We start from the raw sequence: 72,089 nt of genomic DNA, 5'->3' as shown, positions 1-72,089 counted from the left end.
AAACAAACAAACCAAAAATCCCTTCAGATTCCTTATCCCCAAATTTAAATATTAGCCTGAATGGCTAAAAAGGAGGTTGTATATATGAGTATTTTCAAAGTACCATTTGTAGCCATTCTAATTTTTAGGTGTGCTTTTAGCAGACAACCATCATTCAAATATATGATCAAATGAAGGCTGTTTTTGAGAACTTATTTTAAGTCTATTAATGGACTAATTAAAGGAAAAGTTAAATTTGAGGTTTTGTAAAAAGGGCTTGAAAATATCTTTAAGACATAATTGTAAGTTATTACACCTTAATTTAGTAATAAGTGTTACATATCCATAATTATATGGATCATTTTTACAGGGTATCTTTGTTATCTCATACTGCTATAACAGAAATACCACAATGGACGGCTTTAAGGTAATGTATTTTCTTTCCGTTTAGGAGACTAGAAGTCTGAATTCAGAGTGGAACTTTGGAGGAAGGCTTTTTCTCTAAGTGTTTTTTGGGACCTATTAAGTTCCCAGTACAGGAACTCCAGGTCCAAAGGATGTACTCCATTGTGAATTATCTGTGCTAAGAGAGCCCTCAGATATTTTCTCACTTGATAAAGCACTTTTGTTATCTCAATATAAATTGATCTAAGATATAAAGTCTAATTTACAGCTTGTATCCTACCTCATTAACATAATTGAATTTCGGGTTCACAGCACATAATATAATTACATCAGATCATGAAATGAAGTATAGCTACATTGTATTAAGAATCAGATCATGAAATGAAGTATAGTTACATTGTATTAAGAATCATAGCCTAGCCAGATTGACATATGTTTGGGGAGGACACAATTACATTTACAACACATTTTAAACTCATATGAAAATATGAAATGGTACAACAGTTTAGATCTGAAAAACAGAACAAATTATAACATTAGCAAATTCAAATTAATCTGTTGATGCAATTGAAGGTGGGGCAAAGAAAAAAGTTATAAAATATGAAAGGAAGAATAGGAATTTTCAATAAGTAATATAATCATGTTTTTCCCAAAAAAGAAACCCCCATATTGTTAGGAATCAAAGTGAAAAATATTCATGAATACCACAGTTGATGGAGGGTAGAATTAATTAAAAGTACAAAACACTGTGAGTTCAGTTAGTAAAGGGAGTCTATGTACATAGAGAAGAACGGAAAATAGAAGGTTAATGACTTATTGTAGATAAGATCAGTTTCAGCTTGAAGCCTTTGAATTGTACAGTTCAGTCATTTGGTTAAAGACATTAAAGTACTAATTAAGTAAATTGTGCCAACTGGTTCACATATACATCCTAGAGTCAGGAACACGTCAATGCATTGCTTACATCTTGACTTTCTTCATAAGAACAGCTGGTTGGTATCCTGATCTCTTGTTTCCTTGGAATGCAAGGAGGTCCTATTCCTAAATTTTGACAGAAGTACCTTCAGTTTGTAACATTTTACTTATTTTTAATTCCCCCATCAAGTCTCTGCTAGAGAACAGGGATGACTCACAATAGAGTAATCTTTCTTGTAAAATAATTTTGCATGTTTTTATTATTAAAACAAGTATTCCCTTCTCCTGTCAAGCATTTAAAGAATTGTTATAGGGAACATTTTAAGAAGGGTGCTGTGGTAGCTACATAATCTGTTGTCATTTTGACACTGAAGACTGAAGGGGTGGAGTTTAGCCCGTCAATCAGGTTGCAGCTTGTGATCTCATTTGGAAGCACTGAGGAGATAAATAGCTCACTGGAGGCTGTACACACACTTACTCCCTGGGAGACATGATTGCTGACAAGACACATGGAGCTACACTAGAGCCCTGGAGCTGAAGGAGGCACGTGAAGACACCTGCCAGCAGTGAGATGCCTCTACCACCCCTGGATCCACAAGATTTTCCACACACTGACCTGTGATCTTCCTGCATTTGGTGTCATTGCAGGTTTTTTTGTGTGAGTCTCAAGAGGAATTTCTAGATTGGCATCGGACATATGGGCTAATGTCAGACTTACAGACTTGATCTGGACTGGGCTGGTATCTTTTCTCAATATTCAGTTGCTGTTAAATACAAAGCTCTTTTTATACACATATGAGCCTCCCTGAATTAATTTCTCTAGTCTACCCAGACTAACACAATTACTATTTAATCACATTTCTCAGTTAGTTAAGAATGATCGTGGTCCAGATTAAACCTACGCAGGGAGGTAAAGGTATGCTGATTAAACTTCCACTGCTGAAAGACTGGGGAACCAGCATCATTTTATGGGAAGTGTAAAATAAATTTGAAGTAAAGCATTTCATGAGTAAGAATATTCAATTAAAGCAAATCAGTTGTCTATAGTTAAAATAGTGGAAACAATGAAAAGTATAAATCTTCCCCAAAAGGATCATTTTTTTTCTCAGCACTCATCCCAAGAGGAAAATCAAACATATATTATATGAATGAGAGAAGGAACAGCATCTTTAAAACTAAAGACTATACATAGCCGATGATTAACTAGAGGTAATGTGATCACTCTCCTCAGGAATATAGACACAGCAATAAGATTGCATATGTAGCTCCTTAGGATACCATGAGCGTATCAAGCCTAATTCTATTGTTAAATATTTTTCTCAAGATTGCTATTTTGCTATCAGACTCTTGAAGCTCTATCATTTGGCACTATCATTTAGAGCTATTGAGTCATCAAATCAGTTCTTAGTCATAGCAATACTACATTTAATAGAATGAAATACCTCCTGGTCCCATATGTTTCGGTTAATATTCCCACATATGTCATAACCTCTTCATGTCTTACCAGAGTTGAGAGTACCATTGATAAATGATCAATATAATGAAATACTAATTAAAACAATTGGATTCTTACTATCATTCCTTGGTAGGGGTGATGGTTAGGTTTTATGACAGCTTGGGAAGGCATGGGTGGAGTCCAGCTCATACATCAGGACACAGATGAATGTCTCTTTGAGGTGTAGCCTACTTACAAGGGATGCCATGGAAAATGGGAAGAAACCTGAGTGGCCTCGTGGATTGTCTGTTGGGCTGTTAAGCACAAAGTCTGTGGTTTAAAACTACCAGCTATTCCTTGAGAAATAAGTAGATTTCTACTCTGTGGGAATGTTAATCTTGGGATGTTTACCTTGCCCTATAGAGTTGCTATGGGTCAGAATTGCCTTTATGTCGGTGAATTTTGTTTGGAGAAAAACTGATCTCCCTCTTGATCTTTTTGTCCTGCTTGCTTCACTCTTGCGTCTGCCTTCAGCAGATAATGGCCCATGTGACCTGCTGACCCTAGGTTGATGTCAGCACTATGCCATGTGCTTGCTGACCTTGGGTCCATGTGACTCTGCATGGATCTGGCGATCTCCCAACTTTCCATTTTGCCTTCCTGCTCCATTGGCCAGCAGCTGTCTGAGACTTGAAAGGCCTCCAACTAGCATCTGACTCATGGACTCGAGTTGGCCTGGCCTTGGCTCCTTCCTTGATATACATTTTTTCTTAATATGTATGTGTGACAGTCACTGTTTTGCTTTTCTCTAGAAAATCAAGGTTAACATGGCTGGAAAAGGGAATTCAGCTAAATTATGTCCCTGAGTCCAGTTCAAGGTCAAAGTGCTTCTTCCACTAGAACTTGGCAGAAGCAAGGCTAATCACAGAGCAAGTTTGCACCTAGACAAAAGTTGTGAGGAACTACTAAATATACATCAAGGGTCATATCGAGCTAGTAGTGAACAACAATATTTTTTATGATAACTGAACAGTGGGCTCAAGCATAGGAACAATTGTGAGGATGGTAGGGGACAGGTGTGTTCTGTTCTGCTGTGCTTGGGGTTTGCTGTGGGTCAGAATGGACTCTCATTGTGGTAATGGTTGGGTATTCATGTGGACATGATTAGTGGGTTCATAGCAAAGGGAAGAAACCTGGCTTTGCTTCCCTGCCTGGGGAGTTGTCTAAAAGAATTGTCAATATTTTCCTGCAATAAGAAAAATAAGATTTGCAGGTATATAATATTATTAAGGTAATCTTTCTTGGGAAATTGTATTTAGTAAAGTATAGGATAAGGGTAAGTAAATGATAAGTTATGACCTGAGTTTTGTTTACATCTAAGAATAGGTCATTAATCAATGTAAAAATTAGGTATAGTGATTTCCTGTAATTATGGATTATGAGGGGGTACCCCGAGAACCTGGATTATTTTCAAAGCTATATTTTTTTTTTTTACAAAACATCCTTATCATCTCCAAAGTGTTCTCTATTACATTTTATATATTTGTCAAGTCTGCAATTTCATTCTTGGAAACATTTTTCAAACTCATCTGTTTGGATTGGTAGCACCTCCTTTGTGTTTTTCTTTACGTCTTCTACATCATCAAATCATTGTCCTTTCATGGACCTCTTCTTTTGTGAAAACAAAACAAAGTCTTATGGAGTGAGGTCATGTGAGTAAGGTGGGTGGGGCAAGAGAGGCACGTTGCTTTTTGCCAAAAGCTGGCACACTGAGATGACTACATTAGCAGGTGTGTTGTTGTGGTAGCAAAACGAGTGTCTGGTCTGCAACAAATCAAAATCATTTTGTCATACACTCTTATGCAACCTTTTTAGAATCTCTAGATAGAAAGCTTGATGAACAGTCTGACCTGGTGGAACACACTCCAAATGCTCTGAGTTGACGTTTTCAACTGTTTGGGAAGTTGACAGACTGTCATCAATCGACATTTTACCTTTTCTGAAATGAGAACACCACTGTACACTTGTTTTCCCCATAGCACTGTCTTTGTAAGCTGTGTTCAACATCACAACAGTTTCTGCAACATTTTCCCTGAGCAGGAAACAAAATTTCACAGCCGTATGCTGTTCTCTTAAATTGGCCATCACAAAATTGCTTTTACGGAAAAATTCACTGTAACCAGAGAGAACATTCCCAGGTGACACCACTGCGTGCACTAATTCAGAACAGGAGCAAGTTACAGGATGCTTACCTAACTAGAAAATGTATAGTACAAAAGCTCCACTCTTCCCAATGCAATTAGGTTTTCTGGGGGAGGGTACCCCTCAGATTTTCCTAGTGTATAAAAAATTATCCCCAACATTAAAACTACAGTATTTTTTAAAGTGGATTCTTGAGTTAGAAATTTGAGGGCAGTTTATGGGAATCTTTCAACTACTGCAAATCTCTCACAAGATGTTAGTCAATGTGATGCTTGGTTAGAGCAATAAATCAGTACATGATAGGGAGTGATCATGTTTTTAAGCTTCTTGTGGTTGTGATGATACAATTCCTCTTGCAATGTTGGCTAAAGGTCACTCTCAATTACTTGCCACCTAGTAGTGAACAGAATATACCTATTTTCTCCATCAGATAAAGGAAACAAAGGGACAAGGGAGAGCATGAACAAAATGGAAGTTACACTCTTTTATAAGTTAATCTTAGAGATCTCATCCCATCACTCCAGTCAGGTTTTATTCATGAGGACCAAGTCACATAGCACACACTCAAGGTGAGAACCAAGTCACATAGTATACACTCAAGGTGAGAACCAAGTCACATAGCACACACTCAAGGTGTCTGACTTCAAAAGAATGTCAACACTAGGAGGCATAATTAAGCATTTAACAAGTTGAATACTAAACTTGAATCTACCAGTAGATCACATTTCCCTGTTTTCTTTTTATATTAATTGTACCATATGACTGGGAGATTCCTAACGGAGAGTTGACTATTATTGACAAGAAGAATTTGGGAAACAAGCAGGAAATTTTCCATCTATATTTTCCCTCAATATACCTGGATGCTAATATTTTAGTCCTGTAGGTAAAAGATCTTGCCACAGTATTATCTTTGAATGTTTGAATTGTCACAAGTCAGAGGGGAGCCTGAAAAGAAGTTTGGAATGTTGAATTACCACTTGCAGGAGGATTACCTGCCTTAAATTAGCATATGATTAAAACCGACTAATAAAAAATCCCTCACTGACATCCCCACAGTGCTGACTCATAGTGACCCACTGTGGTTTCCAAGCCTGTCACTGTTTATGAGAGTAGAAAGCCTAACCTTTCACTCATGGAGGTGCTGATGGTTCTGAATTGCTGACCAAGAGGATCACAGCCCAAGCAGACTCACTACACCACCAGGACTCCTTTAGGCCCCAGTCATCAGCCACATAGTAAGTCATTTACTTACTACAGTTAAGGCTATTCTTAGTAACAAAGAAAGGAAATCTGCTGGTGTACAAAGTTATATGGCGACTGTTCACCCCACGATCAGTACTTCTCTGCAGGAGAGAGATGAGGTTTCCTGTTCCACTAAAGATGGACAGCTGCCCCAACCAACAGAGGCAGTTACTTCTACCATGCCCTAGGGGCCACTGTGGATCAGAATTGACTTGTGGTGGTGAGCGTTCGAGGGTTTTTTTTTTTCCAACACTGGATCTTTTATCGCTGAATCACATGTTTTACTTCCCCGTAACTCCATTTTATAACATGTTTAATTTTCTTAGTCAATCTTTGTTGCTAAACTGTTCAAGCAATGTTATGTATTTTATGTTAATGCTACTGCACTGGTTCACTTCAAACTATGTGACAACATGTTTGACAGGGATCATTCGGAAGGCTGGATAAATGCTTATTTCCCTATAATCCCGTAAGAAATTGGACAGGACCAGAATATTTGTGTGTCCTAATCACCACGAGATTTGGGGAAGTCATATAAGAGATGACTAATGAAAAACTGTAGACAGTGTAAAGTGAGATTCTAGATTTCTGGCCCTCCAGGTTTTAAAAGTTAAATGTTTCTGAACGGATCCCAAAGAGAACTTAATAAAACTTGGAAGCAATAAATAAATAAACAAATAAAAATCCATTGTTTACAGATATTTCAATGAAAGGAAGACTTTACACATAGGAGAAATTATTAGACTGATGTAGTATCTTGCCATGATCCATTCTATCTCATGTCTGCAAGGTATGCATATTTATACTAAGGAGGAGATAAGGACAGTAAAGTAAACTACAGCCATAGATAGGAAAGTGTTTTGATTGTGATTACAGATAAATGAACCAAGTAGAATTGAATGAAAGTAACTGGGAGAACTTTATTTACAATTTGAGTTGTTTTTTCATAAAATAACATTGCCAAGGAAACCATGTGCAGTGCCTAAAATCATTCCGAGATCCTTTAAGTCTTTATATGTACAAATAGAGTACATACCAGGTTAAAGGTTGTGAACATTTTTGTGTGTGCGGTTTTTATTCATTATTTTTTTAAGTCCCAGCTTTACCGTACACCCCATATTCTCACTTCCTCAGTCACAGAGAAAGGTCTGCAGTGCTGCCCCCGCAGGATGAGCACATGTGTTCCCAAGAACTCGACCAGCAGGACAAGGAGGCCCCGGAGCATGTGTGTTCCCAAGAACTAGACCAGCCAGGACAAGGAGGTCCCGAAGTTTGATTCAGAGGGCGCATGGCAGGCTGATGTCCCCTGGTGGTCCCTAGGTCTTGTGATGGATTTCACAGGTGCCCACCAAGCTTTTTGCTGAATCTCAGCACCCCACCCAGGTGCACACACCTTCCCTCCACATGCCCCCTTGCTTCTAAAAGAACACGGTGAGCTCAGAATGGCGGGGCTGGGGCACCTGGGCGGCCAGCCTTTGAAGCCACACCTTTGTCCAGCGCTGACTAAAGGGGTGGCAGTCGGGGGAACCCCCACAGGCAGAAGACAGGCATCCTTAGATAGAGCTCTCATCCAAGAGGGATGTCTGCCAGGCGCTGCGATTGTGAACATTTTATAGACAACAAAGAAAGGATACGCTGACATTTTTATATGCCCATTTTATATGAATGCATGAAGTTCACTTAATGATAACAGCCCCCCACCCCCACCCCAAGAGATTCCACTCAGTGTTATCCAGTATTCTCACTCACAGTGACCAGAGAGGACAGAACACAGCCTCTGGATAAACTTTCCCAGCAACTAAGTCTTTATTGGAACAGAGAGCACAGTCGTAGTTAATCAAGAAAATGGACAAAGAACCCCTTCCATAGAGGAGATGTAAGATCTAATAAAATACTTCCCTCCATTATTGCTTATGAGTGAATTCAGCCTTTGACATACTTCAAAATATGCTAATAATGTGACAGAAGTAATAAGTCTCATTTTTGGTTGAAAATTGTATTCTCCTACATATTGTCTTTCATTTCCAGGGGCTAGATGTGAAGCATTTAAAATTAAGCACTGTGGAAGATATACACTTTTGTATAAGGAGGAAGCTTTTGTTCCTGAATAAATACATTCTAGAGAATAGTTATCTGATTATTTATATCTTCCTGTATGATATATGAACAGGAGATAAACTTTTGTTTTTTATCAAGCCATTGCATATCTGGAAGCTTATTAAATGATACTATCTTAGATTAACTAATAGCATACTCAGATTCCTTATTAGATTTTTTGGCAAGGATTGTGTTAGTGGTGTCAGTGGTGGTAGGTTTGTGGTAGTGGTGTGTGTGTTTGTGTGTTGGGGATGACATACATATCTTGGGTACTTGAGATTAGCAATTGTCTTTCTCTGTACTACACGGCATGAATGAACACATAAAAGATGTTTCCAGGCTTTTCGTCCCAGGGCATGACATAGAGTGATCCAAACCAAACCCACTACCTTCATATTGATTCTGACTCATGAAAGACCCTATAGAAGCAGAGCAGAACTGCCTCTTGGGGTTTCTGAGCCTGTTCATCTTTACTGATGCAGAAGGGCTTATCTTTGTCTCAGAGAGTGGCTCATTGGTTTGAACTGCTAATCTTGCAGTTACCAAAATTGAAACCCATCAAGTTCCTTGGCAGAGTGATAAACTTGGGGATATTTCAGAATGCTTACTGTTTGAATGGTAAATTTTTATTGACACAAATTAACCAAAATGAGAGCAGGGGATCAAGTTCTTAAAATACCTAAACGGTGCCCCAAAATGGCAACAATCCAACAATCAATGCCTTGAACTGTCTGGGAATTACAGAGCCTAAGTCATCCTTGAGAAACCTCCACTGCCATAGTAAATGTTTGGTGCATCGTCCATATTTTAATTTACACCAGGATGTAAAGATTGCTGTATGGTATATGATTCATTGGAATTGCTGCATGTTTGAATATCATTTGTAAGTACAGAACAGGAAGATACAGGACTTACGTGCTGATTCACTGGTTGGACACAGGTTGAGCTCCTTCTCTGGTGCTCTTATTTTCTGGGAATTTCATGTTGAGAGCACGAAGATTAGACATTGTGCCCAGCGTGCATAGAGTTCATTGCAGTTTCTGACAAATATTGCAATGTTGCACTCAGTGGAAACAGAAAAGGTTGCCTTCCTATACTTATTAAAATAGGTCACCACTGTGTAGAGTAAGTATGGAAGGTAAAGACAAAAGAAAATGTTAAAGGCAATAAGGAGGTGTTTGTGTGTTTTGATAGTCATAGCAGGTTTGTTATTGTTGTTGTTTTATTATATTTTACTAAACTAACTGAAATAGCATCCTGTACTATTTTAAATAAAATGATGAGGAAATTAAACCTTCCTATTCCTTTGTTAGGTAAATAATTTTGTGTCAAGATTAAAAATGTGTTCCTTTATTAAATAAAGCAGAGGCTGTCTACTAATAGTTTAGTCCTTTGAAACAGAAATTACTTGCATTTGGAAGATAAATTTATGAACTAAACAGTGTAACTGCAGGTTGCTAACCAAGACTTTCAATCAGACTCACGGCTCTTGCTGTGCAGTGGTCTAGTAGCTCAACTTATGTTGTAAGCAGCCTAGTACATAAGCCCTTTATATTGCTACCGCAATCCATCATTTTGCGACACTAGAAAGAAGTGGTAAGGGTTTGTTCTTGATTTAAGTCAAATACAACTAGCTTTTCTTGATAAAGAGGTTTTCTTGATGATATTCTGTGATGCTTATGGCCAGATATTTATAAATGATTGTTAGAATAAGAACTCATGTTATGTAATGTTCATTTATTAAGGCCATTATAAGCACACATATGCTGTTATGATACACACACACAAACACACAAATGCTACCAGAGCTGCCTGGGCTTTCCAGAAGAATTGTCTTCCAAAGCATTAGCTTTCCTCACCAATTCCCCTTTCTCAAAATATTATATTCTGAAAATTAATACTCATTACCACAACACTGATTTCAAAATATGTTACTATAAATCACCAAACTGATGTGATCCTTTTCAGAATAAACAAACATTGAATATTAAGTTGTTAAAGATAAAAGCAAACAGAGTCAGGGCAATCACTGGTCCTAGGTTGTTATTAGGTTTCATCAAGATGACCTGACTTTATAATGACCCTATACACAAAAAACAAAACACTGCCTTGTCCTGTGCTATCTTCACAATTATTGTTGTGGTGGAGCCTATTGCTGTATCCATTGTGTCAATCTAGAAAGTCTTGCTCTGATGTATTATAGGTCTTATAATCTCTAGGGAAAATAATTACAGTTGGTTGCTTAATTATCTGTTTTGATATTATGAACTTCAACTATTTTTCACCTGTCATTTTTGCTTTACGATAATTAAAGTGTTTGAGGAGAGCTCTCTTATTTATTGGTGAATTACAGAGAGAGGAGAATTAATAAATATTGATTAGGTCCTATAACAATTTTCAGTAACCTTGAAATACAAAAATCTATTTTAACATGACTGCATATTTTACAACTTATTTCCCTTTCTCCTTACGAAAGGGACAATAGGCCATAATATGAAACAAAACATTGTTTTTAGTCCAAAAAAATCCCTGCTGTGTAAATTGATCTTCAAAAGAGCTGGCAGTACAATTATAAGCCACTTTCCTACTAGTGTCAGAGGGAGAGACACAACAGTGGTAGCAACCTAGAGAAAACTGGCAGCAACATGAAAACAAACTATAGTAAGAATAAATAAATAGTAATTATTACTAAAGGCACAGATATTCTTTAAAGCAGTGGGCACAAGAACAGCGCTCTTGCAATGCTGCAGGCAAGCTATCTGTTTGTAACGGTGTATCTGTTTATGAAGAACAGTGTAAAGGGAATAGCGTCAGAGCAGCAAGGATGTTTTGTTCTCTTTTTCAATATATTAATAACTCACTTCTGATTCCTATTACAACTCGAGATATGGTTATTTCCCCCAATATTTCAGGGCACTAATTATTTATGAAGTTCTCAGTGAAAAACCACAAATAAAATTTATATGTGGTGCTCATTAAACATACTTAAATAGATTCTCTAGAATCTACAATAGACAAAGATAAATAGTACACTGGCTAATTAACTCTAATATACAATGGGTGAGTTCCATAGAACTTTGTAATATAATCTGCCTGGACCTTGTTTGTTGAAAGAACAAAAATCAAATAAAGGAATAAATACACAGTCTATAAAACAAAGAAAATATACTCAATTCTCACTTCATGACATGATGTAGCTCTGAAAAACAGATCATTATGAAAAGGATGGATAGGCACATCAGATCACAAAATGATATATATATACAGGATTACACAATTGCCAAATTATATCTAGAAATACGTTCCAAAGTGCTAGAAATCATGGAGCACCCAAGCTGACACTTAATCTTAGTCTTCACAGACAACATCAATCTTTTTTTAATACATCAATATTTGTTACTGCCAAATGCACAAAGTAGGCAGAGAATGGAATATTTACTATTATAGTCAATGCAAGATGAGGAAGAATCAGTGTAGTGCAGTGACTTACCTGCTGTGGTTCCCCCAGTTATAATCTTTGCAGCTCCCACCAAGTGACTGAGTGGGGCCATACAAACAAGGTGTATGGAGCTTTAGTGTACAAATTTGTCATTTTTGATTATTTGGATTTAAAACAAGCCATGGCATACCAGGTGGGAGGATCTCACTACTACCTTCGGAAAGAAGAAGGGTCAGAAGTGGGCGTGCCCTTTTGACTCCAAGATTATGCACTGAACCTCCTCAAACCAAACCCAAAGCAAACAAATCACTGCTGCTGAGTCAATTCAGATGGACAGTGACCCGATATGACAGAATAAAGAGCTTCCTAGGGTTTCCAAGGCTTTCCATCTTTGCCAGAGCAGATAGTCTAATCTTCATCCTATGGAGCCACTGGTGGGTTTCAACTGGTAACCTAGCAGTCGGCACACCCGTGCACAATCCACTATGTTCCCAGAACTCCTCTCCTTGAGCCAGAAGGCAGAGAGCAGAGACATCAGAGGAGTGACAGAGAATCTTCAGTAGCAGCACCAAGAGTCAGATCATGAGACACAGCAGGAACTTTCTAGCCCCTAGAGAAAGAAAGTTAAGTACCATGGTAATGACATAATCTAGTGTCAATTTGGGACTTGAGTGGATTAAGAGTGAAGGCATTGAGTTTAGTCTATCAAGAGGAGAGATTATTTCGCTCTCTCCCTGTTGACTCCCTGGAGAGGCGCTCAATTGACAAGACACATGGCACTTCCCTGATAGACCCAGTGCTCTGGGAATTGGATGAGCCACGTGGAGACCCCTACCAGCGCTGAGATGCTTCTACTTCCACTGGATCCACAAAACTTTGCACCCCCTGGCCTGTGATCTTCCTGTATGTGGCATCATTGCATGTGTTTCATGAGTCTGAAGAGGACTTTATAAATTGGTATCAGGCATATGGGCTAATATCGGACTTATGGACTTGATCTGGCCTGGGCTGGGATGTTTTCTCAATATTCACCTGCTCTTGTATATAAAATTCTTTCTTATACACATACGCGTGTTTATGAATTTCTTTCTCTAGTCTACCTGGACTAACACAAGCACCTATGGACAAACTGCTCACTTTATGAGGGGGGTGCGGTTAAGTACTTAATTCGAGAAGGTACTTTTGCTGACCTACAGATCCAGTGCTGTCCTCCTTTGTGCTGGGGTTTACAGCTGAGTGAAGGAACCTTTGGACGATTATCCCGGGAGCTAAAAGAGCTCTGCAATATTGTCCAAACAAAATTTAATCCAAAGGGCTGCCTGGCTGAGAGGCTGTGCACCAGAGAAAGGCATGCCTCTGCATAATGTTGAGAAGAATTATATCCTTGAAATCACTGATGCCTAATGAAATTTAATTCTGAATTATAGCCCGTTAACTTCCCTAATAAATCCTATAAACATGAGTATGTCCTGTGAATTAGGTGTGGCCACTGAAACTAATGGTCATGCCTAGCAGAGCAATAAAGAGGTCTGTAGAAGAGGTTGTTGGTACTAGGAGTGGTAAAGATGGGTAAAGGTATGTCTGTCCAACTCATAGAAATCATCCTTGGGCCAATAGGGAGCTTTGTTGTCTTCCCCCTTTGCAAAATCAGAGGAGATCAGATACCATCCCTACACCCTTCTAACACAAGATCATGGATAAATGAGATATTGGTGCAATACTCTCCCTCTGAAATATATCCCCATAACTATAAAAGTATGTTAATACACTTATCATTAAACCTGTTGCATTTGATAGCCCACTATGCTTAAAAATAGGCAAGTTTAATATTGAAACATTTTCATTAATTTTGTTTAAATAATATTAAAATATATATCAGATATCTTCAAAGGTTTACTGAAAATTTATATTTAAAAAACTATGTATGGATTTCAAACCCACTTGCCACCAGAATAAATTAATAGGAATTTTTTATAAGAAGAATGAACAGGATTTAGTTTGAGGCCCTAAAAAGAATAAGACATCAGTTGTAAAAGAGCCTCTATGGAACAGCAGAATTTCTGCTAAAATTGAAGCAAGAACAAACACTAAATGTATGGTGAAGCTTAGGCGAGAAAATGATGAAATCATTGAAGCTAATGAAAAGATTATGCAAGAAAAGCTCCAAAGAAATCAGCAGTACGTAAATGGATTCCTGCTTTAATATGGGATGAGATGATGCAGGCCATGTGGTTGTCAGGTGGCGGCAAGTCAACAAAGAAGGATAGGGTTTTATAGAAGAAGCAGTGGCACCATACTTGGCAAGGAGGGGCAGAAGTCTATCTCATCCAACTGCACAGGAATCAATCTTGGCCTAACATCACGATTGTACACGAGAATGAAACATTGTCCAAATTGAAGACTCCCTCGCACTTTTGGCTATGTTTAAGTCCCTTGTGGCAGCCGCTGTGTAAGTCTATCTGTGGTAGGTGCAGAATCTCATGTCAATTTGAGGGCATTAAAAATGACGGGGTGGAGTTTAGCCTGTCAATCAGGATGCAGCTGGACTGGAGGGAGACTGGGATAAATAGCTTCCTGGAAACCGACACCCCCCGGCCCTGCTTCACTTTCCTGTTCACCTGTGCGAACCCTGAAGATGCTTCCACTGCCACTGGATCCGCAAGAATCTTTACCCACTGCCCAGTGACCTTCCTGAACTGTGGATGATTGCATGTGCTGAGGGAGTTTGAAGAATTTATCGACTATTATTGTACTTCCGGGCTAATATCAGGCTTTTAGATTTGAGCTGGACGGGGCTGGGATATTTTACCTATCTAAAATTGCTGTTTGATAAAAAGCTCTCTCTTACATATGAGTGTCTCTGGATTTGTTTCTCTAGTTAATCCATTCTAACACATGATTTCATCAGAGGTTTTCCTGTTCTATACTGGCGATTGTAGTTAGATAATTTCATGTCAACTTGAAGATGCCGTATATACTCATGTATAAGCCGAGTTTTTCAACTAAAAAATGTGCTTATACACTGGTCAGTGTAACATCTCGCTGCCCCCCCCCCCCCAGGTAACTGGAAGAGCACCCGTTATCTCGCAGGTGATTGCCATTTCGCCACTGTTCTAGTAAAGTTACTTTTAGTCGTTATTCCAGGTGGGCTTACATCTGTATTGCAGCCTCTGGATGTATCTTTGAATAAGCCTTTTAAAGACCGTGTGTGAAGGATGTGGCATGAATGGATGTCATTTGGTCAAGCCCGACTAACAATAGGAGGACATCTCATGAAGCCTGACATAGAGTTAATAGCAAAGTGGGTCAGAGATGCATGGGAAGACATTCCAGAAGACATGGTGCGATGTGCCTTACAGAAATGTAGTATTAGTAATGCTATGGATGGCAGTGAAGACTGCGCTTTGTATGAAAATGACAGCAGTGATGGTGATGACGGCGATCTCAGTGAGGACAGCGTCTATGATGACCTCACACCAGCTGAAGCTCTGCATTGGGATATGGATGATGATGAGGAAATCCAGTTTTGAAGGATATTAACTCTTTACATTTTAGCTTGGTTGCTGATTGAGCTCAGGGAATAGTACTCTTAAGGTATCATTGTTGATACCTTATTGTTTTTGTTGATTCTATTTTCTACTTACTGTGCTGGTTTACTAACGTTGAATGACTTGTCCTTTTATTTATGTTTTTAATTTAAAATAAATATTTAAACACATTACCCCACTGATGTCTCAATTTTTAGTAATTTTATTTTCATTTGTTTTGATTATTGAAACTCACCGATAGCTTCTGCATTTTCCACCCTAGGCTTGTACTTGAGTCAATCAGTTTTTCTGGTTTCCCAGGTAATAATTAGGTACCTCAGCTTATACCACGGCCGGCTTATATTTGAGTATATATGGTAAATAAAAATGTAGGGGTGGAGTTTAGCCTGTCAATCAGGTCACAGCCTGGTGGTGACTCCATGGGGCTTGGCCTTCTCATAAGGAGGGCATTGCGAATCTCCCCTTCTCTCTCTACCTTAACCTTCCTGCTGGCCAGTCACTCTGGGACCCTGCAGAAGCCAGTGATGCTTCCACGACCATTAGATCCACAAGAGTGCCTCCACTGGCCTGTGATCTTCCTGAATTCTATCATTGAATGCGGTTACATGAGTCTGAAGAGGGACTTATGGACTAATACCAGACTTACAGACTCGAGTGGACTGGGCTGTGATGTTTTGCTAATATATAACTACTTCTTGATATAAAACTCTTTCTTATATATATGAGTGTCACTGAATTTGTTTTCTGTCAATCCGACCTAACACACTGCTCTTCTACATTACCAAACCTGTTGTTCTTTTCCAAGGCTCTTCTGTTTTTTTTTAAACAATTTATTAGGGGCTCATACAACACTTATCACAGTCCATACATATACATACATCAATTGTATAAAGCACATCCATACATTCCCTGCCCCAATCATTCTCAAAGCATTTGCTCTCCACTTAAGCCCTTTGCATCAGGTCCTCTTTTATTTTTCCCTCCCTCCCCTCTCCCCCCTCCCTCATGTGCCCTTGGTAATTTATACATTGTTATTTTGTCATATCTTGCCCTATCCGGAGTCTCCCCTCCCCCCCTTCTCTGCTGTCCCTCTCCCAGGGAAGAGGTCACATGTGGATCCTTGTAATCAGTTCCCCCTTTCCAACCCACTCACCCTCCACTCTCCCAGCATCGCCCCTCACACCCTTGGTCCTGAAGGTATCATCCACCCTAGATTCCCTGTGTCTCCCGCCCTCATATGTACCAGTTTACAGCCTCTGCCCTATCCAGCCCTGCAAGGTAGAATTCGGATCATGGTAGTTTGGGGGAGGAAGCATCCAGGATCTGGGGGAAAGCTGTGTTCTTCATCAGTACTACCTCGCACCCTAATTAACCCATCTCCTCTCCTAAACCCCTCTATAAGGGGATCTCCATTGGCCGACACTTGGGCCTTGGGTCTCCACTCTGCACTTCCCCCTTCATTTAATATGGTATATATATATATACATATATACATACATATATATACATATACACATACATACACACACACACATATATCTTTTTTTTTTTGCATGATGCCTTATACCTGGTCCCTTGGCACCTCGTGATCACACTGGCCGGTGTGCTTCTTCCATGTGGGCTTCTTTGCTTCTGAGCTAGATGGCCGCTTGTTCACCTTCAAGCCTTTAAGACCCCAGACACTATCTCTTTTGATAGCCAGGCACCATCAGCTTTCTTCACCACATTTGCTTATGCACCCATTTGTCTTCAGCGATCCTATCATGGAGGTGTGCAGTCAATGATATGATTTTTTGTTCTTTGATGCCTGGTAACTGATCCCTTCGGGACCACTCGATCACACAGGCTGGTGTGTTCTTCCATGTGGACTTTGTTGCTTCTGAGCTAGATGGCCGCTTGTTTATCTTCAAGCCTTTAAGACCCCAGTCACTATCTCTTTTGATAGCTGGGCACCATCAGCTTTCTTCACCACACTTACTTGTTCACCCACTTTGGCTCCAGCAGTTGTGTTGGGAGAATGAGCATCATAGAGTTCCAATTTAATAAAAGAAAGTATTCATGCATTGAGGGAGTGTTTGAGTAGAGGCCCAAGGTCCTTCCACCACCTTAATGCTTAACCTATAAATATAGACAAATAGATCTATTTCCCCATCCTCCTATATATATTTGCATGTACATGTCTTTGTCTAGACCTTCATAAATGCCCTTTGACTCCTAACTCTTTCCTCCATCTCCCTTGACTTTCCTCCTGCCCTACTACCATGCTTCATCGCCACCTGGGCTAGAGTATACCTCTTCTCTACGCAACCTTACCCTTGATCATTCCCCACCGGGCCTGCCACTCTCCCCTCTCTACCATTTTGGGTCCCGTGTTTTTCCCTTGTCCCTGTGTTTGTTAACACCATTTCCTTACCCCCCCTACACCCCCACCCCATGTCCCCCCTGAACTGTCCGGCCCGTTGTTTTTCCTCCAGATAGTTCATCCAGCCTGTCCTATTCAGACAGACCTGTGGAGACACTAACATGCACGAAAACAAGACAGAGGAAAACAAAGCAACAGTATACAACCAGACAATAAAACAACAAAAACAAACCACTGACAAAGAACAGAACAAAACAGTTCACAAGAGAAAAGCTTGTAGTTAGTTCAGGGATTGTTTGCTAGCCCTTAGGAGCGTTTTCCAGTCCAGTTTGTTGGGACATCACATCCTGGCCCCAAAGTCCACTTTCAGCATTCCCTGGGGACCTTGCCACTCCATTCCCTTGCTGTTCCGCTGCACTCCCCCAGTGATTTGCCTCGGTGTGGTGGGATCAGGTCAGGTGCCATTCCCACACGGTGTCTCCTCCAAGGCTCTTCTAAAAACGTCCAAACTATGTGAGATGGAGCATTGTCATTTTCACTTCTTTTTTTTTTTTTCTCTGTCATTTTCACTTCTAAGGAATATTCTTGCTATACTTCTTCTTAAATGTGCCTGTTTGTTCTTTTGGCACTCCATGTGTATTAGGCTGGGCTGACTAGAGAAACAAATAGACACTCGTATATGTATAAGAAAGTACTTCATATCAAAGAGTAATTGTATAATGAGAAAATATCACAGCCCATTCCAGATCAAGTCCATAAGTCCAATATTAGCACATGAGTCCGATACTAGCTCATAGGTCCCTCTTCAGACTCACACAGCACATACAATGATGCAAAATGTAGAAAAATCACAGGTGAATAGGTGCAACGTTTTGTGGTTACAGTGGTGATGGAAGCATCTCAGTGCTGGTGCAGGTCTCTACCTGGCTCCTCCATCTCTCTGAGTGTGTCTCTTCAACAGTAAGGTGACGCCGAGAGAGAAGTCTTCAAGTGACTTGTCAACAGGACAACAAAGGCAGAGTGAGAGGGTGTTTTCAGAATCCTCATGAGAAGGCCACACCACAAGGAGGGATAATTGGGCTGTGACCTGATTGACAGACTAGACTCTAAACCGACACTTATTTATCAAGTTGACATGAAATTATGTCTCTACCACACCAGGGTACTTTCAATATTTTCCAACAGTATTATAATTCAAATACATCAATTCTTCTTTGGTCTTATTTATTCAATGTCCAGTGTTCACATGCATAGGAAGATATTAACACCCTAGAATGATTGAGTCAGACACATTTTAGCCATTGCTTTTCAACACTTCTAAGAGATTTTGTGCAGATTTCCCCAATGAAATGCATCATTTGAGCTCTTAACTGCTGCTTCCATGAGCATTGATAGGGTACCCAAGCAATATAAAATCCTTGACAATTCCAATCTTTTCTCTGTACCATAATGTTTCCTATTTATATAGTTGTGAGGATTTGTTTTGTTATTTTTTCCTTACATTTAGTTGAATCCATACTAAAGGCTGTAATTTATGATCTTCATCAGCAAGTGTTTCAAGTCCTCCTCACCTTAAATAAGCAAGGTTGTGCCATCTGCAGATGGTAGACTGCCCATAAGCCTTCCTCCAATTCTGAAGCTTTGTGTTATTCCAGGTAGACCAGAGAAACAAATTCATAGACACTCATATGTGTATAAGGGAAAAGCTTTTATACATGAGTAATTGAATATTGGGAAAACATCCCAGTCCAGATCAAGTCCATCAGTCCAATATTAGCCCATATGCCTTATACCAATCTATAAAGTCCTCTTCAGACTCATGACACACATGCAATGACACCAAATTCAGGAAGATCACAGGCCAGTGGGTGGGAAGCCTTATAGAGTCTATGGCAGTGGAAGCATCTCAGCACTGGTCCGCAGTCTCCACATGGCTTCTCCAGCTCACAGGCTCTAGTATACTTCCATGAGTCTTGTCAGCTGCAATATCTTCCAGGGAGTAAGCAGAGAGAGAGTCTCCTGCCTCTGAGGAGGAATACCGGAGTTCCCAGAATCCTCAGGAGAAAGCCATGCCCCATTGGCTAGACTCCACCACTACACTCATAATCCTCTGAGACTGACAAATGATTATATAACTACCACTAGCTTCATACTTCATATAGGGTGGATTATTTTGTTAATCATTTTATTGGGAGCTCGCACAGCTCATATCACATCCATACATCCATCCATTGTATCGAGCACATTTGTACATCTGTTGCCATCATCCAATTACAAAACATTTTCTTTCTACTTGAGCCCTTGGTATCAGCTCATTTCCTTCCCCTCATCCCTCCCTCCATCATGAAACCTTCATAATTTATATGTATTTTTTTCATGTCTTACACTGACTGATGTCTCCCTTCACCCACTTTCTGTTGTCTATTCCCCTGGGCGGGGGTTATAGATACATTATTGTGAACAGTTCCCCCTTTCTCTCCCCACCTTCCCCATACCCTCCTGGTATTGCTACTCTCATTATTTGTCCTGAAGGGCTTATCTGTCCTGTATTCTTTGTGTTTGCAGCTCTTATCTGTACCAGTGTAAATGCTCTGGTGTAGCCAGATTTGTAAGGCTGAATTGGGGTTATAATGGGGGTGGGGTGGGGGGAATTAAAGAACTAGATGAAAGTTGCATGTTTCATTGGTGCTATACTGCACACTGACTGGCTTGTCTTTTCCTTGTTACACTTCTGTAAAGGGATGTCCAGTTGTCTACAGATGGGCCTTGGGTCTCCAATCCATGCTCCTACTAATTCACATCAATATGATATTTTTATTCCGGGTCTTTGATGCCTGATCCATCGACACCTTGTGATCACAGAGGATGGTGTACTTCTCCTATGTGGGCTTTGTTACTTCTCAGCTAGATGGCCACTTGCTCATCTTCAAGTCTTTAAGATCCCAGATGCTATATCTTTTGCTAGCCGGGCACCATCAGCTTTCTTCACCACATATACTTACGCACCCATTTTGTCTTCAGTGATGCTGTTGGGAAGGTGAACCTCACAGAATGTCAGGCTATTAGAATAGCATGTTCTTGTGTTGAGGGAGTACTTGAGTAGAGGTCCAATGTCCATTTGCTACCTTAATATCCAACATGTAAATATATATGCATAGATCTATTTCTTCATTATTGTATATAAATATACTTACATATGTACATGCCTGTATTTAGACCTCTATAAATGCTCTTTTCCCCTAGTTCTTTCCTATATTTTCTATAACTTTCCTCTTGTCCTACTATCATGTTTGGCCTTCATGTTTCAGTAATTCTTATCAGATACATAGTCCTTGATCAAGCCTCACCAGGCATCCTATGCCCTCCTCACCATCAATTTTATATAACTTGTTGCTACCTTGTCCCTGGGTTGGTTGACACCCCCCTTCCTTTCCCCTGTGTTCCCCTCTCCTGTGTCCCGCAGAATATCAGTCCTCTTGTTTTCTTCTCTGGATTGTTTATCCCAGAGTATCTTATCTAGGTAAACATGCAGAGACAATAATAAGCACAAAAACAAGACAGAGCAAAACTAAGCAACAAAAGAAAACAAAACAAAAAACGACCCCTAAAACAAAAGCAAAAAATAAAGTCTATTAATAGTTCCAAGTTTGTTTATTGACTTTTAGGAGTGTTTTCTGGTCCAGTCTGATGGGGTACCACGCTCTATCCTCAAAGTCTATTTTTGGTATTCTCCAGGGTCTCCTGGCTTTGCTCCCCTTGCTGCTCTGATTCATACCCTTAGTGTTTTCTCCCGGTGTGGTGGGGTCACTTCAGACACAAAACCCACCATATAATGGGTATTCTTGTATTATTTTTTCAGCATATCAATTAACTAATTACAGTGAAAGTATACAAGTCTGATACATACCTTTTCTCATTTTAAACCACACAGTATTCACTGATTCTGTTTGAACAACTCCTTTTTGTTCCATGTAGAGGTTGCATATGAGCACAATTAAGTGTTCTGGAATTCCTGTTGCACTCAATTTTATTCATAGTTGGTTGCAATCTATACAATCAAATGCATTTTCATGATCAATAAAGCACATGTAAATATTGTTCTCATATCCCATGCTTTGAGTCAATTTCCATCACATCAGACATTATATCTCTTCTTCCATGACATCTTCAGGAGCTGGCCTCTGTCCATGTAAAGCTGAAATCATTGCTGAATGATTCTCAGCAAAATTTTATTTGCATGTGGTATTGATAATTTTTGCATTCCATGGGTTTACATTTTCTTTGGAATAGGTACAAATGTGGATCACTTCCAGTTTTTTATCAGGTAGTTGTCTTCCTTTTTTTTGGGGGGGGTTGGGTCATAAACCAGCAAGTTCTTTCAGTACTTTATGAGAACATCGAACATTTCAACTGGCAGTCCATCAATTCCTGAAGCTTGTTGTTGGCTGTTGCTTTCAGTGCAGCTTGAACTTCTTCCTTTAGTATTGTTGGTTCTTGATCATGTGGTTGAGTGCCTACTAGTTCTTTTTTATATAGTGAGTACGTATATTCCTTTCATCTTCTGAAGCTTTTTAACTCAAAACTACTGACATTGAATTAATGCTGACTTATAGCGACTCTGTAGAAGAGAGTATAACTGGCCCTGTGACTTTTCAAGACTGTGGGACACAAATGGGTTTTTCCCCAGGTTGTCTCTCCCAAATATATATCGAACCGAGGATGCTGCTTGTATCACATGGTGAATGATTATACACATGGAGGTCAATGCAAGTTGCTTAAAGGTTATTCTCCCAGAGAGTTATCAGTCATCTGGAGCAATCAGACCCTATTATCTGTCCTACCATATGTGGGACCCACTTCCTACTGATAAAGATATGGATTGCTTCCCTGAAGGGAATCCCAGAGACAAGGTCAAGCCCACTCAAGGATGACCAAGGTTAGGCTGCCATCTTGCGTCTAGAGTCTGTCCATCTTGTCACATGTATACCCCTAGTCCCTCCCCTTCCTATTACATGAACACCTCATCCCCCACCTGTGATGTGTATGTCTATTGTACAACCTCTTCCTGTTACATATGTGGTTATCTGTAATCAGGGGGGCTTGCATGCCCCCTAAAGATATATGTCTATTGTGAAACCCCTTGTGTTACATATGTGGTTATCGGTAATCAGAGGGGCTTGCATGCCCCCTAAATATATATATATATATATATATAAATGTTTCTCCTTTTCCTCCTTTCTTCTTCCACCTCCACAAGAACCACCAAGAGGCGCTGAAGTGGGCATGTTACCATGAAATGTGTCTGACTCCTTTATTTTACTTTCTCTCCTATCTTCTACGACTTTGCAATAACCCTTATATATTATCATCGTACAATTGCACCTATGAATCCTGTGATATTGTTAGGGGTTACTCTGACATATGACACCCATAGCAGGGCAGTAGGAAAAGAAGTCCTTGGAGTTATACTTCGTGTAACAGTTGCATGGCCTCATCGGATAGAGAGGCTGAATTGGGGAAATTTGAGTTTTTTTAGTCTGAGTGAGATATGTGTCAAAAGATTAAGGGCACAGGATACTGTATCACTCTAAGCCACTTCTTGAAGAAACAAAATGCAGTGGTAACATAAAAAAATTGAAAGAGCTTCATCCAGTGATAAAGAAATTTAATCCTTTTCCAGAGTCAGGAATCTTTGATATGGAGATCTGGGACATGGTAGTTATTAACTTAAGAAAGCCTCACAGGGAAGGACAGAGTATCTCCATGGAAACCTGGTGTCTGTGGGCTCAAGTTAAGATTGTTTTAGAACCATTTCAGGAGGAAGAAAAAGAGGATTATCAGTCTAGTGAGAGGTTTTGTGTGCTCTATCCACTTCTAGAATAGCAAGATAAAGTCTCTGAATGAGTATGATTAGGTGATGAAACTTTTGAAAAAAACTGATGAAGCAGGGACTGATTTGTTATCTAAAGCCTGAGATTCTAAGCAAAACCTCATGGCCAAAGCCTCTATGCCCTGGGGCACTGCAGCCTCTGAAGGTCCAAAGGTGATAAAGCACTAGAGGAAGCAAATTCTAAGACCCATAGTGAGGCTATTAAACAATTCCACAAAGCTTCCTTGCTTTCCAAGGTAGAGAAAGCAAAGAAACAATACCAGCTCAGCAGTAAGAAGCCTGTAAGCTACCCAAACTAAAATTTAGTTAAGAATGGGTATCAGCCAGATGAAAAGATTTTAGACAGAGCTGGAAAAAAACTAAGCTTGAATCAGATGGGGATATCATAGTAAAATCATCTTTTCTTCTGCTGTATAAAACACTGGAGATTGTAAAACAATAAAGCAAGCCAGTGCAGGAGGTAAAGATGAGGAGATTAGCTCCAAGGAAAAGCAACCTAAGAGAGCTAATACTGAAGATGAAATTAGGGAAGTGAAGGCTAATGATCTATCTTTTGAGAAAACAAGTGCAGAAAATAGAAGCAAAGAGGCAAAGTGTAGACAGGCACCTTAACTTTCAAAGATAGGAAGAGGGGTTACAGAAAAAGGAGATTTAGAAATTAAGATGGCTTTTCCTATTCGTGTCATTAACAGACAGCTTGACGAGTTCTCCTTTGCATTGCTAAAATAGCTCAAGCAGGTGATCACTGACTATGGCCCAGACTCTCCTTTTGTAATGAGTATGATTAGGTCTTGGGCAGAGTCTGAACACTGAATCTCTGCTGACTGGAGGGATTTGACAAAAGCATGCCTTTATCCCTCAGAATTCTTACAATGTCAGATCTGGTGGAATGAAGAGCTCATTCACAAGCTCATAAAAATATTGAGGCTGGGATAGATATAGGAATTCACCAGTTGCTAGGGAATGAGAGTCATATCACAATTGAGTCACAACTACATTTACTGAGCTGGCATTCCCACAGGTATGCAAGGTTTGCCTAAGGGCCTGGGAAAAAATAACACTATCAAAAGAGAGAAGGCCAAGTTACACTGCAGTGGAATGATGAGTCCTACATAGACTTTGTGTGTCTATTATAGGATACTGTGTGCAAAATGTCAGAAATACACAGGCAGTGGAAGATCTAGTTCATAAACTGTCTTATGGTTTTTATAATGAGGGCTGTAAAAATGCCTCCCGTCCCTATGGGGAACAGGGTGCACTTTTAAATTATCCCAGAATATGCAGGAATGCAGGAATAGATGAATACAAAGCAGACCCAGCCACTGTTTTAGTAAGTTATGTCAGGTATAAAGGGAAATGGTTTAGTTGTGGGAAGATAGGTCATTTTCAAAGAGAGTAGAGGCAGCACAGACTAATCAGCCTGGTCGCCCACAAATCAAACCTTAACAAATTCAAGCTCAATGAGTTCATACAAACCATTCTCTCAGATTCCAATGCTATAAAACTGGATCTATTAAACAAAAAAACCCAAAACAAAAAAAAAACAAGCAAAAAAACTCAGAAGGAACACTAACATCGAGACAAATACATGTAGTCTTAATAACACATTACTTAATAATGATTTGGTATCCACCAAATAAGAGATTCAGTTTAGCAGTTCCTGGAAATAAATGAAATCCAGGCAAAAAAATACCAAAACTTTTGGAGGTAGCAAAAACAGTCATCAGAGGGAAATCCATACCAAATAAATCACACTGAAAAAAGAAGGAGAAAACTTAAATCAAATTAACACAAACTCACCAACAGTTAAACTAAACAGTTAATGCCTCCTACAACACTAGAAAAATCATAAAATTTAGAGCAGAAATAAACAAACTGTAAAACAGAAAAATAATGGAAAAAACCAACAACACAAGAAGTTGGCTCTTCAAAAAGTTTAACAAATTGACATCATTGGGAAACTTAACAAAAGAGGGGAAAAGATAGAAAGATACAGATAAAGTGAAAATATCTAGTCTTAGAGATAATAGGGTGTTATCACAAGACTTGAATGAAATTTTTTTAAAGTACACATCTATGTAAAGCTGTAATCGAAAACGTTTATAACCTAGAAGAAATAAGCAAATGCCTAGAAATAGACCATCTACCCAAATTAAGACATACAGAAGTAGAAAACCTCACCAGACCCATAACAAAAAGAAATATAGAAGGACACCAAGAACCTCCCAAACAATGAATGCAGGGTGGCTTCGCAGAAGAAGTCTACCATGCTTTTAGTGAACAACTGTATCTAATTCTACACAGAGTTTTCCAGAATATAGAAACTCATTCTATGATATCAAAAGCAGCTAAAGACCTAAGAGTGCATCAAATACCCCTCAACAAATTCTTAATAACAACAAATGAACAACGGAAAAGGGGGTGAGGGGCAATGGAGGACAATGTAAGGTATTAAAATAATAATCTATAACTTATCAAGTGTTTGTGAGGGAGGGCAGGAAGCTGATATCAGGGGCTCAAGTGGGAATAGAATGCTTTGAAAATGATGATGGCTGCATATGTGCAAATATATTTGACACACTGGATGAATGTATGGATTGTGATAAGAGATGTAAAAACCCACAATAAAAGTATTAAAAAATAAAAATAATCCTTCATGACCAAATGAAAATTATATTACAGATGCAAGATGGTTCAACATTAGGAAAACAATGAATGTAACCTACCATGTAAAGAAGACAAGGAAGCACATGATGATATGAACTCACACAGAAAGGACCTTTGACAATATCCTTTCCACATTTCTGACAAAAACAATAACATAGGATTAAAAGGAAAATTCCTCAATATAATAAGTCCATATATGAAAAACCAGTTGCCAACATCATACTCAGTGGGGAAAACTGGAAACATTTCCCCTGAGAACAGGAACGAGAGAAGGATGTCTTCTATCACCAGCCTCACCCAGCATCGTGCTATGAGCTTTATTCAGGACCATTCGATGACAATCAGGGGAATGCAACTGGTCAAAGAGGTGAAACTCTATTTGCGATTGACACGATTTTATACAGAGAGAACAACAAGGACACTACAAAGTTGGAAAACATTGAGGAATTTAGTAAAGTAGCAGAATACATGATTAACAACATGTGTACCAACTAAAATAACTTAGAAAAAGACATCCAGAAAACAAGCCCATTTAAAATTATCACACAAAAGAGAAAATGCTTAACAATAAAACTAACAAAAGACATAAAAGACCTATACAAAAAAATTACAGGATACTATTACAAGAAAATGAAATCCAAATTCCAATCCAAATTCCAAGTACATGCTTTAAATAAATGAAAACAAAAGAAATAACCAACTCCATATGGAGAAAGAAGAGACCCAGGATAGGCAAATAACTCCTTAAGAAAAGCAAAAGAAAAAGAAATAAGGTAGGAGACATCTTACTACCCAACCTCAAAACCACAGGAGCTAAAACAACCTGGTACTGATATATTGATAGACATACAGTCAACTGGAACAGAATAGAAAACTCAGAAATATAAACATCCACATACAGGCCATGATTTTCCCTAAATGACAAAAACCAGCAACAACAACAACAACAACACACACACAATAAATGAAGGGCAGGGGAGGGATACCCTCTTCAAAAACTGGTCCTGAGAAATCTGGATTTACATTTGTAAAAGAAAGAATCAAGACCCACATCTCATTACATGCACAACAAAATGAATTCAAGATGAACTGGAGACCTTAATGTAAACTCGAAAGCTATGAGGATCATTAATGAACATTGAAGCAAATTTAAAGGCCCTAGTTCAGGGTATACACATATTATGAAGAATAATAAATGAAGCACACACAGTGGAAGATAAAATAAATGACAGAATTTTTTTAAAAATAAGACAGCTATGCTTATAAAAAAAGTTCATAAGAAATAAAACAAGAACCCCCCGCCCCCCAGACTGGGAAAAGTGTGCTTTTGGCAATAACACAACAGACAAAGAAATATTCACTAAAATATGTAAAATTTTGCAATAACTCCACAAGACGAAAATAAAATAATCCAATTAAACAGTTTGTAGTTATGAACAGCTATTTTACTAGAGAAGATAAATGGCTGACAAATGCATGAGGAAATGCTCATGATCACTAGCTCTTTAGGAGATGCAAATCAAAGCAATGATATAATATCACCTTAGCAAAATTAAAAACACATAAAAACAAAGAACAAATGCTAGAGAGTGTGAATAAACTGGCTCTCATTCACTGATGATGGGATTGCAAACATGTAGAGTGATTCTGGAAAGCAATATAGCCCTTCTGAAAGAACTGAGTATAGAAATATCCTAGAACCCAGCAATACCTCTATTGGGCAAAGACCCTAAAGATGCAAGAGAAAGAACAGGATTGGTCATATGCTCCTCCATGTTTATAACAGCACAGTTCCCAGCAAGAAGCAGACTATGACCCAAATCCCCATCAGTTGAAGACTGGATAAAGAAACTAGGCATTCCTAACAAAAACAGTGTTGAAATTATGAAACACCTCATGACATAGAAGGATCTGGTGACCATTATGCTTAGTGAAGTTAATCAATTACAAAAGGACAAAGGTTGTGTGAGTTGCCCAGTCTAAAGAAAAAAATGAAGACAAAGGCAGTTACTGATTCTGAGGACATAAAGTCTTCTAACCTTTTGCTCTAACCAGACTGTGTACATACATAGTTTCCATAAAGTATCTATTAGCCCTTATAGGAACACATGAAAAACCACCTCAAGGCGCCCTCACTACAGATGTGGTCGGGTTTCTATGTTGAGGGAAAAAAGAGACCAATTAATTCCCAACATATGGCACTGTTCTACAATCACCCCAAATTATGATACCGTACCGAGAGATCAGGTCAATAGGAGGGGTGATCAGATACACAATGGAGATGATGGGTGGCTCAAGTAGGACACACAGACATTGATGGGAATGTTTAACTCTGCTTATAGAGACCCAAGGGGAAACACACACAAAATATGTTCCTTTGAATGGGACACTTAGGAATGTGTTTCTAACCAATGCCCAGACTCCATGTTCTCTCTTCCTTTCTGTGATTAAGATTATTCGACTAGGCAGGATGCTTCCCGCATAACTGAGGGTACTGATGGTGTCTCCATATCTCTAACCTCATGTCCTGTGTAACTAGAGCCTAGTCACCCGCATATTGGAAATGTCCAAGCCAACTATCCATGTAATGGTGCCTGGTTAATCATACACACATCCAAACCCTCTGCTCAACAATGCTATACCATTAACTGAGATAATGTTTGCGTCAATTGCGTTGATGTAAATTCCAAGGGGAAGATTTGTGTTCAAATGCAATAAAATAACAGTGATGTTCTTAAATTTGAACCAGGGACTTAAAGAACAAGTTTTAAGATTGGATTTTGAGTTTATTAATCATCGTCGTTCGTATATTATTATAGTTAATTATTTTTGTTATTAATGAATAAGATTTTCTTCTGTGTCAATGTGTGTATTTGAGTGTATTAGTTACTGTATAGGAGTTTCCTGAGAGCACTTTGTTGTCAATTAATATAAATATATACTTAAATTTTCTAACTGTTATGCAACTTTGCTAAAAAGTATAGAAAATATACCAAAACATTTAAAGGACCTTTCTCATTTGAAACGTGTGTGTTGGCTAAGAACAATCTATCATATTTATGTATAGAGTTTATCTTACTTCTTTTTGCTTATTCTCTTCTTTTCTTAAAAGCAAGTTCATTAGTTAAAATGTTTTATCTCTGTCAAGGTGGTACTGAGCATATGAATCAATTGTTGGCTCAAAAAACTTTTTTCTGCAAAGGTCTCCTATGAACATACAAGTAAATTTCATATAAACTATATTTGTATGTTTTCCAAAGGTAATAATTTAGAGAAATTGTAAAGAAATACATTATTACTTTTCACACTTTAGAAGAATCAGGAGGGTGAGACATTCACATACGTAAATTCATGTAGATTTATTATTGCTACTTTGTCCTTTGTAAAATAAATATATTATGACTTTTCCAAACAGGTGTAACTTTACTAGCTTTTTTGAAAGGAATTAATTTATAATACTTTTGGAATATATTTATACTAAGAATAATCTATCCATAGGTGTTATAAATAATCCTGTGATTTTAGGTCATGAGAACATCCCATAAAACTATATTTAGTATATTATAATGTAATCAGTAATTCAAAGTACTATTCATTTTGAAATTATTACATCAATAATTCAAAATGGAATATCATTCTGATATGGATAGTTTATATATTATGCTTCCATATGCATCAGTAACTGAATTGTTTGGTGTTTAGTATATTTTTAGTGCACATGAAAACAGAAAATACTCACACAAATAACCTTTTATGTTGTTTTGCTAAAATAGTTCTATATCACTTCAGAGAAAGCTAGCTGACACACACACACATGCATGCACACATGCATGTAGATCCCTTTTCAACTATCAGAAGAAAATTGTCGTGAAAGACCAGGTGGAATGCATTCTCAGAGAAGGGCTTGAAAGACAAATAAATGATAACCACCACATCCAAGAGACAGTGGGTGTGAGCAGAGGAATGAGACAAGATCACTTGTAAGACACACAGCACATTTCCTTGGGCTAATGGCCTCTCACTTTACACTCTTGGTTCCAGGCAGCAGGCTTCAGGTTGTCCATGCTAAGTGATGCTGCTGCTAGTTCTGTGCCCCAGCAAGGCCCTGAGTAGTTCTTTGATCCTGACAGAGGGAAGTACTCCTCCTTTTCCTTTCTTTGGTTTTGAAATTCATTACTTATTTCTAGCGTAACTTCACAGAAATAGTACCCTCACATTTCCAACCCTAACACTCGCATCAGAAAATTATGGAGGCAGCAGTCAATCTCAGAACACAAGAAAAATAGGTGTAAATAAGTAAATGACACCCAGAGCCAATGGGATTTTTTTTATGAAGAAAGGCTCTAGCACTACCAGAAAAAGAATTCAGATGACTAATAATCAGGTACGTTCGACATATGTAGAAAAGAATTGAGGAAAATGGGGGGAAAATAGAAAACTTATAAAAAAAACACAAAAGGAAAATCTAGAAAGTAAACAGAGGACAAAATAGCACTTTAAAGGAACAGCATAATAAGACTGAAGAAATGGAAAATGGAATCAGTGAATTTGAAAATGAATCTCTCAATCCCAATCTATGAGATAACAAAAATAGAAAGAGGAGTCTGACAAAATGAGAATTATGTGAGACACTATCAAGAGGAACAATTTATTCATCATTGGTATTCCAGAGCAGGAAGAAACAAATATATATATCACAGAGATAATAGTATAAGAAATCCAGGAATACATTTTTCCTAATGGTACAAGGGAAATTGAAGGAAATTACTATTTAGAAGGCCGAGAGATCATTAAACAGGGTTGACCGCCAAAGGGAAAATATTACAACATGTTATAACAAGTATTCCAATGTCAAGAACAAGGAGGGATTCCTGAGAGCAAGCGGGGACTGGGGGAAGGAGGGGGAGTGGAGAGAGTCATTAATAAAGGAAAACTAATAATACCAATAAACTTGGATTTCTCAGCAAAACCATGTAGGCAAGAAGACAATGACATGCCATATAAAACCCTGAGAGATAAACAACAATAAAACCTATAGGATGAGAATTTAATAACAACAAACATAAGGGAGAAATAAGGTCCTAAAATATAAAGGAGAAAAAAAGTCATTTACAGACAAAGATAAATGAAAAGAATTGGTAAAAATAAGGGTAGTGTTTTACACACACACACACACACACACACTAATGGAAGTACTCTGGATACCTAACAACAGAAGACAAAAAATATAAGACCACTATACAAGACAACAGCACCTAGAAAACAATACACTGAAAACACTATTCAAAACAGCCCAGAATGTTAGTGGATTAAAAATCAAGAGACAGAGAGTAGCAGACTGGATAAGAAAACAAGACTCAGCAATAGTCTTCTTACACGACACACCTCAGTCACAAAGACAAATAGATTTAAAAGCATATAATTATACACACACACACATCAAGTTAACGGCAACCAAAAGCAAACATTCAAAAGAGCACGAGAGGCAATATTAATCTCCAAGAAAATGAGTGTGCAGGAAAATTCATCATGAGAAACAAAGAAGGTTACAGCATATGGATTGAAGGGACAATAGAACTAAGTGCATAACCGTGATAAAAATAAGTCCCCATAACAACGACAAATCTAAACCAAATTCATTCATATCAACCTTATCGGGCAGGTTAGGACTGCCTATGTGAGTCCCCAAGGTTGTAAAAATCATATGGTGATAAACAAGTGGCCATCTAGCTCAGAAGCAACAAAGCCCACATGGAAGACGTGCACGAGCCTGGGGTCAACCTCATGAGTAGCAGCACCGAATGAGCCAGAAGATGAGCCCCTCAGATCAGAAGGTTCTCAAGTTATGACAGGAAGAGTTGCTTTCTCAAAGTCGAGATGACCATCATGACATTGATGGAGTAAAGTGTTCAAGACTTTCATTTCCTGATAAGGTATGAAACCAAATGAGGAGAAACAGATGAAAACAAGAAAAAATGGAACATAGAATAAAAGTATGAAACTAAGAAAATTGGAAGTCCACAAAAAGGAAAAGGAATCCATCATGACTGATATCTAGGCATTAGTGTGCTGAATTGTATGGGTATTGGCTATTGCGAATCAGAAAATCAATGGTTTATTGTGCCTGAATGGACAGATTAAAAAGGAAAATGCTGACTTCATTGATAAGAGGACATTTCAAGATCTATCTTGAAGTACAATGCTGTCTGTTTCAGATACTATCTATAGGGAAACAAGGAAATATGGTCAATACAACTATCATTCGAATTAACACAGCACCCGCTATATTTAGTGAGGAAGAAATCCAAGAATTTTACCAACATCTTTAGTCTAAAATTGAGTAAATTGATTTGGTATACAATCAAGATGCATTTATTTTTGAAATCTAGAAAATTCAAATGGACTGCATTCATCGGAGGAGATGAAGAAGTTCAATATCAGCTGCTAAAATAAGATCAGGGGTTGATTGTGGAATAGACCATCAACTGTTCATATACAAGTCCAGGTTAGAGCTGAAGAAAATTAAAATAATCCATGAGAGCTTTGACTATATTAAAATAAAATAATCCAAGATCCAGCTTTGACTATATTCTACCTGATTTTCAAGAACAGACTTGCTGCATTGAACACAGTGAGCTGTGCGATGACCTCAAGAACATCGTGCATGAAGAAAGAAAAGGCCATTAAAAAGACAAGAAAGACAGACAAGAGCCAAGTGGATGTCGGAAGAGGCGCTAAAACCTGCTCTTAATCTTGAGATAGCTAAGACAAGTGGAATAAATAATGAAGTCAACCACCACGTTTCTGAATCTTAGAAGGTTTCAGTAGACCATCTAGATTAAGAGCAGACTACAAAGAAGAAATCCCCTACAATTTGGAGGAAGTTGTCACTGAAAACTGTAAGCGTAGTACCCTTGGGTCAGACTGATAAGGACTTGCTTTCTCAAATATTGTCAATGTGCTGACTTGAATAGAGTAAAGCCCATGGGAATGGAGTTTTCTGGGTCTTCATTTACTGATAAGGTAAGAAGGAACAGCTGCAAAAATCTATTCATGATCAGAGTTCAGTCCATAAGAAGTATACATGTTGGAAAATTGGAAGTTGTTAAAAACGACATGGAATTGGGTTTGTGATAGTGGTGGGGGAGAGGAGGAAGCATTCAAGAACTAGATGAAAATTGTATATTTCATCTACCTTACATATCCAGCTGGACCAGAGGTTGGACATTGGCATTGATAGGAACTGGAAACACAGGGAATCCAGGACAGATGAACCCTTCAGGACCAGTGGTGAGAGTGGCCATATCGGGAGGGTGGAGGGAAGATGAGGGAGAAATGGGGAACAGATTACAAGGTCTACATATAACCTCCTCCCTGGGGCACAGACAGTGGAGAAGTGGGTGAGGGGAGACGTCGGATGGTGTAAGATATGACAAAATAATAATAATTTATAAAATATCAAGGATTCAGGGGTTAGAGGGAGTGGGGAGGCAGGGGAAAATGCGGAGCTGATACCAATGGCTCAAGTAGAAAGCAGGTGTTTTAAGAATGGTAATGGAAACATATGCACAAATGTGCTTGACACAATGGATGCATATATGGATTGTGATAAGAATTGTACAAGCCCCCAAGAAAATGATTTAATTTAAAAATTTTTTAAAATAAACAAACAAAAAATGAAATGGAACACATAGAGATCAATATCCTCGGTATTAATGAGCAGAAATGCATTGGTGTTGGCCATTTTGAATAGGAGAACCATATACACACACAAGAGTAATTGTGATGCATTCATTGGAAGAAATTCCATTCCAAGTTCTATTTTGCAGTACAATGCTGTCAGTGAAAGTATCATATATATCCTCTTCCAAGGAAACCCAATAAATACAATTATTATTCAAATTTATGTCCCAAGCACCAAATCTAATGTGAAGATATAGAAAATTCTACCATCATCTTCAGATTGAAATTGATCAAGCAGCAATTTCCTTTATAATTATTGCAATTGGAATCCCAAATTGGAAACGAAGAGGAAACAACAGCAATTGGAAAATATGATCTTGATGAAAGAAACAAAGCTGAAGAAACATAATACAATTTTGTAAGACCAATGACTTGTTCATAGCAAATGCCTTTTTTTCAACAACACAAAAGGTGGACTTCACCAGATGAAATATAAAGAAATCAAATTAAGTACATCTGTGAGAAAAGATGAAGAAACCCAGTATCGGCAGCTAACAGCAGACCAGAGTGCCGACTGTTGAGCAGATTATCAATTGCTCATGTGTAACTTGAGCAAACAAGGCCGCCAAATACAACTCCATCAGGTCTATGCTACCTGAATTTCTACAACGTCTCAAGAACCAATTTGACTCATTAAAAACTAACGACAGAAGACCTGCTGAGCTGTGGGAGAACATCAAGAACATCATCCATGGAAAGAACCAAAAAGCATTAGAAAGAAAAGCAAAAGAGAAGAGATCAAAATGGATGTCAGAAAAGATTCTGAAACATTCTTTTAATTATAGAGTAAGGCAAACAGAAGAAATGATGAAATCGAAGAGCTGGATAGAAAATATTTGCTAGGCAGTAGGAGAAAACAAAGTAAACTATTGTAATAAAATGTGTAAAGACCTAGAGTTAGAGAAACAAAAGGGAAGAACAGGCTCAGCATAACTTAAATGGAAAGAAATGAAGAAAATTTCAAGCCTCAAGGTGCAATATTGAAAGATTCTAAGGGCAAAAATATTGAATGACGCAGAAGCATCAAGAGAAGATAGAAGTATACAGAATCACTGTTACAAAGAGGACTACTTGTCATTTCATCATCTTTTTTGTCATTTAATCATCTTAGGAAATAGTATATGATCAAGAATTAACAGTACTGAAGGAAGAAAGCCAATCCACACTGGCGGCCTTAATAATAATAGGCTCCAAGTATTGGTGAATACCAATGGAAATGTTTCAACAAGCTGGATAGGCATGAGAAGAATGGATTTTCCAGAAACCTTTGTTGCAATTATGTGGACCCTGTGCATGGATCAAAAGGCAGTTTTGCAAACAGAACGAGCGAATGTGGCATAATTTAAAGCCAACATATCATGAAGCATGTCCACTGAAGCCAGAAGTAGGTTCATGTGGAATTTCCAGTGGTATTTTAAAACTAATAATAGAGCTTTCTTAAGAATAGCCAAATAAAACCGACTGTTAGGTTTTTATAAAAATTGTTTCATCTAAATTTGTATACTGATTGTAGCATATATTTAGATTATCCTTCAGAACTGGTGAAGCCCAACATAAGACGTATCTTCTAGCTTAACATCAATTTAGTCTCTTCTGAATGAACCAAATCAAACAGTGCACTCAATACTCTGGCAGCACAGCTTTACAAGGAAAACAGACAAGAACATGACAAAAGAGTTTGGGCCTTTGTTAAACAAAGATAGAATGATTCATAATAGACAACGATTAAATTTTTCATCATTGTTGTATATAATGTAGCTCTCAGTAGAAAGGTTGACACATTTTATGTGCTACAGGCTTTAAGAATTCTGCAGAGAAAAGAAAAAGTCCTGTAGTTTAGAACTACAAAACTTGTGCGTGATGATTAATGTACTTTTTATTGCATGGTGTGAACTAAGTTATTGCTATATAAATTTGTATTTTTTTCACAAGTATGCAATATTGGTGTGGAGTTTTCCTGACAGGATGTACACATTTTATAAATTTGTACTTTTTCAAATATTGAATGTATTATGTTTTAATTCTTTAGATTTTCTAATTGGAGAAAAGAAATTAAAGTTTTAATATATGAATATTACATGTAAAGCTATTTACCATATATCATGTTAATGCAGATAAATGAAGAAAATTAGAATGGTGCACATTAGGGTTATATCCATTAACCATGCTTATTCAGTCAGTATGTTGTGCAAATAATCAGAGATACTGACTGAATTAGATGAAGAGGAAGGTGTCATCAAGATTGGTGACAGGCTTATTAACAACTTTCACATGACACAACCTTGCTTGCTGAAAATGAATGAGACTTGAAACCCTTGATAAATATCCAGGATTGCAGCCCTGGTATGGATTATAATTCAAAGCAAATAAAATAAAATAAAAATCCTTACAACTGGACCAGTAAGTACCATCAAGGTAAATGGAGAACAGCGAAGTTGTCAGGAATTTCATCTAGCTTGACTCCACTATTGATGCTCATAGAAACACCAGTCAAGACATAAAATGAAGCATTGCATGGTGTTACTGTGCTACATAATACCTCTGAAGACTAAGGTATGCCTTACTCAAGCCATGGTATTTTCTATCATCTCATATGTATATGAAAATTGTATCTTGAAGTAGGAAAGCCAAAGAAGAATTTAATTATAATGCTGAAGAAACATTGAAAGTTCAATGGACGGTCAAAAGAGTGAACAGATCCGTCTTTGAAGAAGTACAACAATGCTCCTTAGAGTGAGGATGCAAAAATGCTGTCTCCTATAATTTGGAAATGTCATCAGGAGAAAGATATCCCTGCCGAAGAACTTTATGTTCAGCACATAGAGGAATAGCAAAAAGAGGAAGACCCTCATTAAAACAGCAAATGTTGTGAGAATGATGAGGGCAATGAATATACAAATATGCTTTACACAACTGATATATGTATGGATTGTGATAAGAGGTGTATGAGCCCCTAATAAAATGATTTTTAAAAGGAAGAAAACAAACAAACAAAAAATAACAATAAAATTATTTTATAATAACTTTGAAGGAAAAAAAAAGGGAAGGAACTGGCGGCCCTCAAGACTTAAAGGACTGCTAGTGTCTCACAACTCTCTCAGGGGAGTGAGTTGCACTGAGCCATTTTTTATAATTTAACTGTTCATTTCTTGCGTTATCTATCTATCTGTATATAATTTAACAGTTCATTCCTTGTGGTATGTATCTATCTTTATAAATATATATATATATATATATATAATTTTAAAAATAAAAAAATTAAAAGAAATACATTGACTTAGTAGCTGCAACAATGGGCTCAAACATATCAACAATTTGAGCACTGTGCAGCTCCAGGCAGTGTTTCCCGTCATTGTGCATAGGATTGCCAAGAGTTGGAATGAACTCAAGGGCTCTTAACAACATGGATCCAGCAAGAGATACAGAGCATGTGGAAAATGGAAATGTCAATGAAGCACTTTAACTTTAGCAACGTTTATTTTTAAAATCCCTTATTAGAATTTATCCTTGGTATCCTGACATATTCGAGAAATTTAAGGGATTTCTTTATAGCTTATATCATCCATTACTAACTTTTCTTTTTAATAAAATTTTAAATAGACGCTTGCATAAAGTAGAGACGTGTTAGATAAGTGCCCCAGGACTTAGATAAATCAGAGTTCATTGCCTCTGATTCATAGATTAGGAAGATGAATTTTCCAAGGGACTAAAAATCCTACTGATATTTTAATAGTGGGGCAGCTGAGGAGTAGGAAGAGAATAACAAATAATTCCACATATATTTTATTTTGAAATAAAGCACAGTGTCTCAAAACACCAGTAATGTGACCCAGTTAAGGTGCTAGAATTCTGTCAGCCAACCAAATACTTTCCTTTATACTAATTTGTGAGAGATTGGTTTTGAAACAAACTCCTTTTCTACACCCCTGTTCTACATAGAGACCAAAATGAAATTGAAGAGAATGAGGGGCCGTCAAGTGAAACTCTAAGTTAAGATAAGTTCCCCCTACCATTGAGTTAATTCAGAATCATAGGCAAAAGCAGAACTGGTCCTTTGGGTTTCTGAGACTTTAAATCTTTACAGGAGCAGAAAGTCTCACCTGTCTCCTGCAGATCACCTGTTGGTTTCAACCACCCACCTTGTAATTACAATCGAACCCACAGAAACATGTCCAGGAACTATGAAATTAGTCTTGAAAAATGCCTTTTTACTTAGATATACATACATATTAAAGGAAGACATATACTTTCTGTCTTAACACTTTTAGCTATTAAAACTGCAATACAATCATGAAATGCATGATCCTGATTTTATGATGCTCAATTATAGGATTTTCCATCATTTTAATTAAAAGCACTTAACAATATGAAAAATTCAGATTATATACATATAGATATGAGGGGAATTCAGCAGTTCATGAAAAAGTAAAATCGAAACACAATGGACTTTTTCCTCAAAATTTTTTATTTCAACCTTCTATAATTGTTTTAATAGCTAAGCAGGCAATAACTAAATTGATTTGGCAATAATAAAAGTTAATACAAACATCATTGTCCCTGAGGTATTCTGGATAATTCGGTTGTGTGTGTGTGTGTGTGCGCGCGCACCAACATGGTACCTGTAGGAAGATATGGGTGGAATCTAATCTGTCAGTTATGTCGCAGCTGAAGGGTGCTTCCTTTAGGGCGTGACTTCCTCATAAGGAGGGTCCTGGGAAGTTCCCCCTCTCTCTGGGATTCACTTTCCTGCTCTCAAATCACTTAGGGAGCTGCCAGTCACACCAAGACCTGAGAGAGTCCTATGATGTTTCCACTGTCATGGGATTCAGAAGACTTGGCACCCACCCACCTGTGATCTTCCTGCCTTCTGCATCATGGTATGTGGCTGTGTGAGTCGGAAGAGGGATTTATGGGCTTGACCTGGACTGCCCTGGGCTGTTTATTTGATATCTAATTACTTCTTGATATAAAGCTCTTAAACATAAATAAATATGTCTGGATGTATTTCTCTAGTCAACCTGACCTAACACATTATGGTGCCTTGGGAGTGGAGTAACAGAGAAAAAATTATAAAGATTGAGAGTGGATGCCCGCTTGACTTCTACTTCATGGGAATTTTTTTCTTTGGCGAGGTAGAGGTCAGGTACAGCCACATCCATTTGTTTTCTGGAAAGAATATGGGGAGTTAGTGTTTTGATTTTCTTCCCCCTTTGGTTGTTGTCTTTGGTTATTCCTATCTGAAATGGTGAAAATTAATGCATTTAATGTAGATTTTGAGCTCAGAGAGCAAAATGGCCCCTTGACCTTCTCCTCTGAGACCATGAAGCTTAGTCAAAATGGCTGACAGAAGGCCTCACCATGGCTTGATGCAGCCAGTGACCCAAGGCCTATTGCATATGAATGAAATAGTTTAGATATGATAAGGATTGAACTTGACAGTTTTAAGAATTGAGTTTAGGATCTGACTGCAGTAGGATAATATTGATTTCTTCTGCCTATTGTTATTGATACAATATTTGATAGAAATGATTATTGGGAAGTATGAAAATAGAGAGTTTGTAAGCCTACTTGCCTTCAGCCAATATATTAGATCTTTAATTGGATGTAGAATGCACCTGCAACAAGGCTTTGAAAAATTAAGCCCCACCTTGTGCTTTGACATTTGAATTTGAAGAGACTTGCCTAGGAGGCTATTGACAGACTCAAGAAAGAAAAAAAAAAAAAAAGGAACCCTTAGCGTTTTTGAACTTTGAACTAGTGGCTGGTACCTGAAGCTGGAAACATTTGGAGCCATGAGAAAATCTCCTCGCTTGAACTGAAAATTAAAGAGAACCTGCGGGCAGCCAGTAGAACTTGCTGAGTGACAACCTGGATCCACTTGTGGACTGGAAGCGGGAGAAAGGCAACAAGAGAAAGATGGGCTAAGTCTGGTCACTGCCATCCAGGGATCTGGTTCACAGGGACTAGACAAGAAGAAGAGAGTAGATTGGCTGGTTTGAAGTTTAAAGGGTTGCGTGAAACCTGAATCTTTGGCATGACATAGCCCAAGGGGGCTAGGGTTGTTGTGAATTTGTGATGCAACCCATTGCCGAAAAGCATGGCCAACGGGCATCCTGGTGGAGCTAAGCAAAGCGCCCCATATTGAGTCGACCAGAACCCAAAGAGATGAAGATACAATTTTTGAGCCTGTGAATTGATGTATATTGCTGCTGAATTTATGGAAGGCCTATTCTGATTTAATTTTGCTTACGGATATGGACTCACAGGGTTCCAACTGGAATGAAGATTCTCCACATCAAAGACCATGCTTCTCTCCTCAGAACACTGGGTTGATAAAAGTGGGCAGTATAGAAATTGAATGCCCCAAATGGGGAGGATAAAGGCATTAAGTGTCTGGATGAGACAATATTTAATATGATTATGGTGTAGGTGTTCATATATCTGCAATTGTTAAGCATATAATATTTGGTTTTGTTCACTTATAGACTAGTAGGTTTAAGTGAGGCTTGGTACATTTTGAGTTTTATGCATTCCAGCTTTGTCCAGTTAGGAACAAATATGATTTTACTATTGTCCTTTTTAAAAAAATTATACATGGTCAAAAGAATTGTGTATGAATGCCAAGTTGGCAAGGGTGGGTGGTAATAGTTTTTTGTGCCAACATGGCACCTTTAAGAAGATATGTGTGGAACCTAGCCTGCCAATGAAGTCACAGCCTGATGGTGCTCCTTTGTGAGTGTGACCTACACATAAGGAGTATCCCGGAACCTTCTCTCTCTGCTTCACCTTCCTGCTTTTGAGTCACTCAGAGAGCTGTGAGAGCCATGCTGAGGCCAGTGAGAGCCCTGTGTTGTTTCCACTGCTTGGGATACAGAAGACTTCGAACCCACCCACCTGTGATCTTCCTGCATTCTGCATCAGTGCATGTTGCTGTGTGAGTCTGAAGAGGGATTTATGTACTAGTATCAGACATATGGACTAGTATTGGACTTATAGCTGTGACCTGGATGTGCCTGGTATGTTGCTTGATATAAAATTACCTTATATGCTGTTGTAGAAGCTGATTTTAATGTAGTTTTGTGGTAAAATTAGGTGTCCCAGCTGATTTGGGGGTTGGTTTATACTCGAGTATGTACTTCTTGATATAAAGGTCTTTCTTAAACATATATGAGTATCTCTGGATTTGTTTTTCTAGTCAACCTGGTCTAACACAACCTCTGGCTACAAACCTTTTTGACACTTTAAATGATTGTATCAGGTTGGTCAGAATGGAGAAACAAATCCAGAGACACTCATGGATGTATAAAACAGGGTGTTGGAGCAACAGCAATCTAGCTGAGAGGAATTACTAAGAGGCGGAAGAAGGGAGAGCATGATGGTGGGCAAGAGGATCCTAAAAGGAAATAGAGGAAAGACCTAGGAATCAAAGCTATGTATAGAGGTATAAACGTAGGTATGTACTTATGTAAACACATTAATTCATAAAAATAGAGTGTTGGCCTATGGACATATATTTATATGGCAACACATTGAGGAAGTGGATGGACTTTGGGCCTCTGCTCAAGTCCTCCCTCAATGCAAGAACACTTTTTTCTAACAACCTGGAATTCTGCTCACACTCCCGACACAATCGCTGAAGACAAAATGGGTGCATAGGCAAATGTGGTGAAGGAAGCTGATGGTGCCTGGCTATCAAAATATATAGCGTATGGGGACTTAAAGGTTTGAAGTTAAACAAGCAGCCATCTAGCAGAGAAACAAGAAGCCCACATGGAAAAAGCACACCAGCCTGTGCAATCATGAAATGTTGACAAAATCAGGTAATAGGCACCCAAAGACCCAAAGCCACAACAATAAAAACCATATTGTTGAGGACGAGGGTGGTCAGGGTAAAGACACCAATCCTATCTGCAGTCAATAGGTCAACCCCTCAAAGAAGGGTCATACGGAATATGGATGAGTCAACCAGGGTGCAGTATAGCACTGATGAAACACACAATATTCCCCTGATTCTTTTAGGCTTCCTCATCCCCCACAGTCATGACCCCAGACCTGACTTTCAGTTCTGGCTAGACCAGAGCATGTACACTGGTACAGATAATAACTCAAAACATATAGAATCCAGGTCAGATAAACCCCTCAGGAATAGAAAAGAGAGTAGAAATACCAAGAGGCTATGGGGAGAGGGGGGAGGCCGGGGAGGAAGAGGAAACTGATCACAATGATTGATGCATTAACATCCCCACTCCCCCAGGGGGACAAACAACAGAAAGTAGGTCAAGGGAGACAGAGGTCAGTGTAAGATATGAAAATAATAATTTATAATTTATCAAGGGGTCATGAGGGTGGGAAGGGGAGGGGCAGATAAAAGAGAAGCTGATACCAAGGGCTCAAATAGAAAGTAAATGTTTAGAAAAATGATGATGGCAACATATGTACCAAGTTGCTTGATACAATTAATGTATGGAATCTTATAAGAGCTTCAAGAGCCACCAATAAATGATTAAATAAAAATTTAAAAGGCTTTATATAGAATAATAATTGTATATCAAGAAAACATCCCAGCCAAGTCCACATCAAATTAATAAGTCTGATATTAGCCCATAAATCTGATACTAGTACATAAATCTCACTTCAGACACCCAGAGCCACATGCAATCATGAAGAATGCAGGAAGATCACCAGTTGGTGGGCATAAAAGTATGGTTCCAATGGTTATTGAAGCATCACAGGGCTGACACAGGTCTCTATCATGGCTTGCTCAGTTCTCAGTGTGGTTCAATGTGGTTTGTCAACAGGAAGATAAAGCAGAGAGAGAGCTCTTGCACGTCTCAGCAATCTGCGTGGCTTGTCGACAGGAATACCACGGCAGAGAGAGAGAGAAAGGAAGTTCCCAGAATCCTCATGAGTAGGCCATGCCCACAAGGAGGCATGATCAGGCTGTAACCTGATTGACAGGCTAGGCTTCACCCCTTGACCCTTAATACTCTCAAATTGGCCTGAGATATGTAACTACCATAATGATCAATGTATTAAATCTGGTCTATATTTTTTTGATTTTGTAAAATTGCATAGTAAACTGACATGTGAATGTTTGAAATTATATATATATAAATTATATATGTATATATGTGTGTGTATGTATATATATATATATATATATATATATATATATATATATATAGAGAGAGAGAGAGAGAGAGAGAGAGAGAGAGAGAGAGAGAGAGAGGACTTTGGTTTGTTTCTCTGCTGTCGTTGCAATCTTTCTAACTGAAGAATTATTTTCGTATCTGAAAAGTGTGCTAGATATTTTTCTTTAGCGATTTCCCTAAATATCTAAAATTACCATGTGTTAGATTATGTGTAGGTGTGTGTGGCATATATGTAGGATGTTAATGAGGGGGTAAGTTAGCAATATCGTGAGAAAAAGAATATAGAAGCAGATCTCAGCTACTTGCTGAGTCACTGTGAATATATAGTAACAGAAAAACCTGAATTATTTATGCAGTGTATTCCAAGCATCTTATTGTACCAGAGCACATATGTTTTAATATTCACAACAAGTTTAATTTTAATAGCTTTTTCCAAAGTATTCTTCAATTATGTTTAAAATACAGAAGATATATTTAAAATAATTTTATTGGAGAAGGAAATATTGAATGTAGACCCTTATTTAATAATTACATACTTAAATTGAACAGTTATTTAATAATTACTGAACTTTTATTAAATTTGACTGTGTGTCATGATTGAACAGCTCAAAATGATTTATCAAATTCAAACTAGGGACTATAACACTTACCATACTTAGTAAGTAAATCCAAGATTATAAATTTCATTACAATTTATAAAGCAAACTTTTACCATAAATTTTGTCTCCGTGAATTTTACTTAATGTCTGACTAGTTTTTCAGTGTGGGAACAAATCATTTCAGATCATGTGCATAAGAGTTCATGTAAAAATAGACTCCCTAACAAAATTATTAAGAACAATATTATAATGATTGAAAACCCATACTATCTTTTCAATATGATTGGGTTCAAATTCTGCCAGAATCACTAAATGGACACTAGGAAAACTTTTTTATTTTATTTTTTCATTTAATTGCTTCCATCTTTGAATTATGGAATAAATTAGGAATGGTCATTTCAAAGTTTTGAAATCATTATCTCATAAAAACATCATGGTGTCATATTATAAGTAGAGTCTGGGTCCAGAATACTTAGTTTCAAATCACAATTTTGTAATTCACTGGTTGATTCATTTTTGGGGCAAAAACACTCTGGGTGGGTTTCCAAATTTTAAAGTTTAGAAAACCAATATTAATGATATCATATACTAATTCTGAAGATTCTATAATTTTGCACATTTAGAATATTGAGAGCAGTGCCAGCTTTTTAGGTCTGATGTAATACTCATAAACGATTCCTTTATATTTGTTGTTGTTGGTGATTGAGTTAGTTTATTGTGCCAACCTGGCTGATAAACACATGTGGGGTTAATTGAAGGGTGGAGAGATACATGGGTTGATGAGCCTCACCTTTTGAGTTCACGGGTCTCTTGCTTTGTGAGGGTCGCACCAGGGTGCAGCTGCCTTAGCAGTTCCCTGCTTCAGCTTGCAAGACTGACTTCCTGCAAGACATCCCCAAGGAGAAGCCACATGGACCTGTCCTGATGCAGCCCTGGGTGCTGGAGCAGCCGTGTGGGAACTCTGGCCAGCGTTGAGATGCTTACATGTTCACAGGCTCAGCTTTCCTCCTGTAGTCGGCATCATTGTGTCTGTTTTCGTGAAATGGAGGAGGACTTTGTGGACTGGTGTTGGACATAAGGGTTAATGGATTAATGTTGAACTTGTGGGCTTGGGCAGCACTGGGGTAGGATGCTTTCTTGGTGTGCACTTAACCTTTATATAAAACTCTCTCTTATAATGAGTTTCTGTGGATTTGTTTCTCTAACGGACCCAGATTAACACAGCGATATTGAGTCATTTTCAACTCATAGCGACCCTATGTACAAGAAGCAAGACACTGTGTGGTCCTGGCCCATCCTCATAATTGTTCTTAGGTGTGAGCCATCTTGTGGCCTCTGAGACAATCCACCTGGATGAAAGTCTTCCCCTTGCTCGCCACCCCGATGTTCTACCAAAAATGAAGTCATTTTTCAGGAACTGGTCCCTCCTGACAATATGTCTAAAGAGAAGTCTCACCTCTAGGGAGCGTTCTGGCTGTATTTCTTGCAAGACAGATTTGTTTGTTCTTTTGACAGTCTGTGGTACTTTCAATATTTTTCACTAGCACCATAATTCGAATGCATCAGTTCTTCCTTTTTCCTTTTCGATGTGCAACTCTCATATGTGTATGAGGCTATTGAAAATGCCATGGCTTGGGTCTAGAAGAACCGAGGAAGACAGGATCCAAGCAAGACAAAATCCTTGACACTTCAATCATTTCTCCATTCATTGCAATATTACCTTAGTTCTGTTGTGAGGATTTTAATCTTCTTTATACTGAGTAATATTTCATAGTGAAGCCTGAGATCCTTGATCTTCAGCAGCCAGTGCTTCCAGCCCTCTGCACTTCCAACAAGCAAGGTTGTGTCATCTGCTAATCACTGGTGGTTAATAAACCTCACTCTGATCCTCATGTCACACTCTTCTTACAATCCAGCTTCTCTGATTATTTGCTCAGCAAGCAGATTGAATAAATATAGTCAGGGATACAACCCTGAGGCAAGCCTTTCCTGATTTTAAACCATGTGGGATATGGTTCTGTTTGCACCGCTGCCCTTTGATCCATGCACAAGTTCTCCATGAGCACAGTGCAGTGTTCTGGAATTCCCATTCTTCTCAAGGTTATCCATGTTTTGTTATTATCAATACAATCAAGTGTCTTGGCATAATCAATAAAACACAAGTGAACATCTATCTGGTTTCCTCCACCTTGAGCCAAGATGCATGTGACATGAGCATTGACACATTTTTTTCCATGTCCTCTTCTGAATCCAGCCTGAATCTCTGGCAGCTCCCTGTTGATGTACTGCTCCAACCATTATTGCATTATCTTCAGCAAAATGTTATTTGTATGTGTTATTTTACTTGCACATGGTATTAGTCATATTGTCCTGTAATTTGAGAATTCTCTTGGTTCATCTTTCAACCTTCCAAATTCCATGGCATAGATTATTAAATAATTCTAGTTCTTCATCAGATTATTGAAACATTTCAATTTGTATTCCATCACTTCCTGGAGACTAGATTGTATCACTTCCGGGGGACTAGATTGTATCACTTCCGGGGGACTAGTTTTTGGCTAATTCTTTCAGTGCTGCTTGGATTTCTTCCTTCACTACCATTGGCGTTTGCTTGTATGCTGCCTCCACCATATGAAATGGCATAATGTCTATTAATTCTTTTTGGTACCATAATTCTGTATATTCTTTTCATCTTCCAGAGTCACTCAATATTTTTCCCACAAACTGTCAATATTGAAGCTTGAGCTTCAATTTTTTGGCTCAAATTCTTTCAGTTGTCTCTCAGTTTGTCTCACTGTGGTGGATCATGTGTTGTTGTGATGCTGGAAGCTCTATCACTGTTTTTGAAATGCCAGCAGGGTCACCCGATGTGAACAGGTTTCACCAGAGCTTACAGATTAAGAACAGAATACAAAAAAGGACTTGGTTGCCCACTCAGGAGGAAGTACTCGCTGAAAAGCTTTAATTCCTTGTTTAGAACTGTCATATGTAGTGTTACACACAAGGTTTGATTAATTTTTTTGCTGTTTTTTAAAATTCTGAATGCCATAGTTCAAAATTTAGGTGTAGACAGAATTACACTACCATCACCCACTCTGGGAAAATCCTTCCATTTTAACAGCGTGTTCTATAATGATCCGCTATCTTTGAATTAAATGTGTCATAAAGAGTGAAAGAAAACCTATGAATCCCATACCATTTGTGGCACAGAGAACAAAATAGACGTACTTCCATTTGAGATAAAGTTATTTTAACTGCAAATAGATTGAGAAGTGTGTTTAATTTAGTCCTTTAGCTATTATTTTGGTGTAAATTCCAGGAGATATGAAAGCAGCCAGTTTGTACACTTTGGAATATATAATATATTCTAAATATATGCAATTCAATATTGGTCCTGGGTACGTATCACACATATATCATGTTTATATGAACTATTAGGCACTTTGAATACAGTTATAAAACTTTCACAGCATAAATAAACTTGAAAATGAAATGCAAATCTTAATGCTGATTAGTCCTTAAGAGATTTTTATGAAAGTATGTATGCATACAACTAAAGTTTGTAGTTAACAAAAGATATTAACAAAAGTTAAGATTAGGCAAATAAGTTCATGATGTGTGTGTGCCTATTAATACTTTATATCAATTGATTGCATTAACAATCCATCAATTATGAGCATAATCTATTCCTAAATGTGTCTTTGAAAAATTGTAGGCAAATCAATATAGGTTCATGTGCTCTTTATTTAGCCTTCTTTGGTTCAAGAAAGATTTGAAGTCTGAAATGATTTAAAACTTGTACATTCAGTAAGTGAAAGAGACAAAGGTTTTGTTGCCAAGAGTAGTTAGTTCAATCCTTTCAAAGTGAGGGCAAATTTACCTAACATTAATGGGTAAGTAGCAGTAGGCAGTAACTCACATATTAATGAACTGGGTATTCACTGGTATTTATTTAATATATTCGTTCTTTACAAGTGGCTTTTGACTTTTGTGATGAGGTGATCCCTGGGCAGATTTCTGCTCACACTTAAAGAATTAGGTACCAGCTGAAATAAGGTATTTTATTTACTTATATGATATTATAATACTAATGCTCATGCATCTCAGATAGTCACTGTTGACAATCCTGGATATTTTCCTACTCAAAACATATCATGAAACAGTTTAATACTTTTATTTCTTTGTTCTTTCCCTTGGCTTGCGCTCCCCCTCCCTCCTCACACACACACTCAACTTTCTATCATTAAATTTATGGAACATATAAGTCCAGGCTTGATTCACCCAGTTCATGTCTTGCCTGCATTCCTTGCCCCGTCCCCTTCCAATACTTTGTTCTTTTGTACTCCCCCTGTGTGTCCTTTATCTGAATACTATATGCGTTCTACTTTTATAATCAATAGACACAAAAATATGGATATAATTATGTAAAATGTTTATAAAACAAGACCCAGGTATTGTTAATGTTCTGTCATTTCTACTTAAAACACTTAACATCATGAAGATTTGAATTAAGTAAATTCTAGGGTCATCTGTGCATTGAAGTACAGACAGACATCAGATCACGAGGAGTTACATAAGAATAATTTTATAATGTTTATTCTCAGTATCCCTTTGCAAAAGTATTGCCATCATTTTTTAATATCATAAATAGAAACAATGGAATGCTGGAGGGAAAAACTATATTATACAAAGTCTACTTTAAGCCTTTTTAACACTAAATTTTTGCTTCGTATAGAGTTATGCACATGCATGTTTATAAGGAGATATGTTTGTGAATCTTTTTTGCTGACAATAAAATGAAGATAACTAAATATATTTTTGTACATACCTGGCCATTTCTTTTGAGGTAAAGAAGAATGTAAATGAAATAGCAGAACGTCTGAGCAAATTAATTATTTATATAAATCTTTCAGGCATCATATATATATATATATTCCATATTTATATGTAAGATTAGCTTTGTAAAAATAAAATACATAGCAAAAATTTATTTTTGAATCTTTATCCTGTGGAAATATCTGACAGTGTAAAATGTCATTTTTAATATGGCTCCATCGTATTTCTTGATGAATATCAATTAATAGGCAAGTGAAAGTGGCATTGAAAAGAAGGATAATATCTTTATTCAAACATACTTATCTTCCAGTTAAGACTTAAATGGAACTGTTCTTAACAGTATGAAACTAAAAAAGTGAGAATGTAATGCAACTTTATTTTGAATAGCCTAGTTATACTGTTATTTGTATACACAAGTTTCAGATAATTACTTGTGGAAAATGAAGCATAGAAAAATAAAAGCTCTATAAATGGAAGAGAAACAAATGAGTTATTGTCTTATTCACTCCCATTTCAATCTGTGAAAGTTGTTCTTCTCGGTTAAGTTAAACTGCTCTTTTTTGTTTCACCATCTATTTCAAGAAAAGCGTCTTTAAGTCATAGCTATATTTAACTCTTAAAGTCCACCTTGATATCATCTAAACCTATTTAAATGAATACTTTATTTAAATATTTAGATTAAATTTATTTTCAAAATTGTGAATGGGTTTATTATATTAACTTTGCTTAGCTGATCAGTGTCCTGAGAAAAACAATGATGGTTAAAAATCTGTGGGATTTGTAAAAATGAAATTAAGACTACTCTATGAAAATTTCATGCAAACTACAATCTGACACTAACATTATTATACAACTGTAATAAATTAGGTCTCGATAGCCCTGATAAAATTGATAGTGAACAGATTGAAGAATCAAGGAGACACAAATTCTCTCTAAAATTGTTCCCAGTGCCCAGCCACATGCACCACCTTTGCAGCCTCACTCATTTGAAGAGGACCACTGCTCACTGCTGTACCACTTGATCAATTTTAGACAGTGGTCAATGTCAGCCCAACCGGCTCTCGATGGTGCCATGTGAGCAGAGAATAGAGAACATTAACGTAGAATAATCAGTTAAATACAAATACACCACCATTCAATTTCTTGGAGCTAATCAACAATTTCAGTTCATGTGAAGAAACAAGACAGAATAGATCCAGCACGTGATCAAACTACAGAGCCATAATGGTTTTAGGAAAAAAACGACATTGGACAGTTAGGTAAGGAATTCAAACACGAATGATTTATTTCTACTTTAGCTTGAGAGAAAGATTGAGACATCAGTAAACACAATCAAAGAGAACTCAGGAAAAATGAGGAACGGATTTCATGAGCATTTGCATTTTAAAAGACAAATCCATTGTTGTTTGGTGCCATTGGGTTGATTCCAACCTACAGCAACCTAACGAACGACAGAAAGTCTGCCCTGTTCTGCGGTGTCATCCTCAACATAGTTCCCGTGCCTGAGTCCATTGGTGCAGCTGTCTTCCGAGTCCATCTCCTGGAGGGGGTTCCTCAGTTCAACTCTTAATGCTGCATTCTTCATTATGTAATCCAGCTTTCTCACTTCTGTTCAGCTCTTGATGGTCTCTGATCTTGCCCAAACTTAATTCTGTTTGTTATATTCACAAAAATTTTGTGTTTTCAGAATCTACCTTCCCTCCCCCACTTTTTTCTTTTGTCTTAGATTCATAAATCGTGCGTCATAAATTCTGACTATTAATTGATGTTTACAGCTGTGTTCTTCTTATTTTTGATCCAAGCCCTATCAACAAATGAATGTCCCGCCAGCTTTACTCTCACGAGCTATACTCCATTCATGTCATTATGATGGACTCTATTTTGGAAGGGAGGTCTTCCTCAGTCATATTTTGAGTGTCTTCTGAGCTAGGGCGCTCATCTTCTGAGCTATCAGTGACGATATTCTGCTTCCTTGCATGTGATTTTCAGTATCTGACCATGTATCCATGCGGTTTCTAAGGTTTCAAGTGGCTAATTTAGCAGAAGCGGACAGTTATTCCTTCCTTGTAGTCTGTTCATCGTCTGGAAACTGCTGAAACTGGTTCACTTTGATTGACCCTACTGGCATTTACAATACCAGTGACATCGCTTCCAGTCGCATAGTAAACAGCAAGCCATTATCATATGACAAGGGACATACTGATAGATGGCAAGCGTAGCTAGGTATTGAAGACCATCAATATACCTCCTATTAGGGGTGAGTTGATTATTAGGCTTTGGGATCCTCCAGGTTATGTGTCTGACTAATAATGCTTCACTTCTGCCCAGATCTGTATGGTCCCTGATTTTGTATTTTTTAATTATACCTTTTTTTCTCCTCCTTTCCATTTTTTCAGCATAATTCACCTGTTAGAGAGTTCAACAGTTCAATCACATCAAGAAGAGTTGTTCAATCATCACTACGATCAGATTTATAGCGTTTTATTCCATTTTGGCACTCATTTTTTTAGCTCTCCATTTCTCCCCAATCTGCTTACCACACCCTCAAGGAATCCTTAGCTCACTTACTGTCCCAATAGAGTTACATATCCTGAATTTCATATACAGGAAAACATTAAACAACAAACAGCAGCAACAACACAAGCCTAACATGAATTATCAAGTAAAACGGATCAAAAACTCAATAGAAAAAGAAGCAGAAAACATTAAAACGAGAACAAATGTAAATGGTTCATCAGGAAGATAAATATTAGGGTGATGAATTTTAACCTAACTGTGTCAGCACTAATCCACTTCCCAACACGTTCTGCAGATTAGCAAGGCTATTGCCATGCACGTTCCCTCGGCAGAGGAGAGACTCTCGGGTCTTAATCTACATGCATTTCTCCTTCATCTTTTTTCATTTTAAACTGAAATAGCTTTAAAATGAGTCTAAAGGGATATCAATACACTTTTCAATATTTCTGTTTTCAATCATTCTTATCAAACATCAAATTGTGATTTTTAAAATTTTAGCAATTATTTTGACTTCGTATCATTGGAAGCTATAATCTGAACTGTTTGTTGTTGCTTTCCTGCTTAATTGATTCCATATTAAGAGATTAAATATTGTTTCATGATATGTATAAAGATGGGATTCTGATTATGATTTTTTATAGACATGATACCTCATATCATCACCAAACATCATTGCCACCAAGTCAATCATGATTTGTAGTGACCCTACAGAATAGAGTAGCACTCCCCTTAGAGTCTGGGCCAATAAATCTTTATGAGAACAGAAAGCCTGACCTTTCTTCCATGTAGCAGCTGCTGGGTTCAAACTCCTGATCTGGTGGTTAGCTTCCCAACATGTAAACACTATACCACCCAGGCTCCTAACCTATCACTAATTTGTTCATGTTTACACGTTGACATCATGCACAAAATCTTAGAGGAAAGAAGTTGAATATGCATGCATACATACACAAGTAAATACATAAATCAAAGAACATATTGATGAGATTCTATATTTATTGTAATTTGACATTATGAAGTTTATATATGTTACTTCTAATCAATCAGAAACTAATTTGGATAAACTTTCTTTTTAAAAAATTATAAATACTAGAAATTCATTTATATTACTTAATTGATCTTTTTGGATCATTTGTATTCAAAAGTAAATGTCTAAGTTTTTGTGATAAAGCATAGTATAATTATTATATAGCTATAAAAAATCATAGTTTGAGAAAATATATACCTAAATAGTAAAATTTGAATGTTCCTGCTTTAATACATGGCTAAATCTGGAAAGATACAATTGTGTTTAGAAATAGGAAAGAGGGCTGATCTTAGTGGTTTGAAATTGTCTCTTTTGTATCAATAAATAGACATGTGTTCCACCAAATTACACCCCTCCCATTGTTTTGTTCTTACTAATAACATTACAGGGAAAGAGCAGAGCTATTAAAAGATAATGGATGAATGTGATTAAAGGGACTACACTACTTTGGTTTATATATATATGTACATTATTCATTATTAGGAATCTCTACATCTAAATCTCAAATATTTATATATCTTCAACTTATGTAAAAAAATTTCAGGCATGTATTTGTTTTGAATATAACTAACTGAATAGAAATTAGGGTAGATATTTCTTAATTTAAATTTTGAAATTATATCTCATTGTCTTAGGTTTGAGATCCCCAACCCACGAATTTTATATATGTACAATCGAATTCCAGAAATGTTAAAATAACAATATCTTTTAATTCCATGTTTCCCAGAAATTTTTCTTGATACTCCTTGTAGCTAACTATACTGAGAGATTTATTTTATAGAAATAGCTCACCTAGTTTTCAGAGGCTGACAATTTCCAAGTCTATTGGTGAAATATCATGATGGAAGCTTCTCATGATTTACGTAACTGCAGGCACTGACAAACTCAAGATGGGCAGGTCAGAAGAAAGGTTGTTGGCTGTAGAAGCAAATGAACACAAAATGGATTGATAGGTTGTCAATGACTCCCAAGTTTGACAGACAATATGACAGAGGTCTGGCTCAAGTCCAAAGAACCAGTGGTCAGATGATGAACCATATGCAAGATCTAGACCCAACAAAAAGCAAGAAAGCTTTGCTAGAGTGTCCATATATTTTGGAATCAGGTTGCACCCCCAAGAAAGCTTCCTTTCAATTGCTTGATATCTCATAGCAGATCTCAGCATGGAGTGATTGTTGGTTTTCTACTGTCAATACCATGGAGTCAGTTTTGACTCACAGCGACCCTATGCACACCAGAAAGGGCCACGGCCCAGTCCTGTGCCATCCTCACAATTGCTGCTGTGCTTGAGCTCATTGATGCAGCCACTGTGTCATTCTGTCTTTCATTCCTCATTTCCACTGCCCTTCTACTTTACTAAGCACGATGTCATTCTCCAGGGACTGGTCTCCCCTGGCAACACAGTCAGAGTATGTGCGATGAAATCTTGCCATCTTTATGTTTAAAGAACACTCTGCTTGTACTTTTCCAAGGCAAATTTTGTTATTTTGGCAGTCAATGATACGTTCAAGCTTGCTCATTGTAAATACTTTTGACTCATCCCATTGCAATGAGTTTTTGTCTAACTATTCAAGCATTTAAAACTGTATGAAGTTCTTTGTTATAAAATATTGGTTCAGATTCCAGATAGTTAATACAATTCATTGGAGTCATTAGGTGTTAAATTTCATCTTTAAAAACGACGTGTGATGTACATGGTGCATAGTAACAATCTGTTCCATTCACTATAGAATTACCATCTGTTTGAACTGATGTGATAGACTCTGTTTCTGTCATGTAAATTACATCTAGGGGATGCTTAAAATAAACAGCACTGTGAGTAGTAGCTCTCTGGTATATACAGTATTGCACATTTATGCAATGTGGCACTTAAATTTTGGAAGCTGTCATATTGAATATTGCAAATACTCCAGTTGGAAATTGCTTTTAATATTCGTCACTAAAATCATTTTTCTGTTTATATCTCATCTAAATTTTATTGTTTTGTGCACTTCATGTAGAAGAAACTGATGTAGTTCAGGTACCAATACATCGTGTGTGAAAAAATGTGTCACTTATTAAAGGATTGTCTACATGTTGTTCTGAAGGTGTTCCATCTTGAATGTTGCACTGGGGAAATATCTAGGAAAATATTAACCCCTTACTGTAAAGGCTACCAATTGTCTATCATTTGGTCATCCTGTGGTGATGTGTGTGTATCTGTGAAGCTCAAAGCTTTATCAGTGGTATTTCAAATGTCAATAGGGTCACCAAATGAATGGGTTTAAGTGGAGCTTACAGCTACAAACAGACTACAAAGAATTAACAGTCTGCCCACTATACAGAAATTCGCCACCGAAATCCTTGGTTATAACATGAAACCAACCAGTCCGACCCTGAAGGCTTCCAAACTTCAGACTCACAGCCATCCTGTCCCTGTTGACTCATGGTGACTCATGCTGACTCATGGTGAGTCCCTCGGACGTTCTGAGACTGTAACTGCTGACAGGAGTAGAAGGCCCATTTTTTATCCTGCCTAGCTGTTGATGGTGCCAAACGGCCTACTCTGAGAATCGCAGCCCAGCTTGTCACCACCACACCATCATAACCCCCAATGACTGCTAGATGATTGCAAGATAGTGCCATTGTCAGATGATACTCGAAATAGGACTGAGGAGGAAACTGCTCAACCACGGTGTTATGAACGGGGTAAAGCCTGTACAAATAGAGCCTTTGGAGTCTTCACTTGCAGATGGGGCACAACTCAGAGTGAGAAAGAGAAATATAAAAAATCTACTAAAAATTGAAACTTGGAATGTATATAGGAAAACAAAGTCATCAAAAATGAAATGCATAAAAATTGATATCCTAGGCATGAGTAAATTGAAATGGATTGATATTGGCTATTCTGAATCAGATAATCATGTGATTTACTGTGCTAGGAATGACATGAACAAGAGGAATGGCATGAACAAGAGGAATGACATGAACAAGAGGAATGACATGAACAAGAGGAATGACATACATACATTGTAAAAGAGGGCATTTCAAGATCTATCTTAAAGTACACTCTTGTCTGTGATAGGATTATACCTAATTTCTCTTTTTTACATTTTATTAGGGACTCATACCACTCTTATCACACTCCATACATATACATACATCAACTGTATAAAGTACATCTGTACATTACTTGCCCTAATCATTTTCAAAGCATTTGCTCTCCACTCAAGCCCTTTCAACTGTTACTCAAATTTATGCACCAAAACCTTTAGTCTCAGTTGATCAAATATGAAATCTGGAAGACAGCTACTAAGGGGCATTCTGCCTTTACTTCTTCCAAGACAGATAGTCATGCTTTTGGCTGTCCATGGTACATTCAATATTATTTGCCAGAAGCTTGATTCAAATGCATTGTTTATCTTAGGTTTCCCTTATTCAGTGTCCAACTTTAACGTGTATATGAGGTGATTGTGTTGCAGGTTCAAATAAATGAAAGCCAATATTATGTTTTGAAAGGTATAAGAGTCTTATTCGGTTATAGCTGGAGTGCGAGAATATAAAAGTGAGTCTTTGATTGCAGTCCCGAGTGGACATTTCAGTGAGTTTATAAAGCCAACACTCATTTGTCATTAATTATGAACTTTTCTGTAAAACAAGGAGGTATAACAAAAGCAGAAAGAAAAGTTAATGTTATCATTCTTTAGAGTTAGTGTTTCAGGGTACAGTATTGATGATAACATCCTGATTAATAAAACAAGAATAGTAAGATCCTGGTTACAACATCAAAAGGAAGAATATATTAGTTACAATGCTCTAATCTTAAGAACATAAGAGTACTTTCTAAAATTAGTCACTCGTGGAACTTTCCTCGATGGGAGCGGAAAGGGGGCAGGTCCTTCAGGAGTCAGGAAGAGGGTCTAACAGTGGCTAGTGCTTGTCTGTCTCAATTGAAATTACCATGGCTTGGGTCGGGCATACTGCGTTAGGCCATGTTGTCCAAAGAAAGACACCAATGCATGTATTAGAAAGAACTTTATATCACTAAATACTTTTATATTAAGAAGGTATTCCAGAACAGTGTAACTCTAGTCCATGCTAGCTAGAGCCCTCTTCAAACTCATAGCTACAAACTTATGACATAGAAAGATGAAGTGGGATGCTGAGAGATAACAGGCTAGTGAGTGCGAAGACATGTGGATCCAAGGTCAATGCGGACATGGCAAGGCACCACCCGCTCATAGGGATCGTGGTGCACATAGAGCTGCCCTGGAGGAAGACACAACATTTCCACACACAAGGAGAGTTCACAATGTCTCTCTTACAAAAAGGGCATCCCTGTAAGGAAGCATCATCAGCTTGTGACCCCAATAACAGGTTTAACTCCACCTGTATACTTTCACATAGATTCACGTTAATATAAACTCAAACCACCACAGACCACACCTTGTCAACTTGACACCTGTCCAGAACGTAAACACATCATCTCCAAACAAATACAATCACATTTGTACCTCAAGGATACAAACTAAATCATGTACAACTGAAAACACACCAACCACATTCACACTTTGTATTTTATAAGTGAACAAACCAAAAATATTTTCTATGTAACGAGTGCAATTCTGTGAATACCTACACCTGAGTCCAGGGATCATATCAGCATCTTCCCTTCACCTCTCTTCTCTAGACCCACCAGGAAAAAAGAAGGCATTCAGTGAGGATCCTCCCTTGTTCCACTTATTAAGACTAAAGACAACCATGAAAACTTGCAAACCATCCACTGCATGCTTCTATCTCTCCTTAGTTTGGGTATCCAACTTTTAAACTGCCCATTCCTATCAAGCCAGGGCTCCAAAGAGGCAAGCATGTGCTTTGATGGGAAAAATCTTCATTCCAGTTGGAATCTTTGTATCAGAATCCCTAAGCAAAGTGAAAGCTAGAGCAGGCCATTCATCAACTCACAAAGCAGTTTTGTACCAGCTCATAGGGTCAAGCACCATCCTGGTTATCTCTGTGGGTTCTGCTTACCTTTGTCTCAGCCTTTCCGAGCTAGGCTGACATGTGCCATAGCAAGCTAGGGCTTACGCATCCATCTCCCTCTACTTCAGACTACTGGCCCTTTCAGACGTTTTCATCAACTGCACAAGGCAGTCAAGAGTATTGAAGCAAGGGTGTTATTTTGAGGACTAAGCTGTGCCTGACCCAAGCCATGGTAGTTTCCAGTTCCTCATATGAGCATATGCACGTGCCAGCTGGACACTGAATAAAGAAGACCTGAGAAAGTTGATGCATTTGAAATGTGATGCTGGGGAAGAATAATGTAAACAAGGTGAACTGTTTAAAAGACAAACTGGACTGTCTTGGAAGAAGTAAGGTCAGACTGCTTCTTAGCGGCAAGATGTCCAGGCTTTTTCTCACATACTTTGGACAAATTGTCAGTAAGGGACCAGTCCGTGGAGAAGGATATCGTGTTTGCTCAAGGAGAGGGGCCGTGAAGGGGAGGAAGGTATTCATGGAAATGAAGTGACACAGTGGCTGCAGCAGAGGACTCAAGCACAGGAGCAACTATGACGATGGTGCAGGGCTGAGGGTGTTTTGTCCTGTCGTGCATACGGTCACTATGTGTTGGAACTGACTTGTTGGTACCTGACAACAGCCTACTTGGGCTCGGTCATGCCATAGGTTCGGGTTCCACATAATTCTACATTTTAGACCAGCCAGCTTGTTCTTGTTCATCTTCTTTAGGCCCTGTGCACCAGGTCCATGGATGTCAGTGGCCAGACTCAACTGACCATTCCATTTCTGCATTTCCCCCACTTTCAATCAACAAGCACATGCAAATGGTCACCTAGTGAGTATTCCAGGCTTCTCCCAGGCTCTCTTTAATTGTCAGTCCTGGAGAGAGGTTATCTGATGATCAGAGACTTTTTTTTAGCCAAGGCAAATCCACAAGCAAGCTTCTTGCTAAAAACCCCCAAATCCAGTAACTGTTTTTGCTTCCTTCCTTCGTGAGTTCTAGTTGCATGCCATTTTGTGAGGTGGGGTTCCCAGGCTGTCGACCCAGGGGAAATAGCAAGCTCCAAACCGCTGTGTTTTGTTAGGGTTCAGAGATTAGCCACTTTCACATACTTACAAACACACAGTAGCAAAGAGTTAGGCTATAAGTTTACTAGAGCATAGGGTCACTTCAAAAGAGAGGCAGTGGTCCCTCTCAAGATTTGAGAATGAGCCTTTAGCACAGTCAGATCCACTTGTTCTGGAGGCACATCAGATTCCCCCTTGAGAGTTTGTCTGGGGGAACTTTCTAATTAGTTACTGCTTGTCCTTGGGTCTCCTACATTGTTTGTTTTAGTTTTATCGGGCTGCTGCTTTGGGTCAGCATGTCTCCGAATTATCTTTGAGTAGGCTGGTAGCAGAATTTTACTGGGGACTGGATTCAAGGTGAAGGGGTTTTCCACTCCAGTTCTGACAGAGTCCTTCCTGGATCACTTGTTTCACAAGGTCCTTTGTTGAGTCCCTCAGCAGACAGGGTAGAAGTCCCTGTTCTGTCCTCATCACTTTTCAAATGCAAATGTACTGAATCTCAAAGCAGGGGGTGGAACTTACCTGTTTTCTAGGCCACCTACTTTGGCTTCAAACAAAAGCCCATTTCTTCCAGGTAAATTCCAAATGCCCCTTTTAGCAAATCTAATGATAAAGACTGAAGGTGGGGGTGTTCTCTAATCGTAATGTTCAGTGTTCATTTCTTTAACCCTACGTCAGTAGCAGCTGCTGTCAGGTGCCCCGTAGTCCTACCTAAGTGACCACCATAGACAAAGCCCTGCTTTGCCCTGTGCCACACTCACACTCGTTCTGGTGCTTGGACTTACGGTGGCAGCGGCTGTGTCCATTTATCTTTCCAGGGCATTCCTCTTTTCCAATATCAGTCCGTAGGAGAAATCAGCCTAAACTTAGTGCAGCCAAATCCTAACACTATTATTTTTCTAACACTCAAGTTCAAAGTTTTCTTAGACTCTCCTATTCATATGCCTATGGCCCAGGCTGATGGCAGGCTGTATCTAGCAGGCCAGGCCTACTATTAGTCATTTTGTTTAAAAACTTTTGCTCCAGAGGCCTAAACAAGCAGCTTCTATTAAAGCCATCCACGAATTTTTATTTCCTTGTCCCTTCCCTCTTTCTTTCACAAAGCTCCAGGTCTCACCCGGTTCCACAAGCATTGTCTTATATGGTCATCAGGAGTCCTTGACTCAATGACGCTGAGTTTAGTTGGAGTGAAGTCAATATTGTACAAGCACTTATTAGGTGACTACATCCTAATCCTATTCATGTATTTGGTTATTACTTTCAATGACTATATTTCTATTTAATGAAAATTAAACCTATGTAAAACCCTTAAGTGCAAAATCAAAGCAGATAATAAATAATATTCAGGAATTTTCAGCTGTCCTCTAATCAGAAAACTTCATGTACAGCCCCAAAAGCCTGAGGAGAATGAACTCAGTGTTACCATTTATGACTAGAATAAAAGACGCTGATGGCTGAAGATTGTGTACATGGCTAGTAATTACAAATGCAACTGCAGTGCAAGTGCATGCTGTAATTATTGCTTCCACTTGTCTGGCAGTTTGCCATAATGTGGTGGCTTGCATTTTGCTGTGATGCCTGAAGATACGTCACTGTTGTTTCAAAGACCAGCCTTGTCACCCAGAGGGGACAGCTTTCAGAGGAGCTTCCAGACTAGGAACAGAAAATGAAGAACTCGGCACCCTACTTCAGAGGGAAAAGTCGCTGAAAATCTTATCCATAAATTTAAAACATTTTCAGAGACTGGAAGCCTAAACTGTAGTAACCTACCTGAACATGAGGAAATCCATCTTTTTTTCCAAACTACCTTTAACCCCTGCCAGCAGTTAGCCCCACTTCTCCACTTCTATCTCTTGGCTCTGCAAACAAGACCTTCACTCTTCTGAGACATCTCTAAACTCTGCCTGCCCAATTAGCAAGACATATACACTATTTTGTAGGACCTTGAATTAGTATCTGCAGCTGTGCTGCTCCCCCCAACCCCATTACCCTACCAACCTGATAAAAATTCAACAGCTGGAATATCCCTCTCCCTGAGCCAGCACCCCTACTTTGAACTATAAAAACCATGGAATTTGCTTGTTCTGGATCAAGAGGTGTCCAGATGCTAGTCTAATCTCAGTCCAGCTGTTTAATAAAGGTTACGCGTATGACTATAGTGGCGTGATTGCTCTAACCTGCTTACGACAGAACAAAGGAAACAACGTTGTTGGAGATACTGTCAGCAGACAGGCCCCACACGTCCGAGGGCACTCAAAATGTGACTGCAAAGGAGATTTTTGTGGAGGGGGGCCACCCCTGGTGACTTGAGTTGGGGGAAGCATGTGGGAGTTGAGCCTTCGGAATCTTTATTTGGTGAAGAGGCACAACTCAAGATAAAGAGAAACAGCTGCAAAACTCTTTGAACTTGGAATGTACAAAGCATGAACTTAGGAACATTGAAAGTTGTCAGAAGTGAAATGGAAAGCATGAAGATCGATAGTCTAGGTATTAGTGATCTGAAATAGACTGGCATTGGCCATCCTGAATCAGAAAATTGTGTGATTTACTATGTCAGGAATTAAACAATCAAGAGGAATGTCATGGCATTCCTTATCAAAAAGGTTCTTGCTGAATACATCATGAAATACAATGCTCTTTTGGATCAGATTATAGTTATCCAACTTCAAGGAAATCCAGTCACTACAACTATTGTTCAATTAACTATTTGCGACAACGACAAAAGCTATTGATGAAGAAACTGGAGAATCCTACCAACAATTTTAGTTGGATATTTATCAAATATGTAATCAAGACACCTTGATAGTTACTGGTGATTCGAATGCAGAAGTTGTAAAGAGCAAAGGAACTGTAGTTGGAACACATGGCCTTGACCATAGCAATGGACCTGGAGATAGTATGATAGAATTTTGAAAAACCAAAGTCTTGCTCATAGCAAATATATTTTTTTCAACACAGAAATCAAATTGACTACATTTGTGAGAAGACAAGACAGAGAAGCTTGGTATCAGTAGCTAAAACCAGATCAGGGGCCTAATGTGGAAAAAACCAACAGTTTATCACATGTAATTTCTGGATAAAGCCAAGGAAAATTAAAACAAATCCACAAAAGACAAATATAATCAGAAGACTATCTGATCCACATTTTGAGAACATCTAAAGAACAGATTTGAGTCATTGAACACCGGCAGAAGACCTGGTGAGCTGTGGGAGGACATCAAGATCGTTATTCATAAAAGACCTATTAAAGGGTCTTTAAAAAGAAAAGAAAGGACCAAAGGGGCGGTCAGAAGAGACTCTGAAACTTGCTATTTATCATTGAAGTAAATGGAAGAAAAAACGAAAGTCAAGGAGCTGAATAGAAAATTTCAAAGGGCAGCTCTAGAATACAAAGTCAAATATAATAAATTGTGCAAGGACCTAGAATTAGAAAACTGAAAGGGAAGAGCAGGAACCCATGAAAAAAATCACGCTTAAGTGGAAAGTTTGAAAGATTCTACAGGCAAAATATTGAAGGATGCAGGAAGCATCAGAGAAGATGGAAAGAATACACAAAGTCACTGGACCCCAAAGAACTAGTCAATAGTCCACCATTTCAGGAGGTGGCATATGAGCAGTGGGGCTTAAGGAAGTGCAAACTGCACTGAACTCATTAGCTAAAACAAAGTCTCCAAGAATCGATGGAATACCTACTGAAACGTTTTAAAAAGCTGAGGAAGCACTGGATGACCTGGCCAACTCACTGGAAGAGATTCAAACTTGTGCCTATTCCAAAGAAAGATGAAACAATAGAACGCTCGAACTACAGAAAGATATCCTCGATATCATCAGGATTGCATCCTCTCACCATCCTTGTTCAAACTATATATAGAGCAAGTCGTCAGGGGTGTGTGTGGATTACATGGAGAGTGCAGGATCAAGATTGGAAGAAGGTGTGCAGATTACATGGCCTAGCTTGTTGAAAGTGAGGAGGAATCGAAGCACTTGCCGATAGTGGTGAAGGATTGTAACTTTCAGTATGGATTACAACTCCGTGTAAGGAAGACCAGAATCCTCACAAGTGGACCACTAGGTACCAACATGATAAATGGAGAGGAGGTTGAACTTGTCAAGAATTCTGACTTACTTGGACCCACAACTAATGCACATTGATGCAGCAGTTGAAAGATCAATTGACGTATTGCATTAGGTAAATTTTCTGCACAAGATCTCTTTAGAATAGTGAAGAGCAGGGATGTTACCTTGAGGACTAAGATGTGACTGAAGTCATGGTATTCTATATTGCATCATATGCATATCAAATTGGACATCGAATTAGGAAGACTGTAGAAGAATCAATGCACTTGAATGTGGTGCTTGAGAAGAATATTGGAAGTACCATGGGCTGCTAAAAGGCCAAATTGATTTGCTCTGGAAGAACTAAGACCCAGGTCTCTTTAGGATCAAGGAGAGTGAGATTTATTTTCACATATTTGGACATTTTGTCAGAAGAGTCTAGTCCCTAGAGAAAGACAGCATTATTGGCAAAGTTGAGGGACAGCAGAAAAATTAGAAGGTCTTGGAGGTGATGGATTGATAGGGTGGCTGCAACAATGGGCTCAGGCATAGAAACTAGTCTATGGATGGGACAGGACCGTGCAGTGTTTTGTTCTGTTGTGCACAGGGGTCGCTATGGGTCAGCTCCAACTTCATGGCACTTCACAATAGCAACATGTTTACTAAATTGCTGGACTTTGTTAACAATTAATGGTCACTTATTTTTTTTTTTCGGTAAAGTTAGGATTAGGGTTTTCATTATGTACCGGAAACTCTGATATACATTCTACTACAAGAGAAAAAAAAGAAAAATTAAAGGCATTTGCTGAAGATATGTAGTTAAAGAACAAATTCTGATTGGTCAGAAAATATTTAGAGATAAGTAAAGATTACGTGATTTAGACAGTAGCCATGGCATGGAATATGCCCATTCCTTTTTTTTTTTTTACTAAAATTTTGGAGTAAATTTTGCTCATAATAAATTATTTTCATTCTTTGTTTCAGGGGATATGAAAATATATTTCTATGAAACATACATATTAAGCAGTTACATGTCCATATATTTCTCTAAAAACTAATTACATTGGCTTTCCCCCTAATTCCACCAAAAACATGATATAATTCTACTTAATACTTGCCTTAGTTATCCAGTGGTATTATAATAGAATTAGCACAAGTGGTTGGCTTTTCAAAGTAGAAATTTATTTTCTCAGCATTTCACATACTTGTCATCTAGTGATTCTGATTCAAAATGATCTCATAGGACAGAAGGGAACCACCCCTGTAGATTTCAGGGATAGTCACTATTTAAGGGAGTAGAAAGCCTCATCCTTCTCTTGAGGCCTGGTTGGTGAGTTTAAACTGCTCATCTTTAGGCTAAGAACCCAACATGTAACCCTGTACAACACAGAGCCCTGTGTGAGCTCCAGGGGGAAATCTCTCAAATCTGGAGGAAGGTCCTTGACTCTTTGGTGTTCTTGGGTCATGATCCTGTGTGGTTTGCTGTCTCTCTTACTCCATCTCAATTTACGTCTTGCATTTAATTTTTTACATAAAGGAGATGGACCACTCAAAGAGATTGATACACTCAACAGTAATTTTAACTAATCAACAAAACAAAAACACCCAATTTCTAATTTGGCTAATGACTACCAGCATAGTCATCAGGATCTATAGTACATATTTTTGGGGGAGTTGTACTCCCCCCAAAACATTCAATCCATAACGTTCCACTGTTTGTCTCAAACAAAAGTTCGTGTTCTTGCTACCATAGCACTCCAACAGACTTACATCACTCAAGTTTCAGTATGGTGTCTTCTAAATATAGGTGAGACATTAGGCTTATCCTCTCCTGGGGAAAAAGTCCTCTTTCTTTGTGAAGCTTTGAAATCTAGTCTACAAGTTGTCTGTTTCAAAATTACAGTGGTAACATAGATGCACGTTGCTTCTACTCTACATGGAAGAAGTTGGAGGGGCTAAGATCAACAAGCATGATGCCAATCCCAAGCCCAGTAAGATCATTTACATAAGCTCTCTGAAAGTTTGAAAAAAAAGTACCTTTTTTGCTGTACTGAGTTCTCAGTGCATATTCCTTGACCCCAAGATCCAGCCTCATCTTCCAGGCTCACTGACATAACACATTGTGGTCCCTCACCTTTGGGCAGCCCATTCTATCAGTTCATCAGGTCAGGGCTCTTCTACTCCAGGTACTAGTCTTCCCTAAGGAGTATGATGGTACCTTTGCCACCGCAGCTTTGGGCAGTAACTCCGTTCCCTGGCACACCTTAGAAGTAGCACCATATTTAAAAACATAGGTGGTCAAGGTCTGGCACTTTTAAAATCTAAGAATCTACATCCCTACTCCTTGAGACCTGAAAGACCATGGCCCCACCCTTTGAAACCAAGAGAGCCCACTTTCCAGTGCTCGATAGTTCTGATCGCCAAGCTGCCCCAGGGATGCTCTTTTCATTTCTTGGGGAACAAAAAATATATGTCCTGCACCTGCTTTTCTAGATGTAAAATTACCAAAGGGAGATGGTTTTCGTTCATCTTTCTCTGACTTCTTCGGTCTGAGTTTATAACTTTTATCCTTTAGTACTTGGTTAGATCCATAACACAGAATTACTGTCTTTCACAAAAGATTGTGTAGCTATGTATTTTGTAAAAATTCTAGAATACAGGTCTTTAATTTATGCAATAAATATTTCTAAATTTTTTGGTTATTTTTCTTTTTCCTTAATTTCACATAATTTATTTTTATGTCTACGCTTTCTTCTCACACTTTACTCTAAGAGAAGAGGGGAAACCAAGGGGGTATCTTTACGACCTCACTTCGACATTTCATCAACTGCATATCCAAGTTGACACTTACATGTTCTACCTTCCAGTAATCCTTTGAACCTAAAATATCCAAGTTGTTGGCCACTGCATAAAAATCATCACCTTCTGGCATTGCCTGGACTGACCTGGCCAATCCTTTCATCCCCGTTCAACACACCTATTTGCATGATTCTATACTGGAAGATTTCCCTGCAGTTTATGTGCCTTGGTAACAAGCTGTCTGATCCCTTAGATGGACCACCAACACCTTATATGTATAGACCAAACCTATCGTTTTGTGGGAATTACAAAGACTATGCACACAGCTTTCAACAACCTCACTGTCATAGAGTATATGCCAACTCATAGTGACGCTAGAAGACAGGGTAGAACTGCCCCTGAAAGTTTCCAAGAGTTAAGTCCCTTCATTCTTCCACCAAGTGGAACTGATGAACCTGCAGTTAGCAAACCAACCCAATGGATCACCACGACACCATCAAGGTTTCTATGCCTAGCTAGAGGGCCACAGTATTTAATCCACTGCACTGTAAGACCCAAATTATCTTAAGGCTTCTCAATATGCTAGATGTAGAAACTTAAATATCCAACATATTTAATGATTTTTTTCCTTTCAAAAACTGAGTAGTTAGTCTTTTAAGCAACTCAGAATTAGAAGCAAAATAAAGTCAAGGATTTTTTGGGAGTTAATACGCACATCATATCATTCCATAGCTACCACAATCAGTTTCCAAACACTCTTTTACTTTCTGGACTCCTTGACTTCAGCTCCCTTTTTTGTCCTACCCTGCTTCCCATCACCACCACTGTACTCCCCCAGAGACGCTCATTCTACTTGCTCTCCCGGAGCAATCCTGAGCTTCACATACCCCTAAACAGAAAAACATAACAAAAATTCACCAGGTGACCCCCAAGGACATACATGTGGTAGTTATATAATCGTTTGTCAATTTGAGGATTAAGAGTGTAGGGTGGAGTCTAGCCTGTCAATCAGATCATAGCCAATCTCTGTGTGGGCACGGCCTTCTCCTTGGAGGTTGGAGACTCTCTTCTCTCTCTCTCTTTCTCTCTCTCTCTCTCTCTCTCTCTCTCTCTCTCTCTCTCTCTCTCTCTCTCTCTCTCTCTCTCTCCATCTATCCCCCTACTCTCTCTCAGCCACTCCCTGGGAGACATTGCAGCTGACAAGACACATGGAACTACGCTAGTGCCCTGAGCTGGAGAAGCCAACCGTGATGCAACCAGACCGCTGAAGCCGGAGAAGCCACATAGAGACCCCTGCCAACTAGATCCAAGGACTTTCTACCCACTGGCCTGTGATTGTCCTGCTTTCAGCGCCATTGTACGTGTTTTGTGAGTCTGAAAAGGACTTTATAGGTTGCTTTTGGACATCGGGGCTAATATCGGACTTATGGGCTTGGACTGGACTGGGTTGAGCTGCTTTCTTAATGCACATTTACCCTTTATATAAAACTCTCTCTAATACACATATGAGTTTCTACGGATTTGTTTCTCTAGTCTACCCAGACTAACATACTACACATGTGTGATAAACTCCAATATGAACCAACAAACAACAACAAAAATACAGACAATATTGAAAACCAGATTAGGTTCAATGTGTATTAAAGAGGAGATCAGCAGAAAAAGTTTCAACCTTTCAAGTTAGGTTTATTCCTTTGATCATCTGTGGTTATCTCTCCAATGCATTCTTTGTAAAAACCCCTTTGCTCCCATTTCTCAATTATGGAGAGCAGGAGATCCCGGAGGCTTATTTCCTACAAATGAATATTGGGCCCTCATTGTCATTCATACCCTTCTGCAAACCAGATTCTCACAATTTAAGCTCAGATACTATGCCCTCCTTCCACTTCAGATGATATGATTTATATAATCATCCTGGGTGACTGACATTGGTGTGCTTCTTCCATGTGGACTTAGTTGACATCTCACTCAGATGGCCACTTGTTTGGAGACAGCCTTTAAGACCCAAGGCGCTATTTTATCGGACAGCAGGGGCCCACCTAATGCCTTCACCACACTTTGCTATAGCACCCAGCTCTTCGGTGTTCCTTCCCTTCCTGAGGGCAAGTAGCACATCGAGCAGGGCCAGGATGTAAGAACTAATTGTTCTTAAGTTGGGGCAAAGATTTAGTGAGAGCTGAAAACCCATTTCTGGATCTGTGATATTTTGTTTTGTTTTTATCTGCTTTTGGCTCGCCTTCATAAACCCCTTGTTAATTGATAACAAAGAGTCATATCAATCATCTCCCATAATGATCTTCCCAATTTATTGTCTTTAATTACACCCTGGTACTAATTTTTTAAGTCCTGGTGAGAAAGGGGTATTGGGCCAATGCAGTCTCCATATTATAGTACCTGAATTATTCACTTGTACAGAATCAATCCTTTCCAGGCTGGATACTATTTACACAAACAATAGGGATTGTCAGGGAAATGTTTCAATAATATTCACAGAGAATGTCAGTTACAGATTTCCCAGAATAATGCATATCTAAATACAGCACACAAGAACATATTTATCCATCTACCCACAGGTCAACAATATTGGTACAGCTGTATTCTGCTTTCTCAGACTCCATGTATTTTCCAACTTAAGTCCTCAGTTTACAAGTATATCTGAGATAGAGTTAAGTTCAACCAGTGGAATTTTCACATAGGATCTCACTGGTGCAGCCTCTGGAGAGTGCCCTATCCCTTAAAGATCCAGGATTCAATGCCCCACCATTCCACGTCACCCAGGCTGCATCCCCAGGATGTGCCCAGAAGCCAGGTTCAATGTGGCCCATTTGGTGCATACCATTAGGGTCCCCAAAACATTTTTAGTCATTCTACCCGCCGCCCCCAACTGGAAGTTGGATCTCCCCCTTTTACAACCAATAGTTATACTCTTGTGTTCCCCCAGACATGTTTGTTCCCTTCTCTCCTGACTTATTTTTCCCATCAGTATCCCCCATCCCTCTGATAGAGCTGCCTGCACTGAATAGTTACTTAAAAACATAATTTGCTCACTTATTTTTTAAATTATTGGTTCCTGATCAGCACTCAAAAGAACTGAAAGCAAGGATATAAAATTTGAAAGATATAGCTATCAATCAACAGAGTAATGAATAAATACAATGTGGTATGCATGATGTTATCCATAAAGAGAAAGGAATTTCTGATACATGCCACAACATATTGAACTGGGAGAACATTTTGTTCTGTTAAATAAACCAGTCTAAAAGGACAAATATTGGATCATCCTACTTACATAAAATTTGCAACTCCATAGAGTCTAAAGCTTATCAATAATTACAAAGAGAGCGACGGACAAGTCCTTACTTAGGAGGCATTGAATTTCTATCATTAGTGGAGGGATTATTTGGGGGGGAAATAGTGATAAAGTTTGCACAACATGAAAGTAATTAAAGTCATGGAATTGTACATGTTAAAATTGATAAATTGGGGCCCATTGTTGCCGGACCTCGTCTCCCTGGCTCAGGCGCCGCGCTGCCCCAGGCCCCGCCCAGGCCCCACCCCACCGCAAACGGCCCCGCCCTCCCCACTTCACCTGGCACCTGGGTTTGTGCAGCCTGGGTAATGGGCAGGTCCAGAGCCGCCTCAAAGGTGGAAATAAAGGCGGGGACTCTGACCCCGCCGGCTCCTCCCACCCTGGGTCGCTAGGAGACGGGCGGAAGTGGCGGTGTCCTAGCCGGAAGTGAGGCTTTTTGGGCGGCTCATACTTACTGTCCGCTGCACGTGGTGTCAGAGAAGTGCCCGCAACCTCAGCACTGTGTAGCCAGCACTCCCAGGTGAGGGGCGTTCGTCTCCAGGGATTTGTTTGTGGGCGGCGGCCAGTTTGGGGTACCCTGGTGCACACAGCAGCCCTGCTGGGGTGCAAGCGCCCATTCTCTCCTCCTCCCCTTCCCCAGGTGGCGCCCCTTGTGAGAGGTGAGCGCTTGTCCCGGAAGGCTGATCCCATCCCCCAGCTTTTGGATTGGTTTGGGCTCCTGGTGGGAATCCCCGCTGGAGAAAGGGGTAATTCCAGGCTGGGGGGTCTTGTCTTAGGGGTTCCCAGGTTCGTTACCATGTGGGTTTCTGCTAACCCCCTCCATTGCTTCCTTTGCGCACAGCAGTGCCTTCTCCGAGACTCCTTGCGCCTCTTCAGCTCAAAGGTGAGCCTTGCGTCTCAGGAAGCAAGTGGCTGCAGCTGGTGCACAAAACGTTAGGGCTTCCTCCTGAGGTTTACTAAGTCTTGTCACCTGTGCGGTACCTTCTCCCGGGAGTGGGGCCGAGGGAGAACCCAAGGTCCAGGTCTAGAACCTCCCCGGCTCTTTGCATCGGCTGGTGTGGCCACAGGGGGCACACTCAGCCTTGTGGATGTTGAAGTGATATTCCAGCGCAACCAACATGCATGGAAACGTGATTGGCATTCCCAGGTTCCTGGGCTAAGCCCTTCCAGCACTGGGGTCATTAAGGGAGTTGGCCCACTTTGGTGGCTATTAGTAAACAACCTGGCAGCTAGAAAATCAAAGAAGAGACAGGCCCAGCTCTAGAAAGATGGGGTTCAATCTTGAACTCAGCGAAAGGGAGGTCCAGTCTTTCTTGGGGAAATCTTACAGGTCTCTGTGGAAGGGCGAGACCCCTTCTAGGGTCTGTTGGCAGCACTTACTAAGGACAGCATAGATGTTTTTTCTTTACAAAGCTGACTGCCCATCTTCCCGCCCAATTAAGTGATGTCAGCCCACAGAAGCCAGCACCCAGCCCATTGGAATTATCCACACCAACCAGAAAGGTGTGGGGGAACCATCCTGTCTAACAGTTAGAGACACCCCACAGACATAAATTCCCGAATTGATCCTTTGCTCTCGCTTGGACTGGGCCCCTTCTACACTCCTGCTGCTCTGGCTTATCTTGCCTCTCACCACCCCCACCCCGCTCTACCCCTAAGTCTTGCTCACCCTCCCACTTACACTCATTTTGATGCTTCTGCCGCAGACATTAAAACTCTTCCTCGCCAAATTCAGCTTTAGTTTGTGGGTCTTTATTAAACCTGATGTTCTCGTCTTTTATGTAATAGCAGGTCTCATGGACTTTAGACCTTTTCATTTACCCTCTATACTCGAGTATCAGCCGACCCGAGTATAAACTGAGGCACCTAATTTTACACAAAAAACTGGGAAAAGTTACTCCAGGATAACCCGAGGTTGGGAAATTCAACAGCTACTGGTAAATTTCAAAATAAAAATAGATACCAAAAAAAAAATTGATAAATTGGAAAATATTTTGTGTATGTTTTTAACGAAAAATTACTATAATGCATACAAAATAATAGATAACAAATACATGAATGATACTCCATTTCCCCCAAAATAAGACAGTGTCTTTTTTGTTTTGTTTTGTTTTAAAACAATTTATTAGGGGCTCATACAACTTTTCACACAGTCCATACATATACATACAAGAATTGTATAAAGCACATCTGTACATTCTTTGCCCTAATCATTTTCTTTTTTTCTCTTTTTTTACATTTTATTAGGGACTCATACAACTCTTATCAAAATCCATACATATACATACATCAATTTTATAAAGCACATCTATACACTCCCCCAATCATTCTCAAAGCATTTGCTCTCCACTTAAGCCCTTTGCATCAGGTCCTCATTTTTTCCCCGTCCCTCCCTGCTTCCCCCTCCCTCATGTGCCCTTGGTAATTTATACATCGTTATTTTGTCATATCTTGCCCTATCCGGAGTCTCCCTTCCCCCCCTTCTCTGCCGTCCCTCTCACAGGGAGGTCACATGTGGATCCTTGTAATCAATTCCCCCTTTCCAACCCACTCACCCTCCACTCTCCTAGCATCACCCCTCACACCCTTGGTCCTGAAAGTATCATCCACCCTGGATTCCCTGTGCCTCTTGCCCTCATATGTACCAGTGTACAACCGCTGCCCTATCCAGTCCTGCAAGGTAGAATTCGGATCATGGTAGTTGGGGGGAGGAAGCATCCAGGATCTGGGGGAAAGCTGTGTTCTTCATCAGTACTACCTCGCACCCTGATAGACCCATCTCCTCTCCTAAACCCCTCTATGAGGGGATCTCCATTGGCCGACACTTTGGCTTTGGGTCTCCACTCTGCACTTCCCCCTTCATTCAATATGGCATATATATATATATATATACATATATATATATATATATATACATATACACTTTTTTTTTTTTTGCATGATGCCTTATACCTGGTCCCTTTGGCACCTCGTGATCGCACTGGCTGGTGTGCTTCTTCCATGTGGGCTTTTTTGCTTCTAGCTAGATGGCCACTTGTTCACCTTCAAGCCTTTAAGACCCCAGACACTATCTCTTTTGATAGCCGGGCACCATCAGCTTTCTTCACCACATTTGCTTATGCACCCATTTGTCTTCAGCGATCCTATCATGGAGGTGTGCAGTCAATGATATGATTTTTTGTTCTTTGATGCCTGGTAACTGATCCCTTTGGGACCACTCGATCACACAGGCTGGTGTGTTCTTCCATGTGAACTTAGTTGCTTCTGAGCTAGATGGCCGCTTGTTTATCTTCAAGCCTTTAAGATCCCAGTCACTATCTCTTTTGATAGCCGGGCACCATCAGCTTTCTTCACCACATTTACTTGTTCACACACTTTGGCTTCAGCAGTAAGACAGTATCATATTGATTTTTGGTCCCAAAGATTTGCTAGGTCTTATTTTCAGGGACTATCTTATTTTTCCATGAAGAAGAATATGGTGCACATTTATTTTTCATTGTTTTATTAAAAGAGACCTCTCACTTCCTGTCTGCTCCGGCTTTGCTGTGGCCAACAGTGAGCTGCGCAGCATTGCCTGCTGCCATGGTCCAGAGTTACAATTGCTTTGGAGGGGCTTATTTTCACGGAGGTCTTATTTTGGGAGGATGCCTTATATTTCAGCGAGAAGCAAAACTGTGACTAGGTCTTATGTTCGGGGGATGTCTTACTTTCAGGGAAACATGGTAATCCAAAGTCCAAACCAAATTCACTGCCATTGAACCGATTGCAACGCTCAGGGACCAGTAAGATAAAACAGAACTGCT

This window comes from Tenrec ecaudatus, chromosome 11 (assembly GCF_050624435.1).
Source record: "Tenrec ecaudatus isolate mTenEca1 chromosome 11, mTenEca1.hap1, whole genome shotgun sequence".
NCBI lineage: Eukaryota > Metazoa > Chordata > Mammalia > Afrosoricida > Tenrecidae > Tenrec > Tenrec ecaudatus.
The sequence above is the reverse complement of the archived record's forward strand: the minus strand, read 5'-3'. Positions refer to the sequence as shown.